Raw genomic sequence first — 60,948 nt, 5'->3', positions numbered from 1 at the left:
GCCATAATATATTCTGTAATGTGTTTTTAGAAATGGCTGATTTGAAAAAGTAGATACACCATATATTTTAGTAGCATTTTTTTAGAAATACAGTTGTTGAATTGTTGTATTACGTGATTAATTCTTGCTTGCAAAACTGCAGTGGCTTTTAGATGTTGCAAATAATTATGGATGTAGCATTATAGGCTAGAAAGCATGTGATAAGTCTGTTCTGTTTTAACAAAAGACTTTCAGCAAAAGAAATACAATAATGAAACAATATGGGTAGGCTTATCAAACATCAAAAGAAACCAGGGCCTCCACACAAAGCTGAATTGTCTCACTGTGGGAGTAGGCTGGGATGCAATAGGCAGATGTCAAGACACTCCCCTCTATCCTTCTTATCTTCCAGCAACCCAGTACATATCATTAAAAGACACGTTCCCAAACTTATCTCTATCCAAGGATGAGCAGATGTCCAGAAATAATGGCCAAGTGCTGAGAGAGGAAATGTTATGATTTTGGTACCTATAAATTACTTATAATAGGCATTGTGCTGAGCATGTGTCAGTAGAAGAGACCATGGAAAAGCAGACTGGAAACCTCATGAATCGCTACCTGAGATAGGGTGTGTATATGTTAGTTAATTATCTCACAGGTGATTGATGAGTATGGATTATCTGTGGAAATAAAACGGACTCTGAATCGTGTAATCTCCAAAGCGCTTATGGGGGAAATACCCCACTGCTTCCCAGAGCTGCTAATAAGGAATACCTGCCTTAACAGTGACAACGCTTTGCTGTGAAGTTTGTACACTTTGATTTCTTTGATTCAAACACTTCATGGGAATGAGGCTGAAGGGCCGTTTACTGACAGCGACATCTCACAAAGCCAGCCCCACTGCAGGCACCCACAAGGAGAATGCTGCGCAGTGCCTCACTTTCTCACCCAGTTTTGCTATGTGTGGAAAGCGGGGTAGCACTTCTGAAAAACGTCCAACGTGGAGCCTTTGTTGCTTTTTTTGTTTGTTTTGTTTTGTTTTCCCCAGAACCCTTCGGTGCATCCCCGAGGGCGGGTCTAAAGGAGGAACAGCTTGGCCGCCAACTCCCTCCTCCCCCTCCCCACCCCCTCAGCCCGCCGCCACAGCACAGCTCCGCAGCCAGCGATTCCCAGCGCGCCTCGCGCGGCAGCTCCGCTCCGTGAGATCCTATTGGCGAAAGGCCTCGAAAATCCCCGCCCTTCCGCAGGATGCTTTCCGGATTGGAGACCGCCTTCCGAATGCCGCTTTCTCATTGGTCGGTTGGAGGCGCCGTTGAAGTTTGAAATCCTGAGGCGGTTGTGGTGGAGTGGGTTGCGCTGCGGGTTTGGTCTTTGCCGGCAGGTAGGAGAGGGAGCCGCTCTGGGGATCATTCTGCTTGATTTGGGTGTATGGAGAGTTGCTGGGGAGGGATTTCGTGGTCTGGGGGAAGGGTAGGCTGAGTGGGTGCTCGGGGAGCTCTCTGAGGGCTTGGAGTTGGGGGGTGCTCGTGCTGACGGGTGTGTTGTGGGCCTGCTGGGGACTTGGGGCTGCAGGACAAAGCTGAAGGGGTGATGTGGGGCTCAGGAGGGCCCTAGGATATCTCCGTGTTTTGAGGGCAGTGTCGGGCTCGGGGGGGTTCTCTCAGTATGGGGATTTTGTACAGCTGAACTGGGGTAAGAATGGGGTGCAGGAGGTGTGGCCACTGTGTCCATTTGAGTCTCGATCACAGAATCAGAATCACAGAATGGCTCGGGTTGGAAGGAGCCTCAAGGATCATTAATCTCCAACACCCCCTCTCCCACCACAGGCGGGATCACCAACCTCCATGTTCAATACTAGACCAGACTGCCCAGGCCCCATCCAACCTGGCCTTGCATACCTCGAGGGATGGGGCCTGGTGGACATCTCGGTTATTTGAGGTGATGAGGGGCAGCAGAGGAAACCCCAGAGAGTTTTGTGGTGGGTGATGTGGGGTTGAAGGGTTCCTCATGGTCTAGAGTAGCTCAAGAGCATTGCGGGGCACCCTGGAGAATTGTGGGGATAGAGGAGAGGAGTCCCTTTTTGCCTATCCTCCCTCCTTAAAGCATTGTCAAGGACAGCTGCGTCCAGTTCGAGGCCATCTTTTGTTCCCTACCACGAACTGCAGGCAGGGGGGACAGCAGAGTCCCCAGGGCTGTGGCTCTGTTTCTGCTTCCACTCCAGCCTGTTTTTGGTTACAGGTGCTGCAACTTTTCCTTCCTGAAATGATTTGAAAGCAAGGTGTTCTCCAGAGTCACTGACTTCTGAGTTGCAATTAACACATGGAATCTAGCTTGACACACAGGGCATGCTTTTGTTCATACTAAATTGCTCTGTGTGGAGCTGGTGCTCTGTCTCAGATGCTGGAGAACTTAAGGCAATTCAATAGAGAAGAATGTCTATTTTTGTCCTACAAATTTGGTGGCTTTCTCTAGTGTCTGAGACCATATTGGTGTTTTGGCTGTTTTGCTCCAGTGACCAGTAGACAACAGTAGCTGTCAGGAAGTCCTCAATTTATTAGTGATGGTTACCTGGGGTTTACTTGATGTCACTGAGCTAATGTTCATTCACAAGTCCAGAATGGAAGACTGCCGCTTGTACCTATTTAAGTAGTCTTCAGAGACAATAAGCAGTTTCATTCTGTGGATGGCAAGCTGGACATGAGACAGCTATGTTCTTTTGCATCCTAGAAAGTCAACTGTATCTGGACTACAACAAAAGAAGCATGGTGAGCAGGGTGGGGGAGGTGATCCTGCTCCTCTATTCTATGCTGGTGAGACCTCACCTGGAGTATTGTGTCCAGATGTCCTCAGTACAGGAGAGACATAGACCTGTTGGAGTGTGTCCAGAAGAGGGCCACAAAAATGATGCAAGGGATGGAACAATTTCCCTGAGAGAGCTGGGTTTCTGGGGAGATCTGAGGGTCATCCTTCAGTATCTGAAGGGGGCCTATAGAAAGAAGGGGACAGACTGTATAGTAGGATCTGCTGTGGTAGGATGAGAGGAAATGGTTTCAAACTGAAAGAGGGGCGATTTAGATTGCATACAAGGATTTATTATTATTATTATTATTTACAATAAGGTAGTGAAGCACTGGAACAGATTGCTCAGAAGTGGTGGAATCCTCATCTCTGAAGACATTCAAGGTCAGGCTGGATGGGACTCTGAGCACCTGATTGTGCTGTATATGTCTCTGGTCATTGCAGGGGAGTTGGGCTAGATGATCTCTAAGGGTCCCTTCCAACTCAAACAGTTCTATGATTCTATGATCTTTGAGTGGCTGTAGTAGAGGGAGAACTTAGTGCCTTTTAAAAACAAAACTAAAACTTGTGTGCGTTGACTTGAGTGCATTGACAAAACTGCTGTCTCTAAATGAGTGTTCCCTGCTTATGGATTTTGTCTTTGATGATGGCTTTGTTTCTAAACAAATAGTTAAAACTGAACAATTACAATCTTTAACGATTCAGTTGATCTGTCATCTTAATTAGAGTTCCCAATGAAGGGATGCAAGGAAGTTCTTTACTTTGAGTTCTATGATTTAATGTACGTTTATTTTTCTAAAATTACTTGTAAAATCACTTGTGGTGAAAGCTAAAGTAATGAAGAGACAGCAAATGGAGCTATACTTTGCTTGCCTTTGCTACTGTATTGTTTGCATTCCATTGCTGATTAAAATTGTCAGTGCAGTCAAAGCAGTAGAGTTCAGTGGAAAGTAGGAAGCAGACTTTCTCATAAGGATTAATGTAAGAGTAGGAAAGAATGCAGAGACTTGCACATTGAAATTTGAATATACAAGGACACTGAGATTGAAAACATGACAACGTTTTCAGTGGGAGATGCTTCTTACCTCTTTATAATAATGAAAACAATCATTTAGAGTCTAATTTTATTGGCTACATGACAGAGGATGGATGAGGAAGCTAATAATCAGTTGCTTATTCACATCAACCATTTGAGATCATTTGGAATGGTTGTCCCCATTGCAGAAAGCCATCTTTCCTATCTGGGGATTCTGTTTCCCTTGCCTAGGTCCTGTATGTATCCCATTTAACACCCTCCATTCTCCTGAAAGAAATAGATTTGCTGCTGGCTTGTCAGATAAGTGCTTCTCAGGAGTTGTCCATGGTGGGCATTGGTTATGCCCAAATCTTGTCTAAGATGCCTTCTGTGTTCTGGACCTTTTTTGCTTTTAGTTTGTTTTTAGCAGTAGCATCATGGAGTATTGTTTCTTTGATGCTTTAAAAGATAGGCGATCCTGATGGGAATAAAAAGTAGACAGAGTTCATGTATGTAAAACTTACTAGCTTGCTTGTAATGTTCTTTGTCTATTTCTAACTTATTTTATAAGCTTTAGCTTCAAGTCCTTTATGCTTAGACTTATCCAATTTTATAGTACTTTGCAGTCTAATAAAGCTTCTGTGCATGTCTAATGTAAGAGCAGTTGTTAAGAATTACATACTTTTATTATTATTTTTTCCCCATCAGGTTTGCATACTAGTAATGTTTATACAACAAAGGATTCTTAAGTACCAGGTGCTTCAAAATAGCAGCATATGTTCAGACAGTGCAAGAAAAAGCTGAATTAATCTTATTCGGAACTCTGATCCTAAACACATCCAAACTAAACACACTTATTTTGCTTTTTGCTGATCAACAGTGTAGAAATGACAGTCATTTCTCTATTTTATTCATGTGGTCTCACCCTATTACACAAGATGTGACTGTCTCTAATATCGGCAATTAACTTGCTAGACCGCTAGCAAAAGCAGAGAGGCTTGTCAGGTGCTGTGTTTGGGTGCTTGAAGAGTCTTGAGATACACCTTTTCATGTGAGGATCTTGATTACTTCTAAGATTGCTTTTGAAGTGGTGCTGTTCGTGTTTGGTGGGTTGTAGGTTGTTTTTTTTTTTTGCCGTCCAGTGCCAGGCTTCCAACTTCTTCAGCTATCTGAAAGTACATCTGGCTGACCACACCCTCTCATTCTTGCCCTGATGTTGTGTTGATATTCTAGAATGAGTCTGCAGATCTTAAATGCAGAAAATGGAGAAAACGTCAGTGATGATCTAACAGCGGAAGACTGTGGCTTTTACTTTGCACAACCGGAAGCTACAGGGAGACCTTCTATTCTGCGCCTGTCCCAGAAAGAAAATTTGCCACCAAAAAGTGTGGCGAGAGCTATGAAGGTAAAATTTTGCTTTCATATTTAAGTATATTCTTCTATGATCTACAGTACTGAGTATATGTGGTATTCGGAGCTTGAAAATATTCTGGTATTCATGTCCTTCCTTTTTCCTTCCCTTGCCCTCTTGTCCCTTTCTTAAAGGTAACCTTTCAAACTCCTCTAAGAGATCCTCAGTCTCGAAAAATATTAAGTCCCACCATGACAGACAAACTTGAGTCTACTTTCACACTTGATGATTGCAGTGAAGCCTTGCAGGATGATGTCTCTGTGCCCATCAGCACTGTGTAAGTAATGTATTCACTGCTTGTAGTATTAGCAATGTGGGACATAATCAAGTTAATTTTCCCCCATTATAAACGTGTGTATTTACATTCTAAGGTTGTATAACAAGATGGAAGCTGCATGAAAGAACCTAAGTCAGTGCTGACTTTGATAAGCAAATTTCTTTCAAAGCTAATTAATTACTTTTAAGAAAGCACTGTCTTGGTTGTAATATTGAATACTGAACTGTGTTTCTAAGTCATTTATTAACTGATTTCCTGGAAGTGTCTGTTATATTATGGATAAATAATTTTGTAGAAAAGAGGCATGTTAGGCATGGAATACAGAACTGCTTCATTCAGTGAGGTTTTCATGGATTAAGAGAATCCTAGTGTTAATCAAACAAGAGATGAGATGTTAAGGCTTGTATGTTAAGTACTATTTTATCTCTTTAGACTTTCTTCTCAGAAGTATAATTTGAATGGTTTGCTGGAATTGACACCTTGAGTCAATGTGTGTTAAAATTAATGTGATAGCATAGTGAATATAACATCAATCCCAAGGATAATCTATTAGCCTGGGTCAAGGAAGCTCCTGGAATCAGTCCGCAGAAGAGCGCAAGTTCTGCAGTGTTACAGTTGAGGACTTTGCAACCTCTCCTTTACTAAAAATATTGCTGTAATGGCATAACGATCCTTTGGTATCTGCTGTTCAAATAGGTGGGCCTCAATGAATGTTTTTCTTATGAATTTTTTTTTCCACCCTTCCTTAAACTTATGCGAACATCTGGCATCTATAGTGGCCAGTGGCAAGAAGGCTTAGACCCTAGTTTTGTTGTCTCTAAGGAAGTATATCCAGTTCTTTCAACTACCCTGTACTCTTCCCATTGCCTTGTATTTGGGGCTTGGAGAAGGGAAAAGGATTGGAGAACTTACATGTTGCTTAAATGTTTACATTTGCTTCAGCTATTAATTTGTAGGTATAGTCTAGTTCAGAAAAGTACCTCTAAGCCAGCCACCATAATTTTTAAGTAATATTGTGTTTGTTTCAGACATAGTATTTAAATGAATAAATGAAAATCAAGTACACATGGCTCAAGCATGTTAAAAAGGCATCTAATTGGCTTTAGGTGCACAAATGTGTGTCAAGACACTGCATTTACTGTGCATATTGTTTCTATTTGTAAAATATACAGACTTGCTTGTAACAAGTAAACTGAAGGACTTAGTGTTGCTGAAGGATGGCACTTTGAACTAACAAAGTAATTAAAGTTTCTAGCTGATGTCTTGCTCTTGACTGGCATTTATTAGGTTAAGCACTGAGGGAGAATGGGAGGGGCCTTCAGTAGTTGAACAAGTCTGGGGCTGAGCTATTGCAGGGAAGAGGCTCTCAAACCGGGTGAGAAGAGCTTTGTGAACTCTATCTCCTGCTTTTGCTTTCGGGTTTATCGAAGTAATGTTTTGCTGAGTGGCTTTTAATCATGTTTTGCTCTACAGGAGATATGAATGGCACATAGAAATATCTACTTTGTCCAGGGACAAAACAATGGGAGGAAATCCTGTTTCAGGAAGTAATGGCTTAACTCTCTGTGGTCTGAGGCATAGCCTCAGAAGTTAAATAGAGTTTGGGGAAATAACACGGGCAGCAATAACTTGTAAAATACCCAGTGGTAGTGAATACTCAAACTTGTTCTTTAACCTGTTGAATCTGCTGGTGATTCTTGCACTTTCTTTTTTCTTCTCCTTACTGTAGTGAACTGTTGTATATGTTTCTTCAGCTTTGCTGTTGCATGCAGTTTAGAGTTCCTAAGTCCAGAATCTGTTTGGATGTATACATGGCTGATATGATGGTGTATACTTTAAGTGGGGAAAAATATCTTCTAGAATGACTAAACAATCTAATGATTAGAATGGGAGAATCTGAGTCATGATTCTGTTTGGTCCTAGTCTTGTGAGTCTGTCATGACTCATGGATAAATTTACTGAAAAATGAACCACTTGTTGTGCTGGTATTCAAGCTGCTTGTTGTTAATAACTCATAAGTAGTGTATATTTCACACTGCTTAGTGAAATGGAAATATCTGTATGTTGCTGTGAGGACTGGCATAAGGTAACATAGCCGTGTGCAGAACTGATAGCTTAAGAATACTGAGTGCCTTCAAGGATTGATCTTCCTGTAGTTCAACCTGTGCTGGCTCGTGATTTCAGACTATAAGGTAATAACTGATTTTATTTTGTTGTTAGGGTATTCTTTTGTTGTCAGCTCTCTTATTACATTAAAAAAAAATCTGAGAAAAGCTGCTTGTGTGTGTCTTTAAATATGATGTGAATGCTATCTTAAAAAAAAAAACAAACAAATTATATAATGTGATTTGACTTTTTTTTTAAAGCAGCATAAGTCAACAGAAGACTGAAGCTGAAGCAAGTGATACGGAGATAAATAAACAAATGCCAGAGAAAGTCAGCGCTGCTCCTTACCCAGATGATGAGATGCCAGTGAAGAGCCGAGGTTCCTACAGTCTTGATTTTGATAACTTAAATGACATCAATCCCTTTCAGAGTTCAATGCAGCTGCAGAATTCTCCTGCAAACCTGCAAAAGTCTCCTGTAAGGGTATCTAGCAGCCCTGAAAAAACTAATGAGAAAAGTAGCAATTCTCTTCCGCTGGATAATACAGCTTCTCCTTCAACAACTACAAGTACGGAGTATCCCAGTAAACAGGATAATACTTCTTCCTCTGGAAAAAAATCTGTTCTGCTAGAGTCCAATAAACCTGATCTGTTCCCAAAGCACACTATTGGTGACTCTCTGCAGGAGTCTCCTTCCACAGAAGTAAGCCAAATCAATAAGTCTGGCAATTTGGATCTTATTAGTTCTGATGTGACTTGTTCCTCTAAAACTGGGGAATCGAAACTTCAAACTGTTCCAGTACCAGAAAAAGCTTCAACGGAAGAGTTGAAGCCTTTAGAAGAGCCTGCCATCTCCAAAGGGGAACCTGCAGAAAAGCCTGGTGTCACCAAGGCTGGACCAGTAAAACTGGAATTTGACTTTGATAACACCAGTGTTAGAAAACCACCTCCTAAGAAACTAGGTAAAAGACTTGGAATTAAACCACCTTCCAAAAAAACTTTTAATACCAAACTGAAAACAGAGAATAGTGAAGTGGAAAATAAAAGTAATGTGGAAGACGAAGCTCCTGTTCCTAGGGCATCCTATAAGTTTGACTGGGACAAACTTGATGATCCAAACTTTAATCCTTTTGGAGGAGGTTCTAAAGTTTCCACCTCACCCAAGTGTTCTGAGCCCAGCTCTCAGAAAGTTCCCCAGCAGGAAGAGCAGGATAGTGCCTCACCAAGAAGAGAGCATCTTCCAGTGGAGCGGGATAACAGACCAAATAGCTGTGAAATTCTTGAGAGAAAAGAACCAAGAAGTCCGTAAGTAATTCTGTGTAACTGAATGTAAAGGTCCCTTGTGCAAAGGAAGATAAATTATATCTGTCTTATTACAATTGGGCTACTACACCTTCTTGACTTCCTCCCTCAAAGGATGGCTGGCTTGTATTGCACACTGTAACCTTTAATACAATATGTTGCAGCAAAGGCCTTACTGGAGAAACCATCTCTAGGTGGCTAGCTGTTGGCAAAATGTATTCTTAATCTGGAAGGGTGAGGGGGTCAATCTTACATGGGAAGACTAAACAACTTGGTCTCTCCATAATTTGCTCTCTCCATAATCTGGGACTGAAGTAAAATGAGTAGTGTTGGTTAACTACTGTTACCTCTCAAAAAAATCAGTAGGCAGTATTGCATATCATGCAGCTTGTGAAGGAACTAGGCAGTTTTGTTCTGTGTTTTGTGTCCTGGCTGAGCTCTGAGGTGCTGTTTCTTTGCAGCAGAATTCTATTTGCAATAAAAATGCTTGTCACAAAAGTTACACTTTGGCAGCAGGTGAAACGAGTTTTTGTACTTGAGAATGGGAGATGTTGTACTGCCTTTCCCAGGAAGCTTAACTATTAAAATGACAACATTACATAAACCAGTTGCTTACTTGAAGTGGACTGATGAGATGCTAAATTGTCAGAAATGCTTGCTCTTTTGCTTCCAGTGTACCATGATCAGCTACTGTTTGCCAAAGTGAAAAGTTATGGCTATGCTATCATCAGTAACTGAAGTATTGGAACTCTTAGTGAAGTTACATGGCTTAAATCAGTAATCATAGCATTATTTTAGTGGGAAGAGTAGCGGGATGCTTGTAATTCTATTCTTAATTAAACAAAAGCTTAACTTAAAAAAAAAAAAAAAAGTACAACAAAAAACAACAGCAAATTTCAGGCTTCTCAAATGGAAATGAGAAGAATGTTAAGTGAATAGGAAGAAGTGATACTGCTGTGATTTTCCTGCTTCCCATGTAAGGCTGCTACTTATGGAAGGAGGGCTTCCTGTCATTTGAGTTGTCACCAGGCAAGACAGAACTTATCACAGAATCACAGAATTGTAGGGGTTGGAAGGGACCTCTAGAGATCGAGACCAACCCCCCTGCCAAAGCAGGTTCCCTACACCAGGTCACACTTACCTCTTTACCTTTCTGGATGCTTTCTGTACTTGGCAATAGAAACTCTCAAATAAGCTTATTTTGTTCAACATCTGATTTAAAAGTAAATAAAAATTCAAAACAATCTGTGACTGGGAATTTGATTTTTTTTTTTAATTTTTTTTTCTCTTCCTCTCCCAAGGGAAATCCACAAACAAAATGTGGTGGAAGATGAGCCACAAAAGCAAGAAGACAAGCCAGAAGTTCAAGGACAAGCTGATCTTCTGGTAGAGCTATCCGTGGTAAGGCATAGAAAAGATTCTCACCAAGCTGTTCCATGAAACAAAGTTCTTTGCCACTTAATCTTGTCAAACCCACGTTTGGTATTTTATTGGAGAATTTTTTTCCATGAACTTTGCGCAATTCTACAGTAAATGTAAACTGTGCAGACTTCTCTTTTGAAGGTAACATCAGAAGACAGACAATTGGTACCTTGGTATGTGGTATCTTTTTTCATCAGCAGTTGCATATAAGGACAAACGCAAGGGTGTGGATTCTTAGAATGTGATTCCTGTAGTTTAGTGTCGGTACTGTTTACTTTCTGTCTGTGAATTACTGAGGCTTTTTATGCTGGCTGCTGAGATAATTTGTGGCAAACCAATCTGATCATTATTGTGATTTCCATGTTGCATTTAAATTATTATTTTAACAGTAAAGAGGATTGTTCTTTTCTTGTCAGGGGAAACAAATAAGCCCATCTAAAATGTCTCCAGCAAATGTCCCCTCTCAAGATAATTTAGTTTCTGCTGACAGTGGAAAAAGGTCAATGTGTGCAGATGAAATTAAACCTACTTCTCACAGAAATGAAATAACAGCAGATCAGCAGACAGCTAGTGCTGAACCCGAAGAGCTCTTCAGACCATCATCAGAAGGTAAGGGCAGTCCTACAGTATAAACTGGGAAAACATTTGTAGAATCATAAAATGGCCTGGGTTGAAAAGAACCATAGTGACCATGTAGTTTCAACTCCCTGCTATGTGCAGGGTCACCAACCACCAGACCAGGATGCCTGGAGCCATATCCAGCCTGGCCTTGTATACCTCCAGGGATGGGGAATCCACAACCTCTCTGGGCAATGTGTTACAGTGTATCACTGCCCTCTGAGTGGCCATTGTCACAATAACTTCTGTGTATGTATTTCTTTTCGGTTTTGACATTGATTGTCTTTTATTGTCTTCCATTTTACTCTTTCAGAAGGAGTAAATGCAGCAACTATCAGGCTGGGAAACGTGTCTCAGTTTACTCATAACTTTCTCTGGATTAAGCTAAATTCAGATGGCTATTAGTGGTCAGCTGCCAGCAAAAATGAGTCTTAGTCTGGTATAGAAACAACATTGTTGGAGCTTCAGTGGCACTTCTCTGTTTTTAAGGATGAAGCTTTTTTTCTTAAAAACAAACAAAAAGCCCAACTGTCCTTAAAAATACATTATGATATTTCTGGTATTAAGGGCTTTTTAGATTGAGAGCACTAGAGCTGTGCAACTACCTGTCACTGAGTTATGTAGGTTATTCAAAGGGCTTGCAGTACTGATTAATCATTGCAATGTGAATGGTCTTTCTGAATTTACATGTGTGTCTTGAATGGTTACCATATAGCTGTTAAACATCTGGAAATAGTATTCCTTGTAGGACTGTTGTGTGGAAGGATGAGCAAATGTCTGATGTACAGTCTGACGCTTGTATTAATACTTCAGTGAGATCAGTACATTGAGAAGCAGATACATCTTCATTGTCCAACTTAACCTATTAGTAATTTTAATGATGTGATTAAGAGTCTTACTGTTTTATGAGGCATTGTATAGAAGAGTAAAATGTCTGAGATGCTTGAGGCTTCAACTGTGGAACAGCAGAAGTCCTTGCAGGTATTTGGGGACAAATAGTGGCTATAAATTTAGTTTAGAAAACTGTCAAATATTTTATTTTTCCAGTTTGAGTTTGTTTTCCATCTGTTAAAATAAAACACCTCGTGAGACTAGAGTTGTATTTACTGTATGCATAAGCACATCTGCTTCGGTCTGTAGATGTTTCTGTGAAATACAGTGAAGATGCAGTGCTATCATATAATTTATTTTCCAGTTCTCGGAATGGGCATAGACTATCTGGAGCAATTTGGAACTTCATCTGTAAGTATGGTATTGAAATGTTTTGTTTTTCCTCCCTGGCTGAGGAAGAAGGAAATTGTCAGGCCTTAAATGTTCTCATGAAGTAGCTTGACTTTGAACTTGTTCACAGAAATACAGGTTCTATTTCACAGGAATGTGTCTATAAGGCATGGAGTGGTGGTGAGGAAATGCAGTTATAGGTAATTTTGCCTAAGGATGAGAGGTGCTGTGTTTCCTGTTTGCAGAGGTGCTTTTTTTTTTCTTCTTACAGTGGTGAAGGTCAGATGGATGGTATTCCCATTGCTGGTTGCTAAAGCAAGAAGAGAATGAAAGATCATTGTTTTGAAAAGTTTTAAGCTCCTCTGTTTATGGGCATTTTCGAGAAATCTGTCTCTAAATTGGGCATGTCATATTTCAATCAGTTCAGCTCTGTGGTTTTTCCCCTACTTTGAGCCAGAGTAGGTGTGGCTTTGAATATACAATGAATACACTGAGCTGAAAGTGTTTTTTAGTTCTGTTTGTCTTGAGACTACTTGTTCAGCTTACAGTGCCACATTTATCTTTTAACATCTTCTGCTAATTTTGAATAGTTAATATAAACTTGTCCTTTTGATTTTATCTATGAACAGAGGACTGAGATCACTTGATGTTACGTAAGGACTTAAGAACTCAGTGCCCACAAGCTTAAGTATTTTTCTCCAGCAAACAATGCTCTGGCCACACAGGAATAGACTCACCCTCCCTTTGGAGGACTATTTATGTGTGGGGAGGGTGGGATGGGGAAGGCTTATCTACAAAGCAGCAAATCTGCCACTTTATGCCTTTTCTCCTCAGTTCAAAGAGTCTGCTTTGAGGAAGCAGTCATTGTATTTGAAGTTTGATCCTCTGTTGAGAGACAGTCCCAGAAAGCAACCAATTTTTGGTACTACTGAAGCAAATACGAATATCATGACTGCTCCACTTCAGTGTGGGTAGGTATTGATTTAATCTAGCCTGTAGTGCATAGCTTTGCAAGGAAAGGCAGCGCTTGAATATAATCGTGTATGTTTGTTCATTTTTAGCCCTACTTCTGATTTAAACAAACTGCTTGAAGAAAATGAGAATCCTGCATCAAGTCTTCAGAATGAGGAAAAACCAAAAGGGCTAGATCTTCTAGGAACATTTACAACTTCTGTAAGGATGTCTGGAATGAAGTGAAGTTTCACATTGATAATTTGGGAAAGGGATCAGCCAGAATATGGAGTTAAGATTTATGCAGAATTTATAAGGATTGCAGAGTACTTAATGCTTATTTAAACTGTCATCTTAAAAAGGTTGGATACCCACTATATAAGGTTGAACTTTTGATGTACTTAATATTCTTGTATAAATTTTTTTTGTTTGAAGCTGGTGGTATTGCACGTGGTCTAGGAGAATTTGAGCTGTTCTTAAGAATGCTTTAATCAAGCAATCCTTTGTATGCAGCTGAAGCCACAAAAATAAGACAAGCTTGTGTTTTAATAGCACTGCTAAGATGAAAAGCACTTCTTTGATTAAATTTGGTGCCATACAGTGTAAAACTTAGAGCAATGAAACCCCTTATATGAAGTGATCTGTGCAGTTTCTAATTCTGAAATGTTGTTTACTGGTGGGGAATAGCATGCTGTCTGTCCTGTTTCTGATTGTTAGAACTAGTGGATAGCACTTAATTGCACCTTTATTATGTAGTTCTACAAAATACCAACAAGGTAGGAAAGCTATGGTAAATAAGCTATAGGAGTATTTTGGGATGAGGATTCTTAATAAAAATATATGGATTTAGTATTGAATAATCTACAAGCAGCTAATGACTGCATGAAAATCAGAATCACTGAGAGCTCAATTTTTGTTTCCTTACAGGATCCTGGTCTCATAATTCCAGACTCCCTGGCACATGATGTTTCTCCACTCGCTTTTACTGCTTCCACAAACACTGCAGTGGATGCTATTATAGATGTGCTGAAATACAGCCAAAAAGATATGGATGCAGTTGTTGAACTAGTTAAAAGAGAGGTAAGGTGATCCTTGACCTTGTATTGCCCTGGAAAATCCCTTTTGTTTAGATTACTTTTTGTAGATTTCTACACTTGGCAATTCTATCCATCATGCTTGACATCAACATCCCATCCAAAAAAGCTTGCTTGGAGCAATAGAGGAGGAGTTCTATACCTCATTAAGGACAGATTTAATTTTCAATGGTGTTCTGCTTTAGGACTCATCAGTACTAAAAAGCATCCATTATCAAATTGATATTAAGTCCCAAATCATTCTGTTATCAATTCTGTTATCAAAATCAATAACTTAGGAGAAATCTGTTCTTGCCAGTGGGAAGGAGGGGCTTATTTTCATACCATTATTTCTGTAAAACAAGAAAAACCTTTAATGGTAATTCAGTGTAGTGGTTGTAGTGATTGGTTGGTTTTGTTTGTGTAATGGGGAACCATGTCAATATGTCCAGCTAATAAAAGAAGTGAAAACATCTAATTTACTCTTCACTGGTATTAGTAGAAGATGAAGGGGAGGAGTTGGTGAGATTTTTAACTTCAGGTCACAGAATGGCTGAGGTTGGCAGGGATCTCTGAAAGCCACGTTGTCCAACTTAGTTACTGAAATAAGATCTCATAGAGCAGGTTGCCTTTGACTATATTCAGATGGCTTTTGAAGGTCTCCAAAGAGACTTTCCACAACTTTTCACAGCACTGGAATGGGTTGCCCAGCCACTTTCCTGGTACAGAACTCCTCATTGATGTTTGGAGGCACTTCCTGTGCTCCGGTTTGTGTCCAGTGTCCCCGGTCTTGGCAGTGGGAACCACTGACCAGAGCCTGGCTCTGTCTTGTTTGAACCCTTCTTTCATATATTTATAGATATTAGTGAGATCCCCTCGAGCCTGCTCTTAAATTGCTGAATAATGTAAGACCAATACTTAAGCATAAATTTCCTTAAAGCTAGTTATCACTTCAGAATTACCTTAGGAAAACAGCATTCTGAATTCCTGACCAACTTAGTGTGGCAGCTAGTCACACTAAGAACATTAAATATTCTTAACGATGGTAATGATGATGACCTGTAGCCCTTTGCTGCTTTACAGTTTTAATTTACCTTTAGAGTAAACAAAGCAAAATAAACAACAAAAAACCCAGCTTCTCTGTGGATAACTTTAAATTGCTTTCTGTTTCTTACTTAAGAGGCTGCTTTAACTAGCATGTTGTCCAGTATGTGAAATGATAAATTTGTGGCTCTGATAAGGATCAGATCTAAAACAGAGTTTAGATAAGAGCAGAGAGTAAAACTTGTAGTATTTTAAACTTGGTAGTCTCATCTCTCACTTCGAAGAACTATTTTAAGCATGTAAACTTAGTTGCAGCAAGAGAGGTGTGACTGTTAATCCAACTGTTGTGGCACTTCAGAATGGATAGAATTATATGGCACTGGTGAGGCCACACTTTGAGTACTGTGTTCAGTTTTGGGCCCCTCACTGCAAGGAAGACATTGAGGCCCTGGGGCATGTCTGGAGAAGGGCAACAAAACTGTGAAGGGTCTGGAGCACAAATCTTATGAGGAACAGCTGAGGGAGCTGGGATTGTTTAGTCTGGAGAAGAAGAGGCTCACGGGAGACCTTATTGCTCTCCGTAACTATCTGAAGGGAGGTTGTAGTGAGGTGGGGATCAGCCTCTTGTCTCATATAACTAGTGATAGTACCAGAGGGAATGGCCTCAAACTTTACCAGGGAGATTCAGGCTGGACGTTAGGCTGGACTACTTTTCTAAAAGAGTGGTGTCACACTATCGACATAGTTATTAATGAAAATCTCTAGACAAAACCAAACTCCTGGAGTTTGAACAAAATTGTGAGCTCTGCTTTAATTTAATCTGATGTGAAATAAGTGTGGTTATTTTTTAAGATGAACTGAATTATCTTAAATTTGAGAACGTGTTAAGGGGAGGATTCAGTGTATTCCAAACATCAAGTTGATTTTGACCAACACAGCATTTCAGTATTTGCTTTCTTTCCTGTTTGCGACTTATTCTATCTGCCTTGTAGATAAAAGGGAATATTTGTTACTTGAGAGGGTGTTACTAGGCAGGCTATTACTTACTTGCCAAGGAACAGTGACCTTCATGTAGTATGAGTAAGAATAGTCAAGTAGAGTAAGCTGAGCTGACTCTCATCTTGACTTCTGTGAGATTGATAACATTGAATGGCAAACTAGAATTTTAGAATTTTGATATCTAGTTTTTGGGTACATCATCATCTTGACACATTTGTAATAAGACATTTCATTTTCAATCTGTTAGTTGGGACTTGGAATTTGACACGGGAAATTTAGGTATAACTAGACTACTCTTTAGGCTCTTCTAAGTAACAACCCTTGTATCACTTCCTGTTCTAGAAATAAGTGTTTACTACTTTTCACCTTAAAGGTTCAAGAGAAAGAGTTGGAGACTCTGGAATGGAAACAGAAGTACAACAAGCTTCACGTGGAATACAAGGAAATGGGGTGAGCATTTGACTCTGCCTGCTTATTCATTCCAGCTGCTTTTTCTACCTTATGGTCTAACTTTTTTCTTTTTCTTTCTTTTTTAGGAAAGTAGTTGCAGAGTTTGAAGGTACAATAACCCAAATGATGGGTAAGTTTAATTATTTACACTTTAAATCATTTTGGCACCTGTGCTTTAGCCTGAAGTTTCTGACTGAAGTTAGTACTCTTTCACTTCTGATGTAATTAACTTTTCAAATGCTTTCAGGGTGAGTGTAAGGCTTCAGACAATGTACTTGGATGCATAGGACTGCACCCTAATCATCCAGGCATTGCTATATACTGATATTATTTGGTAGCTAATGCTGATGTTGTGAAGTCAGGCATGAACATATCTAACCTTTTCTCCCTCCCCAGTGAACTGTGAACTACTAGTTTATTAAAACTGGCTGATCCAGTTGTCTGTAGCTTGGTTGGTGGTTCGTTATCTTGCCTTAAATAAGTGATGAGATGTCAGTAGGAGTTCTTGCTGGACAGACCTGGCCTTTGCTTCAGTCAAATTTGTTGTTTCAAAGTTAAGAAGATATTAAATGGAACAGGTACATTGTTCTGGCTGGAAGCTGAATTAGCTAAATCTGGTCCTTGTTTGTTTTTTTTTTTTATTTTTTTGAGGCGAAGCATGTTAGGTTATATTAGCCTATAGAACACATAGTTTGGGTACGCTAGACAAAGCTTGTCTTAGAAGGGTTTGCTATATCAAGTATGTTTGTTATCTCATTCTTTTCCAGGTCTTCCAGCTATTGTGCATATTTAATGAAAACAAATGTTTTTAGATATTTTGCTACCGTGAGGTTTGAGGCTCCTGTTATGATGAGCTCATGTAGGGTTTGGACTGTGTTGGAGGAAAATCCACATGTTTGGTTAAGCAATTTATGATCGCAACTTTCAGTGTTGTAAAGTAGCAAATTAAGAGAGTATTACTGTTTTCCTAAAAGCAAGGATAGAACTTTCTTTTTTTTTTTTAAGGGTTACATTATGTTACATTATGAGACTTTTTGCCTAAAAGGACAAGTTCAAAGTGTGAGGATGATGCCTATAGTACTAGCTTTATACTAATTTAGTAACTCTTATGAGTTTAAACCTGTTACCTCTGCTTTCTCTAGAGGATTCTCAGAAACAGAAGGAGCTTTCAAAGAAAGAAATACAGAGGATGGTAGAAGAAAAGCAGCAAGTTATTTCAGATCTGAACTCTATGGAGACATCTTTCTCAGAACTCTTCAAGCGTTTTGAAAAACAGAAAGAAGTGCTGGAGGGTTATCGCAAAGTAAGATGCTGTGGAGCAAATAATATTCTTTTAAGATGAATAAGCCTTATGATCTTCTGCAAGTGGAAAGAAAGTTACTAATTTCTACTGCAGCCATTAATTAAATAGCTGAGGCGCTACCTGTAAAACAAGTTGTCTGCTTTAAAGATTAAAAAATGACCTGTTATATTTAGTGGCTGGCTTAAAGTATGATGATGATCTCTCTGTTAGAAGCCAAAATTTCTTCAAACAAAATGAGCCTTTTCTTTTTGTATGCATATAATTTTTCTATAAATCATGGAGAATAAATCCAGTGTAACTACTTGTTGCATAAGGGCAGCTTGTTTTCCCATAGATAGCATTGAATAGATGCTGAAGAAGGCTTTCTGTTATAAGTCAAACTCATACTTTACTGGATTGTTTAGCCTAAACTGGTAGACATATCCATGGACTGGAATAATGGAGCAATAAGGATCACAAGCTATGGCTTCTTGTATGAAATGCATAAGCTTATTCAACATAAACCTATGCATGACTTCCTTTATCTTGCATCCCTTCTATTGCTGTATTTGGAATTCAGAAGCCACTTCCTTAGCACAGAGCTAAAGAATCTCTTGGTGACAGCAAATTGCTAAGTTCAAGACCTGGAATTAGTAGGGAGACTTGCACTTGTTTCTGTGCTTTTATGGAACTTGGTAATTGTATTTAGTACTCTGAGCAAATGCTGTCATTTTGGTATAGTTAAATAGCTGATTTGTGAAATGGAGGTAGACTTTTTCACCTATTAGCACATAAAAGCTAACTAAACTTGTTTCTGTATCAGAATGAAGAAGCTTTGAAAAAATGTGCTGAAGAATATCTGGCTAGAATTAAGAAAGAGGAACAGAGATATCAGGCACTAAAGGCACATGCTGAAGAAAAGCTGCATCAGTAAGTACTATGTCAAGAAGCTAATTGCTGTAAAATGTGGCTTATTAATGCCAATTCTTGGCTTAAAATATTTTTTTATTAATGTTCAAGAACAATAAACTAGTGTGATTCTATGAACAGCTCTGCTGTGCTGTCTGAAAGGAATGTAAACGCCTGTATTTCTTCAATTCTAGAGCAAATGAGGAAATTGCCCAGGTACGAAACAAAGCTAAATCAGAAATTGCAGCCCTACAAGCCAGTCTCCGCAAAGAACAAATGAGAATCCAGTCTTTAGAGAGGAGCCTTGAACAAAAGGTTTGTCAAAGTGCTGCGAGTCTCTTAAGCTATTGCCTTAGACTACCTCAAGAGATCTTGTGCCAGTACTAGAAGTAGTCCCACTAAGTGTGCTGGCTTTGATGACTGCTCTCTAGGTAGACTTTGGGAAATAAGCATTAAAGCTTAAGGTAGGAATCAATTATGAAAAGACTCACTTTGTATATACAGATCTTTTTTTGGAACAGAAAGGCTTGTTCCTGTAGATGAGTCACAGAATTGATTGGTCTGGGTTGCTTCATCAGGAGGTTATTTGAACTACTGATGGAGCTGGTGTTCTAAAACTTAAACATCTCCAAGAGCAGAAGCTGTGAACGATCTTGAATAACTGTCTTAATTAGCACATCTGTAAGCATTTAATTTATAAGCCTTTAGTACTAGTACAAACTCTCTCGTATTGTCTGGACTTTTTCAATATTGTTTGGGTCTTAAATCCTTGTAGTGGATTGCAGTCTTCATACTGCATAGATGAAGTCTTAAAATGCTTTGTAAAGGCATATAGATTTCATTTGCTGGAATAAATAAATGGAAACGTTCTACAGAGATGTCTGTGTTGTGAGGATTGAAATCTAAATTGTTGCTATCATCTCAAATATCAGTATACCTAACAAAAGGAATGTGTCTGAAAAATCTCATGTACCTATAATCTTTATAGACAACTTCTAAGGAAATCTAGAAGCAGAGACAGTACAGTGAATTTAGCTTAATTCTTGAGAATTTTGACAAAGTAGATCGTCCTTTATGTTAAACCTGTATTGGTAGCTAGCATGTAAGTGAACTTTCTGTTGGGAAAGATCACTACTTGCCTGTAAAATAGCTTACCTGTAACTCTTCTTTTTCTGTCTTTAACAGACAAAAGAAAATGATGAACTAACGAAGATCTGTGATGACTTGATTTTGAAGATGGGAAAAAATGGATAGCTCAGTTATCTCTGTAAATATGTCTAGTTTCTCTGATTTCCTGTCCTGTGTTCACTCATGATTTTAATTATGTGGAGGAAAAAATAAAATGCTTGATTTACACTCCTCTTGTGTATCTCTTGCAGGAAATGTCAACTTACTGACAAGTTCACTTGCTACAAGATATTGATACAAGAGCAGCATTTTGACATTGTCACTCAAAAGAAAAACTTTAATAATACCCTCAGTCTCTTCTGAGTGAGGGCACACCATTTCTGTATTATGATCTGGCTCTGCTGATAAAGGTCAGCGTAGGCTGTGTCTGTATCTTGCACTTTGTTCTAATTTCAGTCAAAACATCCCAAAGGTACAGGACTGTAGTAGAACTTGACCTGTTAGCAGATGCTACAGAGAACTGAAAGTTTATGCAGAAATTCTGTTCTGTCAGTTGTGACTTATATCCCCTCATTCTAAGAGACATTGCTTTTCGGTGAGAAGCTTCACCAGACTTTTTCAATGTTTGCAGCAAACCAGGCTAATCTTAGTAGTGAATAATGAGCAGAATGTATAGAATGTGTAGAATGTGTATATATGCTTTGTACTTTGTGTACTCGCAACCTGAACTATGGGATGATTCATTTAGTGCTATAAAAATTTAAGCCTTCAGCTTTTATTTTATATTTGCTTGTGTGTACATGCCTGTACCTATAACTGAGCTGAAGTGAGCTCGTTTTCAGACAAGCTAAGCAGCCAAGGAACTGGGTAACAACACAGTTTTGCTTTCCACTCTATTGGAAAATATAGCAAGTCATCAGTCTGATGCTATTGACTTGCTAATCAGCCATCCAGAGCTCATACTTGCCTCATGGAACAGCCTGTAGAATTGCAGTAGGCTGGAGGTTACAGGTCATGATGAAGTCAGCTTTAATTAGGACATTAGCAGACGCTTCAGATAAGCTGTTATTACCTAACAGACCACAGGCTACAGCTTTGTTGTAGTATTACTGAGAGGTCATTATCTTACTTGCTTAACTAGGGGTTGCATACTTTTCTCTCAGAAGGGTTGTTGCTGCTGGGTTTGTTCTTAAATACACTTAGAGCCCTTTCATTATATGTTAAGGGTAGTCTGCCAGGGTAGGAGGAAGAACTGAACAGCAGTACTTAAGAGATCTGGGATCTACTCTTCAATTAGGTGCCTAGTGATGAGTATATCAGTATGTGTCCTGGAAGCAGTATGTGGCTGGAGTACCCCATAGAGTGGAGCAGTTCATAGTATGTTTTCTCTGTGGTTTCAATGTTAATCTGGGAACGTCAATGTGAAATCAATAGCAATATTGAATACTGATCCCCTGCAGAAACTGTCTCACTATATCATCTTTTTGCTTGTTGCTTAGGAAATATTAGATAGGAGTGGAGAAGAAATAAGTCTCTGACCATGAAAACAAAGCTTCAGCCAGATAACAGGGATAACTCCAGGCTGTGTCTTGTGTTATTCCTTTGTGATAGACTTAAACAGAACCAAGAATTGATGCTTGGTTGAATTTATGAACTGTCTTGCTAATCTGTTTTTAATTATGGAAGCAAATTTCTGTTGATGTTCTTACTGAATATTGAGGCTGTTTGTTGATGTTTGTCTGCAGTTAGGTAAGATAAAGCATGCAGCCTCCAAGGGTAGGTCTGCTCTTTCATTTCTTGTGTTGGATCATCACTGTGGTCAGGTGACCCAGGCAGATTATTTGGTTTAGGGGAAAGGGTGTTAGAAGGAACTGTTTTGCAGGTGGTTATTGCGGTGTACAGGTTCACTTTGTACATATTGCACCAAAAAAAAGGCCTAGAAAAGGGTAGATAGCTTCAGTAGAATCCCTGGCTGGATAAATGCAAAGCTGAGTTTGCTTTGTTGACTTCATATAGGAATAAACCTGCAGTGTTAAATCTTTCCACAAGATGTAGCTGCTGTTCTTTGAAATATTGGCTGTAATTGACAGGGTTGTGCATTAGCACAGTGCAAAGATGGAGAATCTCCATCTCTAGTGGTTAATGTGACTGTTCTGGTAGATTCCCATTGGGCAGGATGAAGAGCAGCAAAGCGATACATGCCAACAGACTATAAGTAGTGACAGTGCTGTCTGGAGCTTTAGTGCAACAGCTATGAAAGTAGTATGATACCACTGATTAACATAATTGAGCTCTTTAGAGAGAATTGGAAGACAGAGTTAGTGTTATTTAGCTCTCATGCTCTATGAATGTGGGGTGGGGGGACTGTATTTTCTGCATACCTTTAGGCAGGTGCTACTGAAGAAAGTACTGGAATCTTCCTTACCTTCCTTTATTCCTTCAGTGTAAAACAATCAAAAGTCTCCCTCTGGCTTTATTCCAACTATGTACAGACCTTCTGACTGCATATACAGAATGTCTCTGGTCCAGTATTTCCTTAAGAAAAGGGAGGAGAGCCTTTCAACTTGTTTCAGCTGTTGCTTGAATATAGTGGTGTTGCATATTCCACATTCCCTAGTCTGATTGAGGTGGATGCATATTAGTCCAGCAGCCAGCACACCAGATGTGGTTTTCATTTGGTCTGTTATGATGTTATCAAGAATCACACCCCGTGTGGTTGGTTGTATATTGATATTAAGTAATGAAAACTGCACTTCAAGGAGATATTGAATGATAGCACACCATATGCTTCTACTGTAACTTATGACCACTGTTGTGAAATCTGCCCGAGGCTCTTCCATTTGCTGGTTGTTGATATGTAGAAGGCGACTGTTTGTGACAACCACCAATTGAATGGAGATGGCTATAAATACCAGCACGCTGGAGAGGATGAGTGGGCTGTTTTTGAATGAATTACCAAAGCTTAGTATCAAGGTATTACTGTATAGGCTGGAAGTTCTTATGTTTGTCAAAAGTTGTGGCTGACTTTTTGCTCCGTTGACCTCAGCATTTTAAACAGGTTGGAAGGGTTGGCTTATTGTTCTCTGTGGATGCAACACATACCTCCAACTTAACGTTTACACAGTTATTTTTTTTAATCTATTTTATAATTCCTAGTTGAAGAGTGCTGCTTAAATATCACCTTCCCCATTTCAAAGCATCCTTCTTTTTAAATCATTCCTTTAATATTGAACAGTCCTCATAAAAAGTCAATGCACCATACAGTAATGCGAGCTGCTGTATGTAATGTACACGTCTTTTAGTGGGATAAGGTCAGCATATGCTTATTCTGAGATATGCATCGAGCTTTCTGGTTTATTACTTATTTCACCTGATGTGAGTTAGCCTCTGTCTGCAAGCAGATAATAGGGAAATAGGATACTGCCTGGTGTCCCTGTGCTCACTTGCTTTTCTTTATTTATACTAACAATTGCTAGGTGCTATAGAAACAGAGGGTGACAGTTCTTGTTCCAGACAGCCTCTTTCTGACACAATATACATGAGGTGTTTTGTTTCAGAGCTGATCAGGGTTGAATCAAATGTACTGATCAATGCTGTTTCTAACGCTTCAGTTTTTACCTCCAAAGACCTCCAAAGCAGATGTAACTCATTTTTTTTATTTCCCATTGTGAACAAACAAACACCATTGCCAAAGTAACAAACAAACAATCTTAAATGGCACAGGAAAAAAAAATAAGCCAAGAATGAAACACCTATTTTTCCTTAGACTGGAGGAAGGAATATACTACCTGAACCAGTAAAAGTTTAAAAGCAGAAAAAGAAAATGAATTCTGTTGTTTTTTTTTTTTCCCCATTAGAAATCAGATGTACAAAGCAGTTAGCTTCAGTATGCTCTCAGGCTCTCAGCCTTGTCAGAAGCTGCTAGATCATGACACACAAGTGATCTTAACATGCTTTCAAGTGATCTGTGTGATTTGGACTTGACAAAGGGCTCAGTCACAGCATCTATTTTCTTTTCCAGTGCGCCTAGTGCAGACATGAAATACTGCACAGGAGTGAAGGGGAAGGAAGTTCCTTGCAAATTTCATCCTACTGCTGGTTATACAAATGCCAGCAAAATGTACTGCCATTTACATCAGATATTTATTCTCCAGTGCTTACTGACAGGTTTTACTGATGATGTCCTGCTCATTGAATGCCTTCCTAGTCATTTGTGGGCTTGGAATATCGTTCTGTACGACCCCAGTTTTTCTGTCTGCTGGGAGAGTTTCCCAATGGAGAAATCCTGGTAGAGCTATGTAATTTTATCAGTCTCTATGGATTCCCTCCTGGATCTTCATATGCAAGACAGGAGAGCGAGCCTGAGTCCAGCCTGGTGCTGGTGTTACCTGCAGAGCACTGCTGGAGCTGAAGATCAAGTCTCAGAGTCCTAGAAGCAGCTGTGACAGTTTAATAGGGTTAATGTGTGTCATGAGTTACAGCAGAATACCGAGTATGCTTGCATGTATCCTGTGGCTCATTAGGCTTGAGGAAAGAGCTGTTTGTGACACAGATTTGCTGAATCTTCCTCCTTATATCTCTAACTCACTTAGTCCTGCAGTGTGCATCTGGGAGAAAGATCTTCAGACTCTTCTAATGCTCCTGTATTGCCCTAGTCCCAAATGTGGTGACTAGTGCTCCTGCACAAAGTCAGGGTAGACTACAGCTACTTGCAAAGGAAATCTGGTAGGATGGAATGGAGCTACTTAACGAACTATTTGAAGTTAGGAACTGGACTCTATGGCTCCCTTACAATTCAGGACGTTCTATGATTCTTAAGTTATACTTCAATCTACATTTTAAGCTTGCTGAGCAGTATTGCATCCTTAAGCCAGCTTTGCTTTTTGCTTATTCCTTTGTTTTGCTGTCTTAGACAACAGAAAGCAATTTTATTTTCCATTTAATTTGTTCCTCAAAGAAACAGTTTTTCTGAGTTGCTGTACTTTTTTGTTTTTCCAAAATCAAGAGCCTACATCCCTCTCTCCCAACTCAAGTAAATGTTGTGCTTTTCAAATTCAGTTAACTGCCTTCCCTTTATAGGTGTTCTCCAAGCTGCTTTCCTGTTATCCTATCACATATAGCTAGAAGTGTACAAAACTACCAGAGAACTACCCTATGTCTTCAGGAACTAAACTATTTATATTAAATCGTGACTGGGTTGTGCATCCTGGGGTGTGGGAGGATGTCAGCTGGACAAAAGCAGTGAGGGAATTCAAATGTTTATCGTGAATTTTTGGTCAGGGCTTTGTCCCCAGTTTAAATGAACAGATGCCATTAAGAGAAAAATAGCATTGATGGGTAGACCTAGGAAAGAGAGAGGATGTTATTGGGGAATTTAGTTATGCGAAGTTCCATCACGCAGAAAGTTCCACCACTTGTCTTTCCTTGACATCTAGGCCAACAAACAACTGCTTTTTTTTTTTTTTTCATTAGCACATCCAGCAGGGCTATATTTGGGAAGTGAGTGATAAGTGTTGCCCTGGCTTACTCTGAGGAGCTGGTGTCCAACAGCTGATAGTTTCTTTTATAATTATTGTGCCATGATCTGTCATTTCCTTTGAAAGCATCGTCCGTAGTATAAGAGAGAATTATGTTTGGGTTGGAAGAGATAGATATTGGTCTAAAAATAGATGCTCAGCCTGGCTCCTAAGTGCTTTGAGCAAATTTAAGGAGATGGAGGTGTGAGGGCTGTTCTGTTTTCCCAATCACAGCATTATCTGCTGCTAGTATGCTTATTGCTGCTTATTGCATGGCCTCAGAGCTTAGAGGCAGAATATCATTGAATATAATTCATAACATGAATCAATGATATTCTTTATTGAGTCTTGCAGTAAAGAAGGGGTTTAGTTTGTTGCAGGATATAATCCATCCCTGGAGGTGCTCGAAGCCAGGTTAGATGGGCACCAGCCTGATTGGGCAACCAGCCTACAGCAGGGGGTTGGAGTTCAGTGATTTGTAAGGCTCTCTCCAACCTCAGCTGTCCTATGATTCTATAATGGTATAATCAGCAAGGACCTGAATGTGAGTGCTGGGATCTCAGTCCTGAGTAGTAGCATGCTCTTGGAGAGACCACTTTGGTCCTCTGTGCCTCTGTTTCCACAGTGGTAGGCGGAGATTAACGTCTGCTGCTTTTAGACAATGCTCTTGGAGATTTTCTGTTCCAAACTCTGAGCGTGTTGGGCAGCCTGGAGCTAGTACTTCAAATTTCAGCTGCCCAGATCTTGTGATAGCAAAACTGTTGTTCAGATGAATGAACTAATTAACAATGAAGCATCACATCTGGTAGAAAAATCTCTGCTGTAGTTTCTATGGAGATTTTTGTAAACAAATAAGCTCCTTTCCAAAACATTGTTTTGACTAGCAATTTTTTTCCAAACAATGGAACATATATCTGGGTCTCAAATCTGAGGTCTCCAGCTGAGATCTTGTCTGCTTGGAATCCAGGACACCAGGGCTAGCTGTGGATTTAACTATTTAACAAGGTGACATCTGTTCAAAAGAATAAAATAAAAAGGATGGCAGATCTCATTGTGCTGTTTGTGTTATCTGTGGCTGTTGTTCATTGAAAAGTAAGAGCCATCTGATTGTACATCAGTGGTGCTCCTCTACCTGACAGCCTGGCACAGCCTACTAGTGCTTAGTAGCACTAGTGAAGTGATGCCTGAGAAACTTTTAATGAGAAAAATGTACTACTTCTGAATGAAAATGCAATCAGTCCCGTATTTTCTTTAAAATGAAGGCTTTTAAAGAGTTTATCAGTGGGGGTCACTACTAGAACAAAGCAGAAGTGCCTTGTGAGTATCCCGGAGGCTGGGCCACAGCAAAGCCTGCAGCAGCTGGTGCTTTATCACATGCTGTTTATTTAGCTGGCACTGACAAAGCCATTGCTCAAAGCCCTGACATTTCAATGCTTGGAGTGGCTCAACATAAGTACGAAGTGTTATTAACCTCCTTCTGGTGCCCAAGGTCCTCCGAGTGACAATTATGCGAGGTGGAGCCTGGAGTCGGTTTGTCTGCTTGGGATCTGTAATTCATTCCTCTGAGCACTGCTCTCATCTTCTATCATAAATCCCATCTGAGACACCCTGGGAAAGAACTGTGCTATTGGCGTTAGGTACTGACAGACAGTAGAGACCAAAAGAGGATGCCGGTGGGAACACCTTTTTTCTATACAGACTGAGAATGTTAACATCAAGACTGCAGGGTCTCAAGAGTTAGAAAATACCAGCATGTATGTGAAAGTAAATATTGCAATTGGAAATATTGGCATATTTGTCTTCTATTTACAGATATATATATATACACACACAGGTACATGGGTGTGTACATGTATGTTCATCTCTGTGAGTGTCATTCCTTGCTGTCTGATCAAAGCTTCCTGCAATAGCAGCAGCAGGATTGATGATCATAGCATCATGGAGTTATTTACATTGGAAGGGACATTTAGAGATCATCCAATCCAACTCCTCCGCAATGAACAGGGACACCTACAGCTCGATCAGAAGCTTAATGCCCCTGTCCAGCCTGACCTTGAATGTTTCTGGGTATGGCAGGGTATCCATCACCTCTCTGGGCAGCCTGTGCCAGTGCTTCACTATCCTTGACATATATATATTTTTTTCCTTATATCCAGTCTTAATTTCCCATCTTTTAGTTAGAAACCCTGATGTGTCTATTTGCCCGTTGGGAGGTATACAGCTAAAGGCTATTTTAATCTTCATCTACTCATTTTCAATCCGCTTACTGAAATGCTGTGGTGTTATGTGGAGCTAAATGTCCCTGGTGTCCTTGCTGGAGATCTATGAGGACAAGGCCAACTGCAGAGAACTGTCCATTCTTTATTGTACAAGATGCTTGACTCACTTGAAAGACAGATCCATATGTGAAGTTTTGTGCAAAAACTTGAATTGCTTTGCAATTAGAATCAGCCCGACCACCTTCTGAGCCACGTATCCAACCTGCTAGTAGTATTTTGGTGTTGTTTTTTTGTTTTGTTTTTGCCTCTTCTTTATGTTTTAATAAAACAAAACAACAAAAAGAGGAGTTTTGTTACTTATATACATACACAATATTACATGCTCTATATGCAGCCCATGTGACTCAGGGATTTTTTTTTTTTTCTGTAAGTAGTTGCTCCAAGACTGTTACGTGACTGAATTAAGAGGGAGCCTGTCTCCATGCCATAAAATCCGTAGGTGAGGGTCTTGTGTAGTCCCTTCTATATTAAGATGTGGTTCAGGATCTTACCATGCTTAAACAAGAGTTCTCACCAGCTGAAAAGTGCTTTGCACAGCTGCCATATGGTTTTCAGCTGATTTGTGTGGATGGACAGGGAGAAAAACAGCTTCACGCCTGTCCAGGTATGAAACTTGTGCAGTTAATTACTTGCTTTGCTCACAGTGATATTCAGTTTCTCAGCTTTGTAAGGAATATAATTTATGGGAGCTTTTATACTCCTGGCAACCAACAAAGCAATTAATTCAGACTGCGTCTTGCAGTTACTTTTTTCTGTGTTTTATGGCTGTGGAATCCAGAGAATGTTAATTAAAAGGATAAAAGGGATTACATTTGGAATTCTTGCAATTAAAAGAAAAAAAGTGAAAATGATTACTTCTTCCTCTCTTCCCTTGGGACACTCAAAACAAGTTACAAGATTACATACCCATACCATCTGCAGCAAGTGGCAGAGTTAGGTTTCCATGTTGGCTGTAGAACTACATGCTCTCAGTTTGATTCATTCCCACTGAGAGAACCATAGAACAGGGTCACCAAGAAAAACAACCATCATCTGGATAATAATGATAAGTAGACCCAAGATGCGTGTCATCATGGCTGTTGTACGTGGGAAGCAATAAGGCCATGTTTCTCATGGGGGTTGATTGTGTCATTCTCGTGGATTGCAGTGGGAAGGAGGCACGTGGCCATGAGGAAGAGCTGAGTGCCATTCCTCCTCTCCACACTGTGCTCTGCACATGAGATGGCATGTGATTAACATATGCCCCTAAGCTGTATTTTGCTGCCACTGCTTACTGCTGCAGTACATTGCAAATAGAAGTTATCATTCCAGAGGTAACTTTACAAAGACCCCATAAATGAATATTCATCTGAAGCAAATGGGTGTCACTCCACTGCCTTCCATTTACACCTCTGTCTTCGCAGCTCTGCACAGGGATCGATAGGCCACTTTCAGCTTTCTAATTAGAGCTGATCACTCCATCACAAAGAGAACCAGGGAAGCAGCACAAGAAATGCTCTTGAATTAGAGAAGCGGATCAGTTGCAGCAGGAGCAGAGTGAATTGCAGAGAGGAATCAATAGGTTTAAAAGACTGAGACTCCCAGAGACTGATGGGCAGGAGTCATGTTAAAGGGCTGCAGAATGCAGGACTTTTTGCTCAAAATGGTCATTCTGGCACATTGGGCAATGGACAGGGCTCTGAGCAACACGGTTAAGCTGTAGGTATCCCTGTTCATTGCAGTGGAGTTGGACTAGGTGACTTGTAAGGATCCCTTCCAACTCCAATGATTCTATGATTCTATGAGCACTTCGAGGCAAACTCCAGATTCCTTCTCTCCATCTTATTGCAATACACATCCATCCTGACAAAAGAATGAAGAGCCAGCATCTCACACAGCAGTCAGTGGAGCTAAGAAACTGACCTCGCTGAGCCAACTGTTTAAATATGTCATTTTGGAGAACTGCACATTTTAATCCCACTTGAATTTTGCTAAGACTTAAAATTTTCAAGCTTCTTAGCTAAGTTTTAAGAGTCTCTCAGACAAAAACTTGCCAAATGAGAGTGACCAGCAAAACAGGGACTTTATTTTCTTTCTAATCTCTTCTTTGCAGCCATTGGTGTGGAAACAAGAAGCTTTTCTTAGCTCTTTTTCTTGCAGACTTGTAGAGAGGTTGTTTTTTTCTTGTTTTTTTTTTTTTTTTTTTTAATGCTTACTGTGTCTCAGATTTGTACACACCAGAAAGTGACTGACTTTGCATAATAAATTGGAGGTGACCTGAAAAAAAACCAAAACCAACAGATAAACTGCAGTTTCTTGGGAGTTCAAAAAACATATGCTCAAAAACCTGTTTGTCTGTATATCAACAGTTTGTTCCATTTGCCAAGGAACCACATGTACACTTCTTTGTCAGACGTACACTGTGTAAGCTGGTGGCAGGAGGAGGCACTTCAGCTCCAAAATGCTGCCAAGTATCATTGTCCATCTGAGAGATTTTCCTCCCCCTTTCCTCTTTCTCTTTCTCTTTCTCTTTCTCTTTCTCTTTCTCTTTCTCTTTCTCTTTCTCTTTCTCTTTCTCTTTCTCTTTCTCTTTCTCTTTCTCTTTCTCTTTCTCTTTCTCTTTCTCTTTCTCTTTGTTTCTCTTCCTCTTCCTCTTCCTCTTCCTCTTCCTCTTCCTCTTCCTCTTCCTCCTTCTCCTTCTCCTTCTCCTTCTCCTTCTCCTTCTCCTTCTCCTTCTCCTTCTCCTTCTCCTTCTCCTTCTCCTTCTCCTTCTCCTTCTCCTTCTCTTCTCCCTTCCCTCTTTGTTCTCTCTTCTTTCTCATCCTATCTGCACCTCTCCCTCTTTTTTCTCCTCCTCACTACCCAGGAAACATCCCCACCACATTTTTGCACCGAGCCCTACAGGAGCTGTGCTTTGGTCTGCCCGTTCCTGGAAGTGGCAGAAGCAGAAAGTGTAATTAAGGCCTTTTAATGCCAGGAGCTTATTTTGAATATAAGTGTGTATTCAAGATCATTCAAAAATAAAATTAGAAAAAGATTCCAGTCACCATCCAGGGGAATATACTGGAACACATGGGCCAATCTTAGAATGGGCCAGGTTGGAAGGGACCTTAAAGAGTCATTGAGTTCCATCTTCTCTGGATTCAAATGGCAAAACTGATACAGGATGCTCTTTGCACAGGGATAAATTTCATATTGCCATTCGGTGGGGATATTTGCATTTCTGACTTGTTAACCATTGAGGAGCCCACTGCTTAACAAGGTGATGAGTCCCTCAGTGTCACGAATGAGCAGCGATAGCTGCAAAATGGCACAAGAAGGCAGCAGTCATGGTGTAGAAATAACAAACATCAGAAGACCAGCTTGTGCTTGTAAAGGTAGGCATGGTTAACCGTGGTATTAAGTTCTAGTGGATATAAAATGCTTAATTACTATTAAGCCCATAATGAATATAATCTAGTTGAAATACTGAATTGTTTTGAGTTGTGATTGGAAGCACTAAAGGACTACTGTGAAAGCCAAAGAGATGGAGTTGCTATTGTGGCTCAGAAAGTTTAATATGAAATGAAATACAGATAGCCACTTTCCCCAGGATTTTTTGCCTCTGGTTGCGACAGTCTGGCTCAGGAATGTCTATTAATATTAAATAATACACTTGGGTGACTTTTGTAGGTGGGAACCAGAGCAGATTTCAAAAGACTCCAAGGGAGGCCTTTCATAAAGGAAACAAACAATTTCACATTGTTTTATTTATTTTGTTATTATTTTTACCTTATTTGCATCCAAGAAACTTTAAATAGGCTTTCTTTCTTTGTTCACGCTGGAGCAATATAACCTGGGAATTTGGCAGCAGCCCAGCTCCTGGCAGACACTGCCAATAAAAGCTCGCTGAGCGAGTACAAAAAATAAAATCACACAGTATCGTTTTTAATTTTGATTAAGTTGTACTAAATAGCTCCAAAGGAGGTAACAGCCAGCTCCAAGGGGTTAGGACCAGTGCAGGATGTGAAGTATGTTTATCTTGCAAGTGTTTGCCTTGTGCTAAGTAGTTCCCACTGCTGGGGAAACACTTTGTGAAAAGCTCACTATTGGGAGAGTTTGGGGAATAAACACTGCAACAACAGGGACAAACAAAAACCTTTGTACACATGTAACAAGCCACTGTCCAATAATAAAGCTGAATATGCTCTAAAAATGCTCCCTGCTATCCAGCAATGGAGCTGCCTTAGTTTTGCCAACAAGCAGCTGAGCAACACCAGGAACTATGGTCTTTCAGCCCTCACACTGGCTCCTGACTGATGCTGTGATGGCTCTTAGGGTGTTACCTGTGGGCATGCATTCAGCAACCAGCAGAAGAGCTGTCAGCCTTTGGATGCTTCATATTTACATTGTCTTTAGGACACAGAGTCTTCCTTCTGTGCCTGGGATGTTGGGGTCAGGCTGTTCCCGCTCTGTGCCCAGCAGAACCATGGTCCAAGATTGCATCTTCCTTGCCTTGTCCTTCTCCTTGGAACAGAATCATACAATCATTAAGGTTGGAAAAGATCTCTAAGATCATCTGGTTCAAGAATCAGTTCATTCCCACTATGCTCACTAAGCACGTCCACATGTGCCACATCTCCACAGTTCTTCAATACCTTCAGGGACGGTGACTCTACCACTTCCCTGGGCAGCCTGTTCCAATGCATTAACACTCTTGCTGTGAATACATTTTTCCTAGTATCCAACCTGAATCTCCTTTGGTGCGACTTGAGTCCATTACTCTTGTCCTATCCTTGCCTAACTTCTGGCAAGAAAGGGCTAGCTGGGGATACAATGTAGGTCTCTTTCCCCTGTTTTGTTGTGCAGAACCTTGTTGCTTTTTTTCTTTCCCGCATCATTGCAGTGCCTTGTGATGGAATGTTTCCCAGCTCATCTCATTGTGATTCTAGATTCCCAGCATTTGAAGCTGTGTAATTCCTGGACAGGCTGGAGAGCTGGGCAGTAAGAAACCGGATGAGGTTCAACAAAAGCAAGTGTAGGGTCTTACACCTAGGGAGGAAGAATTGTATGCACCAATACAGGCTGGGGGATGAGCTGCTGGAGAGGAGCTCTGCAGAGAGGGACCTGGGCGTCCTGGTGGACAACAGATTGGCCATGAGCCAGCAGTGTGCCCTCGTGGCCAAAAAGGCCAATGGCATTCTGGGGTGCATTAAAAAGAGCGTGGCCAGCAGGTCGAAGGAGGTGATCCTCCCCCTCTACTCTGCCCTGGTAAGGCCTCATCTGGAGTACTGTGTCCAGTTCTGGGCTGCCCAGTACAAAAAAGACAAGGATCTCTTGGAAAGAGTCCAGCGGAGGGCCACAAAGATGGTGAAGGGCCTGGAGCATCTCCCCTATGAAGAAAGGCTGAGTTTAGCCTTGAGAAAAGACGACTGAGAGGGGACCTGATCCAGGTTTATAAATATCTGAGGTGTGGCGGCCATAGCGGTGAGGCCAGTCTCTTTTCAGTGGTACGTGGAGACAGGACGAGGGGAAACGGACATAAGCTGCAGCATAGGAAGTTTCGCACGAATGTGCGCAAGAACTTCTTCACGGTGAGGGTGACGGAGCACTGGAACAGGCTGCCCAGGGAGGTTGTGGAGTCTCCTTCTCTGGAGATATTCAAGTCTCGCCTGTGCGACCTGGTGTAGGGAACCTGCTTTGGCAGGGGGGTTGTTCTCGATGATCTCTAGAGGTCCCTTCCAACTCCTACAATTCTGTGATTCTGTGATTCTGTAATTGTCCAGCTCGGGTGGTGCAGATTGCATCCATTCCTTGGGTGTATCTGCTAGCTTTGTTGTTTGGAGGCTTAGCTCCACTACCCTCAGTAATTCCTCCTGAAAAGCTTGGGTCTCACAAAGAGCTCTCTCTCAAGCCAGGAAGCGTTTGTTACTCCCAATTTATGTGCAGATGCCAAGTTCTCAGCTATGAAGCAGAAGTCTCTCCTCCATCCTCCTCCATTCCTTGATTTGAAATGAAAAAAAAAGGAAAAAACCCAAACAATAGTATTCTATAGTATTCTATAGAACATTCTTCTGGTTGCTGGAGTTCCAGTGCTCATCAAATGACTCCTCAGCTTTCACATTCCTTTGGACATCATTCTTAGTAGTCATACCACACTCAATTCTTATGCTTTTCTCCATGGCGAGACAGAAAAACCAGTTTTGTCTACATTTTCCCCGCTTTATTCCATCATCATCTCTGTTCTACACTCCGTGCTTGCTTCCACATTGGTCTGAAGTTTTTTTTCTTCTGGAAATCCATCCCTCCCAGGAGTCTTGGCACCGTTTTGCTTGGTTTCCACATGGTTTGCCTGCTAACATGCAGCTCCTGAGCAGCTCTGGCTTGACCTCTGTCATCACGTTTCACAGACCACATGCTGATGTAACATACGTGCTTTACACTGGAGATTTTTCTCTTTTTTTTTTTTTAACTCTAAGTGAAGAGTAAAAGCTGTGGTGAAGACATGGATTATAACTGGAGTTATGTTTTGCCTTTCTGCATATGGTATGGGCACAGTTGCAGCACTCCAAGTGGGGCTGCAGATCTGACCTTGCATCAGGAGCTTCCCCAGAGGTGGGGAACATTTTGATGGCAGCAAGGGATCTGATCAACCTCTGCTCTAGGACAAGAGGTAGTGGCCTCAAGGTGAAAGAGGTTCAGGTTGGATATTAGGAACAATTTTTCTGGTCAGGTGCTAGAACAGGCTGCCCAGGGAGCTGGTGGAATCACCTCCCCTGGAGATGTTTAAGAATCATAGAGATGTGGCATTGAGGGGCGTGGTTAGTAGGCATGGTGGGGGTAGGCTGATTGTTGAACTAGATGATCTTAGAGGTCTTTTCCAACCTTAATGACTCAGCTCATTTGCTTATCACCTATACAAACTTGTGTCACTGCAAATAGGGAATGACTGTGCCTACCCTTCTTTTTCTGGGTTGAGTCAGGTTTGATTTATCCTTATTTTCATATCTTACATTACCTAAACTGACCCAATCTTGCTTTGTTTGTGATTTTTTTTGTTGTTGTTCTTTTATTTGTTTTTCTTTGTTGCCTTAGCTATGAAGGAGAAAGCTCATTTCATTTATCTCTGCCTATTCCTGTTTACTTGACACTTAATCAATTGGCCAGCTCTGATCTGGCTCTGTAGCTGAGCAGATTGGTTTCCAGGTTTATTGGCTCAGGGCTCTGCACTAATGCCTATCCTTGAGAGCTCTGCACCTCTGCAGACAGTCTGTAATGTTAAGCCAAGAAAATTACTGCTGAATAATTATAGGCAAATCACCTCCAGGGACTTCCTTGGGCATCCTATTCCAATGCATTACCATTCATTCTGAGCAGAGCCAAAAACTACAAGAAAATAATAAGAATAGTAAATAATAATAATAATGAAGTTAAGATAGTGCCCTCCAACAGACATGAGGAAGGAGAGAAGGTTGCTTTGACAAGACAGGGCACAGATGTCTGACCATCTTGGTGTTGCTGGTTATCCTAGCTGGAGATCTGCTAGCTGAAAGGTATGACATCCAACATAAAAAATTCATCAAGATATTGTAAATGCAAAATTCTTCTCATTTTAGAGCACTGAGGATAGCAGAGATGTTTGCTTTCATTGATTTGCTTTATGAAAACCAACAGGTTTTCCCCAGCTGCTTCTGAGCTATTCTCTAACACATCTTCAAACAGAAAAAAAACAACCAACCATTTCTAAGGGAACAGGCAGTGTTGGGCAACAAGCCCGTCAGCTCTCAATATGTTTCCATTGACTTTCACATATTTTTGTCTTGTTTCTGTTGGCTTGTGCTATAATTGAGACACTTGGCTTGGGTAAGTTTTAAATAGAACTAAAATCCCATGATACTTTGCTGTGTAGACTTGAGCCTGGCTAAACTTTGTAGGATCTTTACCTCTACTGACTCTTTCTGTCTCCTGCATAGTAGCATTGGTTGAAAGTTATTTTATAATACATGAGACCTTGTTTGTATTTGTTGTGTTTCCTCTTGCAGAATGGCCAGGAGAAGGGATCTACCAGAACAGCTTTGCAAGTAGTTTTTTTTTTTTTGTGCTGGTTTGTCTGTTTTCAGTAGAGGTAGATGGGACGTTTTTCTTGCTGGGTGTTTATTTTGATGAATGTTATAAGCAGCGCCTAGTCAGGTTGTGGCTATGAGGAATTGCAAACTACCATCCCATGGATACTTAAAACTATGGCCTATGAGAAAAAAAACGCCCTTCTTGCATGCACTTCTTTCCCATCACAATTTGGGGTTTTTCTCATTGTGTTTTTGAGGCTGTTCTGACCCACTACGGTATCTCAAAAGCACTCAACGTGAGGTAAGAGTCTCACCTGCCCACTTGGCTGCAGAGTTGTAGCTTGAGGAGCAGAGCCCAAATGCTGTTTCAAGGTCCTTGTGAAAGTAATGAGTACTAGAAACAGAGAGCAGCCACGAACCCAACACCAATCTGCAAGACAGAAAATCTGGCACATTGACCCACCTTGCCACCCTTTTCCTTCTCATGTCCTCATGCATCTGCAGCATCACTGAGGAATACTGTCCTGAGGTCCTTGGAGACACTCTAACCCCACCCGGATTCTTCAACCAGCTATGAGATTTCTACCAGCAAGACAAAGCCAGACTCTGCATATACCCGTATACAATAAAACCATACAGCAAGTTTTCCCATGTATGCATCTCTAAAGCATCTGAAAATATGTATTTCTGTCCATCCTGACTCACTATAGGGCAGAAGGCTCGAAGTCGTGGGTTGGCTTGTTCAAGTGCACAAGACTGAATACCCCTGTGTTATTACAGTTCCCCCTTAAAGGAGAAGATTAGCACTCCATTTAACAGCTCTTTATGTGACAACACACTATAAATTAAATTCAGCATAGAGAAAAGTGTATACCTCCAGGCCTAGTCTCTGAGCCTTCTTACTTGGTGTGAAGCAATATCCCAAATCAAGATGTAATAAGGACTCAAGGCTTGCTATAATTAAATCATCTTCAAGTTTGAGCTTTGACTCAGCAGAAGCCCCTGGATCTTTCCACTTTCTCCTGAATAAAGCTCCAGAAAGATGTGAAAATAGGTTATAGTGGGGAAATATGCCAAAGTGCTTCTTTTCCAGGCAAACATTTCAATCTGGATGAAGATATGAAGTGTCTGCAATAAATACCATGAAAGCCATGAAGAAAAGACCTCGTGCAGATGGGGAAAGGAGGGATCTCATGAAACACTGAGCAGATGCTAAGCCTGTAACTCTGTACTGACTGATGAGATTTGGGTAGTTAGATTAGTCTCCAGTTGGCTATGCACTCAGTTCAGAGATCAGTGATCATAGCCAATAAAGGAGGAGAGAAGCCATTGGCAGGAGGGCAGACTGACAAGAGAAGGCAGACTGACAACTGGAATTAGATTACATTTAAGAACCACAGCCTGGGGATAATTCACACAAAGCAGTGGGTTGATTTGTGGGATTCATTATTGCAAGACACCACAAGGACTGGCAGCTCAGCCTGAATCAGCAGATGAGCAGAGCCTGTATAGGATGCGGGGAAGATTCAGAACCCAGTTTCTCATCTCTCTTCTTGCACTTGAAAGAGTGTTCTGAAGGACAAGAGCCTTCACGGTTTATTTATTCATCCTGAGACAAACTCCCACAACGGAGGTTATCTCAAGGCTGCCTGCTGCAGGCTTTCCTATCACTTTGTGGGAAGCATCTGCTGGAATAGCTGGACCCTCAGTGGTAACTTATCCGAGTTGGGAAAGCCACAGCAGCTCATTAAAACAAGATGAACAAGGAAGGGGGACGCAGCCCATCTTTGTGGTTCACAGCTGCTGTCCTCAGTGGCAGTAAAGGCAAGACTAGGCTCTGAGTCATGTATCACAGCATGGGTGTGAAGGAACTTTTCAGTTCTTCTGCACCTCCTTCATTAAGGTGTCCTTTGCAATCTGCATCGCCTGTGATGGTGTCTGCAATGCTGCTGGAAAACCAGGGATGAGAAAACTGGCAAGGTCCCCAGCTCCTGTGCATGGGGAGGAGCACACCTTTCATCTGCACCTAAGCCATCAGCCAAGGGAGGGTCTGAGAAGGAGAGCTTAAGCATTTGTTGCATTGTAATTCTAACAAAAGCAGTCCGTGACCTGGACCCAAGTGTGAGCCCAGATGTGTGTGGTCACAAGGGATGCATCTCTGAGGCCCTTGTAGTTACGAGCAAGGCAGAGATTGAAGACAAGTCTTCCACAAACTGCAGAGACTCTACCCAGCTTATGTGCTGGAAAGGCAGCTGCAGATCCTTTGGTGTAGAGGCAGAGTGGAAATCTGACCCAGTGGTAACAAAGCAGCACATGTGTATGGGTTCAGTTTCAGGCACTTTATAGTTCTTAGCTTGACCCTTGTGGTCACTGCACACAAACATTGAAATGCCCATTATTTATCACTGCAGCTTTGCTCAGCCAAGGAGGAAAGGGAACAGAATTTTATTTCTAGCTCTTGTTGGAAGGGCACACTGCAGTCACTCAGAAGGGCTCAGTGTTGGCAAAGGAGATAGTGTTGATTATGCTGTGATACAGAGGTCAGGATCTGTTCCATTATCTGCCTTTTTATTTTGATTGAAATTTCAAAACCATTGAAAAGCAGGTTAATCTTTGATATAACGCTCACTCTCATAAATTGTTTCAAGTGTGTTTTAAACTGGGCTGTAAAAGAAATGTATAAATTTTAGTCCACCCTAGATTCAGCTGCAATTAACGTCTCTATTGCTATGCTGATTTATTCCTGTACAGTGCCCTATTACTCAGAGACACACAGAGTGAATGAGACCAATGTGGTGGTACTGGCACTTCATCATCTCACAGGGTATTTCTGCTCCCTCCTCCCAGGAGCTCTGCTTTGGCTTTGCAGTTTTGGCTCCAGGACCTGGTTTCTGCTGCTGCTGGGGATCTCAGAGCACACAGCATATGACAGCTTCCTCCAGGATGGTCAGTGTCAGCTTAATTTAATCCAAGCTGTCTACAAGGAACAATGCTCCTTGTATATATCACAGGTCCAGGTTGCCTTTTTATGCTTTGGCATTATATGGGAAGCCACAGAGGGCCATGGGCTGGGATGGGAGCTATCCCGGTCCCATCAAAGTTACTGGCATGGATGTACAGACGAAGTACAATCTCTGTTCTAAACAGCTTCATCTAATGAGCACCAGTGGGATCTAATTCAACTGTCACCACCATAGAATATCCCTTCTGTGGAGGAGTGGAAGAAAGAGAAGACAAAATCCAGTGAACCCAAACCCTGGGTTCACTGGTCCATGGCTCCTGAACAGCAAAGTAAAACACAGATTTGTTGTAAAAACAGACAGGATAGATTGGGACATTTTGTTCTGGTGCCTTTTTTTTTTTTTTTTTTTTTTTAAACGAGTGTGTATGTCCATCCAGATCATCCTCCTACCGTTCTGAGTGTATTGTGATGCAGATGTCCACAGCTGCTGTCCTCAGCAATGGCATGGAGCACCAGGGCCAGGCAGGGTTGTCCTTTCCTATACAAACTGCAGTACTTAGGCCAACCCATACTTCAGGATGTAACCTACCCCTGCTAATTTCTAGGACACTGGGTCCTCAGATGGCTGAAGGCCTCAAAAGACAGTCTGGTGAGCTTCAAGTGATGGGGCATCAGGAAGGGCTTCTCCCTAGATCTGTATGTCTGTATGCATGGGGTATATCTCAGAGCTTTAGCTTTCAAATTGCTATCTGTTGCAGAGAAGCCATGCCATGGGCTGCTCCTACTTTCTTCCAGCAGCTTGTTAGTGATTTTGTACGGTTTTCTGCTGTAGGTTAAAAGTTTGATCCATTAGTGGCCTTTGAAAGCAGTGTGCAGCACCAACTCGTCATGGAGCCTTGTTCCGCACTGGATGGATGTTTATTGAACACTGAACCCAGTGACCCTCTTTGTTTGCCCCTGAGGAAGTAGCAATGACCCTTCTGTTGGCTGGACAATCAGAAGCAGTGGCTGCATTGCTCCTGGCTTTGTTGCCAGCTGTTTTTGTACCTCTGCCCAAGCTGTTTCCCAGCTTGTGCATGATGGAGGCACTCTACAAGCCTGGTAGCCCTACTACCCGATGAGATTTCTGCTCCAAATACACGCAGTGCTACTTGGGAACAAGATATCAGCAGATAACACGTTTAGCCAGAAAATTGCATCCTTTTGCCTCTAAGGGTACAAAACTTTGTAATAAAGGCTCCCTGCTTTTATTGCAAAACACCAACTGTATATGGCTGCACATTACCTTTTCCAGCCCCAGGGGTGCTGTTCAGTTTTCTGCCATCTCTCTTTCACCCTAACACGTGTAAATTACTTGTGCCACTGTTTTATTTCTCAGCTGCTGATGGAAAAGGGGGGGTGCATTGCTGCAGGCTGCAGTGTGCGAGCTGGCTGTAGGTGGTGCTGCTGGCCCACGAAACCAATCTGGGCTCTATTTGCTAGTCGTAGAAACTGCAATAAAAGCATCTTTTAATCGAGGAAGTCAGAGACTGAGAAAACCAGGGCAGCTCGGAGATCTCTGAGCACCTTGATGGGTAAATCATGAGCTCTGGTGCAAAAAAGTGTTGAAAATGAGGTGGAGAGAGGCCGTGTGGAGTGATGGACGAGCACCAGGGTGTTGGGGCATTGAGAGCATTGAGACGTTCTCAATCTGCAGACCTGTGGCTACCTGTGGTGAAACAAGATTGGGCTGCACTCAGGTAAGTCCTTCTTGGGCAAAGAGTAGGTGCTCTGGCAGGAGACATAAGGTGCCAGAGATAAGGAATAGCTGAACATTTCTTCCTAATCCCCAATCACTGATTTAAGCCCCGAGGATTTTGACTACTTCCAAACCTCTTGGTTCTTGTTTAATACTGGCTATTATGACCATCTAATATTGCTAGCCACAAATACAAGCAATTTTCTTGTGGATTACTGTGAGATTTGTTATCTATGAGAAGAAAATCACTGGCAATTGAATTGTCATGGCGTAATGAATTACCACTCCCTAATGAGCCATGGCCACTGGCCGTTCAGGAGCCCTTAGCCCTTCAGTTGTCCAGCAGAGCTCAGCAGCACAATTTACTGAGATTTAATCTGCATTTACAGAAAGGTAGCACCTTCCCCAGTGCCAAACTGTTTCAGCATCATCCAACCTGCCAGAGAATGAGCCATGAGCTGCTCATAACCGGACTTAGAATCACAGAATCATAAAATCACTAAGGTTGCAAAGGACCTCTGAGATCATCATTCCAACCATCCACCCATCACAAACACTGCCCACTAACCATGTCCCTAAATACCACATTTCCACGTTTCTTGAACACCTCCGGGGATGGTGACTTCACCACCTCCATGGGCACCCTGTTCCAGTGCCTGACTACTCTTTCAGAGAATAATTTTTTCCTAATATCCAAACATCAGTTACAAGGCATCAGTGAGTTTCACAGATTCAATTAGACAGATTTCACAGATCAATTATTTTAAGTGTTTCCTAGTTATGGTAAAGCTTGCAGCTGGCCAGGTGCCTCCAGCTTTCCTGTAACCTCTTAACCCAAGAAAGATCCAAGATGACCACTCAAAGTCTTGGACTTGGCTGCTGTGATGTGTCAATGGGTTTTCTGACCCTAAATGTCTTCCCAGTGCTGCCCACCCTCATTCCTTTCTGACTAGAGATGACTGTGGAGCAGCTCTTGGAACCCCTCATTTCTCCTGTGCATGGATCCAATATTTATTCCACTATAATAACAGTTCGGGATGGTTTGGATTGGACATTTTTTGTCACATGGCATGAGAAATGCTAGGTAACGCTGAACCTTCAGAGCTGCATCCTTATTTAAAGGCTGGCAGCAGACCAAAAGTCTTGAATAAACACCTTCATCGGTCCCTTCAAGAAATTAAAAAAAATCTGCACTCCTTGACTCCATTTCAGGCTTGCAAAGACTATTTCTTCTTTGTCTTCCCTCTCTTGGAGGAAGTTTATATCAGAATACTGCTGAAATTCAACATCCCTCATCTGCCTCAGCCCCTAAAACATAGGAACAAAAGCGGTATTAAAGACACTGAACATGCAAATAATGGAATGTTTTCATATGCAGAAGAACGGTTGCTTTTAGTAACTCATCCTAGAACACGACGGCATTAGAGGTTTTGGAATGAGGGCCTCCCAAAAGCATCAATAAAGGGAAAAGGTCCAAAAAGTAAGCTAAACAGGGCTGCTGCCTGAATATAGCCTTTCATTCAGTCGTCCCCACACAGTTTCAGGCTCATTTTGGAGGTTTTTTTCTTTTTTTTTTTTTTTTTTTTTTGATAAATGATGGAATTTGTATTTCTTGGCCCCCATTCAAGAGTTTATATTTTCCTTCCATAATTTCTTTAAACATTTAATTTCCTACATTAGCTGACGGTCTCTTGCATCTGCCGGAAAATTAGTTCTGGTGCTTCTGTGCCTGTACTGAGAATTTATTTTTTTATTTTACTTTTTGAAGTGACAGCAAGAGTGAACCCATCCACAGCTTGATGCTGTCCTGGTACACAGTCTCAGCTCTGCAGATGATGTAGCAAGATATGACAGATAGAAAGCAATTTGAGCCAAAGGGCTCTGCTGTTGAATTGCCAGAAGAGCTTCTATTGGGCTGTAATACCATGGCCGTCTCCAATGTAGCTGAGCTTAGATGTGACAAATATGTGGAAAGCATGGCTTTTTTTTTTTTTTTTTTTTTTTGTAAATTCTGCCACTGACCTGTGGAAGTGATTGCTCTGAGGTATTGGTGCAGTTCTGAATGGTTGTGCATGTGCAACACAGGGCAGTATTTCCCACAGGGCTCCCCATTCCTCCTCCAGCTTTCATGGCTTTGCTTCCCAGTGCTGCCTCTTCAAACCTTGTTTCAGGCCAGTGCTCCCTATGGTTATAGAGATAGCACGTCTGAAAAACAGCAAAAATGAATTGCAAAAATGAATATGAGAAAGTATTTTACCTAATGTAAACTCCAGGGAAACATGGCTTAAGCATGGAAGCACAAAGAAGACATTGAGCATCACTGGTAGAGAGGCTATGGAAAGGCCAGCAGCAGAAATAAGTGTGTTTGGATGTTTCTTCTTGGAGTCTGTGAGGGGATGATGCATCTATAAATCCTGATTCCCATAGTCTTGAGGAATGACATACATTTGAGAAGCATCTTTTAACTTTCTGTTGTCTTCATGAGATGGAAGATTTTTTTGGAGCCAAAAGCAAAGAACCCAGTGCCACAAACATGTATCTGTGCTCATGCAGGAGAGGGCAGTACTTCGTTCTACTGCTCCAATGTCAGCAAATAACTCCTGACATGGGGCGGCTCCATCAGCTCGTACTGGGCAGTGATGCAAAATGACAGGATTTGTCCCAAGTTAGATAAGTTGCACGTAATTCAAAGGTTACTGTAAGGCAGAGAAATAATCATTTCCTTGACACTTGGCTGGAAAGAGAGGCACATGCATCAGTTTTTTGCAGAGCAGAGGACTGAGAGTTCTTGGCACTATGGCAATAAAAAAGAGAGGAAGTCCTGGCCTGACGTAGAATAGGACATCTGAATGGGCAGATCTCCTAACAGTGGGACCCACAACCCACTCTGTCAGCAAATCAGGTGTTTTGTGGCCAGACTGCAGCATTTATAGTGTTTAGGTCCAGTAAGGAGAGTCTACTGTTACAAATAGTTCTGGTTCTTGTAACAATCTGAGCCTGCTACTATGGTATTCAAGGAAATCTAATCTGGTTTGAATTAGCATACCATTACAAGAGATAGAGACTCTCTCCCAATTGCTATCAGCTGAGATTTGCTACAGCAGATGTGTTTCCCAGACTCTTCCCTAAGTAAAAGCTTTCACTGATTTGACCAGAGAATGTGTCACGTCTTGATGGAAAAACTTAACAAATTCTTTTTGTTTATTAAGACCACAATATAACAGTGTATTTGTAATCATGGAGAATGTGTATCAGAATCTTCATACATGCTGGAAATACTGGGAAGAGCAATACTTGTTAATACATGGAAAGTGCCTGCAAGAGATGCATGGAGGGCTGTGGACTGCAGGAAGAAGCTGTATTTGCAGGTTGCACCTTTTGCAGAGTGAAGGCCTGTCTTTGGAACAAAACAATTGCCTTTAGGAAGAACTCTGCCCAGTGTATCATTTCCAGCTATCAGCAAGATGCATCCTTGCAGCCTGTGACATGTTGACATTAGTTACAATGGAAATTAAACCTTCTGTTACCCCAGAAATTAAGTTCATGGTAAATAAGAGGCTGTGATCCTACCTCATTAGATTGGGATTTCTTGACCTGCCTGGAAACCCATAGGAAAGCAATAATTTCCAGCCACGCTCCCAGTCTGACAAGCTCTGCAAAAGGCTTGGACTACCCTTGGGGCTCAGCTAGAAGTCAGAAGATCACCTTTGTAGGGTGCCTCTGGCTGCCTGTATGACTTCTACCTATAGGGAGGCCTTAGAGGAAGCAGTGGACATGTCAGCCTTCATGCTCTGCCCCAGACAGAGTCCATTCCTGCAGGAAAACCTCGTACATGGCTCTAAGATGCAGATCATGGGCTTCTCTCCTTCTTCTGCCAAAAGCTCCACTCTTTTCTGTGTTTTTCTTTTTTTTTTTTTTTTTTTTTTTTTTGTGTGTGTGTGTGTGTGTATTGTTTTGTTTTGTTTTGTTTTGTTTTGCTTTTTACTCTGAGCAATGGATTCATGGTCCTTTCGTATTGATGGCTGAATTTCATCTCCTTCCCTTCTGCACAAAATGCTAGTTGTCTCCTCCATACTCCTCTTGTTCATCAAGCTGGGATATTAGAAGAACTGTGTGTGGTCCTGGCCAGCTCCTGATCCATGCTTGCTTCAGGAGACACTGAGGTTTCAAAGGTAAAAAGTATGTGTATGTGTGAAGTGGGGCTTATTTTTCTTGATACCAAAAATGTCTGGAAGAATGAAGCTTGGCTGGGAAATTCTTGCAACAATCCACAGATCACCTGAATTCCCAGAAAGGCAGTGGATGAAGTGCACTAAACAATATGTGAGGAAGTACCAGACAAAGAAAACATATAATGGCAGTCCTTAGACCAGATATGTTTGAAAAATTAAGATGCACACTCAGTTCTGTCATCCTTTCCTGCCAGGTGAAGTGAAATCCAACCATGATTTGATATGCCAGGGGGAAAAGGCAGGAGTTTTAGATTGGATATAAGGAAAATGTTGTTTTTTTTTTTTTTACAATAAGGGTGGTGAGGCACTGGAATGGGTTGCTGAGAGAGGTGGTGGACCCCTGGAGACACTTGAGGTCAGGTTGGACGAGGCTCTGAGAACCTGATGGAGGTGTAGGTGTCCTCCCTGTTCATTGAAGGGGAGTTGGATTAGATGGCCTTTACAGGTCCCTTCCAACAATTCTATGATTCTAGACTGAGACTGAAAAAAAAAATATCGCAATGGTTCTGTACCTCTTGGATTTTCTGTTACACCTCTATGTTGAGATTTTCCCCATTTTCTGAAAAGGTGAATTGTTCCATGTTGGCCAACTTACTTTTTTTCTACTCCCTCATCCAGATCTCTAGTAACCCCCGTGAGGCAGGACTGCCTAGAAGCTTTGTCTCATGAAGATGGTAATGGAGGGAAAAGATGGACTGATTGAGTCTCCAGCGTGGATACAGACCTACAGCATGTCGGTGAGGAAAGATATTCCCTGCACTGGCCATCACAGCCTCCTTGTCCAGACCATCTGTGTCATCAATTCTAGCAATTCTGCTATGCAAGTTGAGGTAGAGATGTTTCTGGAGCGCTGACAAACCAAGGGTCTATTACAGCTGGCTGAGAATTGCCTATGTTTTATGATAAAAATGGAATACAACAATATCAAAATGACATATGTTGAGTCAGCAGTGCCCAGCATTTATGTGTGCCCAGCTCTCACAGGATGGAGATGGTGGCTCATTTTCTTATAAACCCAAGTCCTTAGATGGATTATGTATCCCATAATGAACTACTGCCTTTTTGTACTTCTGTGTTTTTCTGTGAGATCTGGTGATGTATTGTTGGATGGGAAGTCTCAGATATGCTGAAGTTGACCTATAACAGAAGCTGGGACCTTTGGGTACACGCATGGAGAGCTCTCAGCCAGGTGCAATTTCAAGTCTGAAATACGTCAAAGTGACGAATAAAATATTCCTTCCCAGAACACTTCATTCTGTGAAAAGTGCTTTGATATTTCAACATTTTGTCCCAAGTCATAACGGAAACAAATACTGAAATATTGGAAATTCCTGTGGGATGAAATTCTATGAAGTTCGTTTTTGCACTTAGTGAAAGTAAATACAAAAATGCCTTGTGGGTGATTTTTTTGTTTTTACTCCCTTAATTAAAGTTTCCTGATTTTTCCACAGTGTCAGGGTCAGTTTGAAGTGTTTACTCCCTTCAAGAGCCATTGCACGCAAATAGGCCTCGAGATGTCTCCATGGTGGGGAGGGAGATGTACATGGAAATCCAGGTTTCTAGGGTAGTCTAAGGGTGGGAATGAACCCTTCTCCTTGCTCGGTTATGGGCACCTCTCCGCAGAGCACTGATTGTTGCTCTGGTTTGCCCACTGCTTTGCATCAATGGGTTACTGTCAGGAAGAAACAAAGATATGTATTTTTTATTCATTTTCTGCCTGGCATATATAAAATGTTCTGCTTTGTTGGAAGCCTTTTCGGTTTATTTTTAATAGCAGAGTGGAACGTCAGGAAGAATTCAGATTTCAAGCCTTGCACAGTGGCAGAATTCACATTTCAATTAGGTTTGAAGAAAAATTTCCTTTAGCCAGCAAGGTGCTCACCAGTGCTAGCATTCCTCTGGAGGTCTCTTTCTTCTCTTCCTGTCATCTCTACGTAAGTGACCATGGCTGGTGAGTTTATTGCTACCTTGTTTGGCAAGAGTTTAATGCCAGGCTGAAGATTTACTGGCAACTGGCATTTTTGGAAGACTTAGTCTATCTGCAAACTCAGATTCCTAGGATGAGGTCTGAATTTTATTTTTTCCTCTGTTTCAGTTTTCACAACTATTACTTTTTCTCCCCAAATTTACCTTTTCATAGAATCATAGAATCATTAACTTTGGAAAAGACCTCTAAGATTACTTAGTCTAACTGTCCACATACCACCAATATTGCCCACTAAACCACATCCCTCAGTGCCACATTGTCTCTTTTCTTAAACACCTCCAGGGATGGTGACTCCCTCAGCAGCTTCTTCCAGTGCATTAGGACTCTTTCTGAGAAGAAATTTCTCCCAGTAACCAACCTGACCCCTTCCCTGGTGCAACTTAAGGCCATTCCCTCTTGCCCTATTGCTGTTACCTGGGAAAAGAGGCTGACCCCCACTTCGTCACAGCCCCCTTTCAGGCAGGCGGGTGAGCAATAAGGTCTCCCCTGAGCCTCCTCTTCTCCAGACTGAACAATCCCAATTCCCTCAGCCATTCTCCATAAGACTTGTGCTCCAGACCCCTCAGAGCTTTCTGGACATGTTCCAGGGCCAAAGACACTTACTACCTCTAGCACACACTAGGTTATTACCTCCTTCACTCAATACAGCAAATAGCACAGTATACAAAAGGCCACAGTGTTGGCTGTGTCATAACTGGTAGTGCTGGAACCCAACTGTCCCTGGCCAGTCTTTTTCCATGCAGATAATTTGCTTTGATCTGCAGATTAGGTTTTAACTGAACATAATAGTTTCCAGCACCACATCTCCATCACTTGATGGAGACTCAGACTTCTGGATCTTTGCTGCATTCGAAGCTTGCATTTGACCTCTGAAGGGGGTAAATCTGGGGAGCCTGTGCAATCAGGGTGGATTGCTGCTGCATGTATTCTCTGTTTTTACCACTCTTGTCAGCATCAATGAGCTTTTCCCCGCCAGAGCAATTCAGATGGTCAGCACTCAACACAAGCAGACTGTTATCTTGAACAGAGACTATTCCCTGGTAACTCCAGCACATTAGGAACCTGTTTATTATGTTTATCCTTGGAAAGGAAAATATTACATGTAAGAACAAAACCCTACGTTCAAAATAGCTGTAGGGTATAAACACAATATTTACAGTGTGGTGAGCATGGGGAGACACAGAGGGGGATGAACTTAAGGCTCTTTATACTTTCAGTGGGGCCATGGCCCCACACCAGCATGGGTCCAGAGAAATGGTGTTCCCAAGTGTCTTTGAATCTACTTGCAGACAGAAAATTACTGTGGTTCCTGTGTATCTTATTTGGGATTAGTGGGCCAATACTGTGGTAATTTGAGCAAGTGGTTTTGGTACAGCCCTCTAAATGAATTGGGGCGACTCCAGAAGGCACAGCTGCTTTTTAGCCCTTCTCAGCAGACTGATATGGGACTGCTGCTCCTCAGGTGGCCATCACTGCTGTCAAGCTGGCCATTGCAAACATAAGTTATTTAGGACAACAGCTGGGAAAGTGATGTGTCTGAACCACAGAGGTTCAGGAGTCTTTCTTGCAGGTGCAATGTTTGCTGCAAGCCAGAGCCTCTGCTGGCAGTGGTGTGGATGGCTCATGGTGATGTCTGCAGTCAAACTTTGACAGCAACTGATACAGTGCATCAGCACATTCATTAACCAAAACAGCAAATTTGGTATAAATGCCCTTCTACCCATTGCCACTTCAGCTTCCTACAATAATCCTTCCTGACTACATCAGTGATGAGTTATATGTCTGTTTTGAGCCATTTGCTTCTCTGGAGAAGTCAGCTATTGGGAATGTCAGGCAGGAAGAAACACTCAATTATTTGGAATTATTGCCACTGCATGGCAAAATAGCTTGAGGTGCACACTTACCAAGATGCTGAATACTTTTCCACCCCTGATGCCCATTAAAATGGAATGTGGGAAGTTAATTTTACAACATGTACTACTAGCCCTTAGCAGCAATTCTCTGTCAATGCAAGGGAACAAAAATACTGCAGTTCTCAGTTACTTGTTTTCCACAAAATAATTACACTTCTCTAAAATCCCCATGCATGGGGAGGTTTCAGCCCCAGCTCAGGTGCAGTAAGACCAGGAGGGCAAATATGATAACTGTGTGCTCCCAAGCTAACGTGTATCCCCTGATAGCACTCTCTCACACATCTAAATTCATTGTTGCTGTGGCCCAATCAGCAGAAGTGGCTGAGCCAAGTCCAAGCCAAGTCATTTTGGTTTTTCTCATGTTTCTTCATTCACTGTCCAAGATCCAATTGCTCTTCTGTCCAAAAGCAATGTCTAACACAGTAAGATCCTAATCTTATCATAGAACCAGAATCACAAAATCTGGAAAAAGATGGAAAAGAACTTCAAGATTACCAAGTCAACTACCAGTCTGACCTACTGAGTCCCATCCCTAATTTAAGTTATTTAGTGCCACGTCCACATGTCTCTTAAATGCCTCCAGGGCTGGGGTTCCACCACTTCCTTGAGTGGCTCATTCCAATGCCTAATCCCCTTTCAGTGAATAAATTTCCCCTAGTGTCTATATCTAAGCTTCCCCTGGTGCAGCTTGAGGCTGTTTCCTTGTGTCCTATCACTTGAAACCTGAGAAGAGACCAACACCCATCTCTCTACAGCCTCCTTCCAGGTAGTCGTAGAGAGAAATGAGGCCTCCCTTCAGACTCCTCCAAACTAAGCTACTCCACTGCCTTCAGTCACTCTTCATAACTCTTGCTTTCTAGTCCCTTCACATCTTGGCTGAATTCTGGAGAGATCGTGCTAATAGTGATAATGTCAATGCTATGTAGATGTTCAGAAACTGGAAATCTAGCAGAGCAGATTATTAAATTAAAAGAAATCACATAGATATACTCTTGTAAATGTTTGTTTTCATTAATTTCTCGAGACTGCTATAAATCAGATTTAAGTGCACTTGCCAGACAAAAAAAAAAAAAAATAAAATTATTTAAGCATTAGAACAGGATACGTGATGCATGGGTGTGAGGAACTGAGAGGTAGCTTTTAAGATAGATGGAAATTGTGAGATACTGGTATGCTGAGCATGAAAATCTCAACAGTAAATTCAGAGGCCAGAGTGGGGGACAGATATGACAGATATGGACAGATATGGCAAATAAAGTCTTGGGAGCACACTTCAAGAGGTGAATGTGTGGGAAGCTACCAGACAAGGTGGGAGAAAACAAGCAACAGCATATATGACTGTCTGCAGGATTTTCCTAAGGGGAGCACATGGCTGGAAGGCTGACGGCAAAGTCCCCACTGCTTGTGCAAACCTGTCAACATGGGCAGATTGGGGTTCTGCTCTGGAAATCATTGATTGCTTTTTTACTCATCCCACTCACAGCTGTGTGTGCATGCCAGGGTATCATGATCAGATGCTTGGAATTACCCTGGAAGTGTGTTTTCCTCTGCTGTGTACAGACATGCCCACCACAACAGTGTTCAGGCTATATAAACTAATTGAAATAAGAAAGAATGGAGAAAGCAAAAGAGTAAAAAAAAAAAAAATTGGGGGGGGGAGGGGGAAGGGAGGCAAAAAGACAAACAAACAAAAGTCTTAAAACATATCTCATCCTCTCCTTGGACACTGAGGAATTTGCTCCCTGCTCCATTTGTTTCCCCTCTGGGCTCAGGTATATAATTCATCAGAGACCTACCCTGCCATGTACATGTCACACCACTCCAGTGCGACAGAATGAAACAGTTCCAGGAGAGACGATCCCACCTGGACAGCCATTTCTGCAGGGTGGCACAGCTCTCCCAGGGTTAGATTTGGCATTGGAAAGCCTTCCATTGCCTCTTGAAAACCAGATTGGCAATAACAGAACACCTTTAGCTGGAGACACTTCCTGAGTTCCCAGTTTTCAACATGACAAATCTCCATGTGAATCTCTACCTAGAGCACACCTGCCCCATGGAGTCAGCCTGCATCTCTGCTTCTTCCTCAGCTTCTTCTGCAGATGGGATTTATGCCATTGGCATCTCATGGAAACTGGAGAAAAGTTGTTATTTTTGCATGGTGCAAGGCACTGTACAAATGTAGAACGCGGGAAAACCAGAAGAGGTCAGCTGGTGCTGAGTGAATCAGCAACCACTCACATTTTTCTTGTATTTATTTTTATCAGAGAGAAAGGGCTTTTGTTCCTGAGGCTGTCTATAGTACTGCTGATATTTGCTCCACTACCTTCCTGTGATTGTAAAACTTCCCTTCTCTATGGGGGCAAAGCATTCAGCAAATCCTCTTTTTCAAAACAGAGATCAGATATATCAGCAGGCACAAAATGAATTGTGAATTGAGTTTAGATCTCCTCCTCTGCAGGGGACTTTTGGTCTGCTAAACTTTCACACTTGATAGCCAAAATCTGCTTGTGATTAAAGGAGAAAATGAAAAGCAGACGGCCGAGGTGAAAGGTACAGACTGCTCCTTTTTACTGCCTGGTTATGAAAAGGGTTGGTATGTTGGACTGCACTGCTGTGCAAGGGCAGTGCCTGAAATGTATACCCAGTGCAACCAAGTTATGTGTAGTCTTCACTGTGACTTCACTTCAGAACTGCCCTCAAACTCAGGTCTCTATCAGCTAAAATTCAGAACACATTAAAGCAGTTGTACAGACAGTACATTCTATCTTCAGTGGATGTTTGCAAATATTCAGCACTGGTTGCCCTATAAGAAACATTTTGCAGGGCCTGGGACATCTCAGCAAGAAGGAAATTGGTGAGGCACTGGCAGGGGCTGCCCAGAGATGTGGTAGATAGCCTGTCCCTGGATACAATCAAGGTCAGACTGTATGGGGCTCGTAGCACCTGATGGAGCTGTAGGTATTCCTGTTCATTGCATGGGGTTTGGACTAGATGGCCCTTGAAAGTCCCTTCCAACACAAGCAATTATCTGATTCTATGAAATGCCATCTTCAAGAGTAGCTAAAAGCAGCACAAGGACAAGAAACCTGTAGGAAAGGAATCAGGGGAGGAGAGTGTCATTTGGTGTTGAAGGAGCTACATCTGCAAACCCCAACATGTCTCATACGGGCAGCAGGAGCTTTTTGGTCTGTTTGTTGGAAGGAAGGGACTAAGTCAAGAAGAAAATGACACTGTAGAGAAGCTCAGAATTTTTTTTCTGATTTCAGAGAATGAAAGGATGATGTTTCCAGACAGTGTTGATTAAAAGTCATATTCAAGCCTTCTAGCTACAGGATGCAACCTTAGTTTCTTTATAGGGAGCTACGGCAAGAAAGCAGATTAATAAGTGTCCTGAATTGTTCATCACGCTCTTAACTTCAGCCACTATGATGGATAAGCACCTACTGAGGCACTGTGGCCTGAAACTTGGTCTTTTCATACTGCTTTCATATACAGAGTCATCAAAAGAAGAGTGAAACAGAAAGAATCAAACTTGAGAGTGAGGCATACTACAGTCCTGTCCCCACTTCAAGAGAAGGCACCTAAGACCATGGGTGCAGCACATTGTGGAGAAGAGCTCTGGTATGTGGTGAACTGACTGAAGCACCGACATTGGTAATCAGAGGTAAAGAGGTGGTGGGGCACAAGGTTCCAGCCTTACCTTACTCCTTTCCAAACCTTCCTCTTGGTTCTCTTCTCTCATCTTTGCCATGCACTGAGATCAGGTTGGGACTTGTGCTCTACGTGGGCCCAGCAGCTGCTTCTCAGCACAGCAGACTTTAAACCGGGAGCTAAGGAATCCCTACCATCCGTCCCTGTTTCAAGTCTTATCACATCCCTGAAGCAGCATTTTCAGTTCGGGGGTTGAGGCATAGGCCAAAATACAAGGGTGGGTGGGAAGTTTGGATTGTATGAGTGCAGTGAACCTTTGCTTTGACTTTTGTGCTCGGCATCTACTGCCAAAAGGCATGAATAATGTTTTTGACTGAGTTATAAACACAGCAAGACCTTGAAGAAACAAGTTGTTTCCCGCTGGCTGGTGAATGTTTTTGGAGTAACTTGCAGCTGGGCCTAGCAGCCCCGGACCAGGAGCTTTCAGCTGGTTGGAATCAAACTCAAGACTGATGTATACCCATAGTCCTATCCTTGCTTCAAGAGTGGGATCTCATGGTGACACAGGATATCTCTCCAGCTCTTTTTTTTCAGTTGTGGGGAAGTTAAGCATGTTGAACTGCTGTTTTCACAGGCTGCCTGACATGCACAGCCCAAGAGATTCTACCATGAGGATCAGATAGACACATTTTTTGAGTCAGTAGATGAAGCAGTGAGAAATTATTAAGAGGATTAGCTGCTGGTCCAAATGTATGTCTGCTAGAGCAGCCAAAATACTGCTAGATTCAGGAAGAAAAAATGTATTAGTTCATGCACTTTGTTTTGTGTTCTCTATAGTAATTTCACAAGTGAGGGTCTCAGAGTTCATGGGAGCGTTAAGTCAGTGCAAAATCAAAATGGTGGGTTCCTTTAGCAGACCTTAGGAGAAAAATGGGAGGGGAAAAATGGGAGGGGAGGGGAGGGGAGGGGAGGGGCGGGAAGAGAAGAGAGAGAGAAGAGAAGAGAAGAGAAGAGAAGAGAAGAGAAGAGAAGAGAAGAGAAGAGAAGAGAAGAGAAGAGAAGAGAAGAGAAGAGAAGAGAAGAGAAGAGAAGAGAAGAGAAGAGAAGAGAAGGATATATATATATATGCTCAGGGTCTTGCCCCCTAGACCAGAAGTATTCCTCTGAACTCTTTGACTAATCAGTCTATCCTTATTTCTTCTTTTTTTACATGAGATAAACTCAAGAGTGCAATTTATTCAAGTTTCTGCATTGGCTACTGCCAGAACAAAGAAATGTAAGAGCTGTCAAATTACTTGGCTGCTTGCTACAGGCCTGAGACCCCAGATCTGCATTTCCTTCAGGTCAAGTGGAGGTGTTTCATGCTTACTTTTCTGATTACAACAGAATAATAATTCACATCTAATGCTGTTGATACTCCACAATTCAGGACTACGAAGACCTAAATGTTTCTTAATTACATATTGCCTGTGTATGAAGCTGAGACAGGAAGCAGAGAATATAAATGACAGGAGAAAATCAATTTGAACATTAGGAGGAGCACAAAGACAAGAAAGCGTTGGTAATATTAGCTGTGGGATCTACTATGGGGATCTGTGGGAAGGACTTTAAATTTCACCTTGGGGTGGCAGGATGTGCTACAGTTATCCTGGGATTGTTTTCAGCCATTTTCTATCACTTTGTGCCAAGCTTTCCCTGAGTTTCAGCTGGTCCCAGTGATTCTATTATTCTGTCTTGATATAGTGTAGAATGAGGCAGTTTCTTTTCTGAGGAAGGTGAAAATATCTCATCTATAGTATTAAATTCCTTTGAGATAACCATAATTATATAAAAACAGCAATGATTTATTATTCTCTGTGCTTAACACATAGATGTCCCACAGTATGATTTGTTCATTCAAGCCATGCCCATGCATCACTCTGGATTTGGATTCACAATGTTCAAGAGGTCTTTGCAGAGTTCTGCACTTTTTTGTCAGCAGCCCTTTGATACCCTCTGGATTTATTTTCTGGTGATGAATCAAGCTCATTCTGGAGTTCTTTTAAGTGAGCTAAATATAAGTGGAGAGAAAAGCGAACAGACCTAGAAGCACAGAGAATGCAAGTAAAAACCTCTTGCTGTATTGTTGGAAGTCCTGTGTGTTTTCATACCAAAGTTCTGCTTATCGAAACTCATGTCTATTAACCTGCTCATGGCAGAAGCAGAGTGCACATATTCTACGTGCATCAGAATTAAGGATCAGATGCCATGAAGAAGGACTCTAATTCTTAGTCTTAACAGAATTGCAGAATCACAGAACTGTAGGAGTTGGAAGGGGCCTCTGGAGATCGAGTCCAAACCCATTGCTAAAGCAAGTTCCCTGGAGTAGATTACACAGGAAAGCATCCAGACGGGTCTTGAATATCTCCAAAGAAAGAGACTCCATAATCTCCTTTTCTTCTACTTGCTTGGCCTGTAGTTTTCCAGCTCCACCTTCTTGCCCTTTTTGAAGACTGAATTGACACTGGCTTTCCTCCAGTCCTCGTGCACCTCTCCCATTGTCCATGATCTTTCAATGGTGATGGAGAGTAATTTGGCAATCATTTAACCTGGTTGGTGCAAAGTTGTTTTCCAGCTTGTGTGGTGTTTTTCTCTCTGAATAATGTGATGTCTGTGTCTATCAGAGTTATTTGTATTATTGCTGTTAATTGTAGGTACTCATTTTTAACTGTGTGCTGGGATGCAGCAATATCTTTGTGATATGAGATCATGACAGCTACGGGAAGATGGAAGAGAAAAGGTTCCAGATATCAGGAGAAGACAGTGGGATTAATCCTCGTCCTTCTGAAGATCACTTGTTACTTATTTCAAATGATTTGGTATTCACACAGCCTTCCTTCAGGTCCAGAGGACCTTTCTGTATCTACAAATGCTCATTTGCCAGTACCCCATCATATAAGAATCACTGGGTATCCAGAGAGAGATTTTGCAAGACAATAATTGTTTGAAAATTCCCAAGTAATGACATTTGTAATTCCCTCTTTATCCTGCAGAATAAACTGTTTAATTAAAGGAGGAATTGACTTAAAATGATAAAGATGAAATAACTCTTCTGCAGCTATGCAGGCTATAATTTGTTGCCTGGTTTGGCCCGGTTCAATGAACCATTCTGCACTCAGTGATTCTGAGTATTTAGTACAGCTTTGCAGCATTTCCTAGCTATGGCCACGCAGAAATTGCAAATAATATTTAGAAATGCCTGAGGCTTTATTTTCTGCCCATACTACTCACAGAGAGAGGATGCGAGGGGGAGAAGGCAAACTTGGATGTTTTGATTTCACTCTTAGAATAATGCTGTTTAAAATTTTGCTTAACCTTATCAGGCTGGCAGGAGCATCTGCTGTACGTTTGTGCATTCACCTTCACAATTAGAGGAAACAATTGTAGTCGTGGAAACTCTGACAAGATCACTCCAAAAATGTTCACTGGCTGAGCAGGCCATCAAAATCCACCCCACAATTCCCTTCTACCTGACTTCTTGCATCCACCTCCAAATGTGGGCAGGATTTAAAGGTGATCCTTACTCTCTACCAGTAGTGGGAGAAAATTATAACTTTCTCTGACTTTGGTGGGAGACATCTGGGTTCATCTGGGTTCATCTGCGGGAGAACCACCTGGGTGCCCCCCTTGCCTGTATCTTGAGGACCCCTATTTTATAGTCCAAAATCTAGACCCCTGTGTGCCTGAAAAGTGATGTTGAAAGAAGAGACAATTTTGTAGGACAAAGAGGTTTTATTAGATTGCTTTATCTAGATTTAAAATTACTGACAAGTTGTGGAATGCATGAGTCCCTCTTTGGGGCCATATGTCCAGCAAGATGATGTTTATTTCCAGCTTTAGTAGCCACTACCTCTCAGAGGTCTGCCTATCCCTGGCTGGGACAGTCAATGCATGTTGGCAGATTAATGTGTCTTGATAACCAGGGAGGTGCATGTGTGCATCCTGGGCAGACAATGGGAATTCAAGTGAGCAGAGACCTCGGCAAAATCATGATGCAGGAAAAGAAGAACAGCTGTACTCATTGCTTTGAGGGAATCTGGCAGGATGGACTGTCCCCTTCGTATTTTGGCACTCCTATTTCTGGAGGGATCTGGGATCCCTGAAGAACTGAGGGAAAGGGAAGGATTTGGAGAGGAAAGAAAAAAACCCATGCTATTCAGACTTTCTAAAATCCTTATCAAAGGGTTGGTTTGTGTTTTGAACATGTCTCAGTGTAGGTTGTCATTAGTGACTAACTAGCTGTATTTGAATAGATACAAGTGACAACCCTTTTCCCAGACTTTTTTTTAAACTCTGGTATGTAGGAAAAAAAAAGTTCATTGCATTCTAAACTTAATCTGCAGATGGTGTGCACTCCTTGGCTCTGGTTGGAGCTCAAAGTAACATACCACAAAATACCCATTGTTGCTAGCACATTCTGCCCTGCGCTACTAAGAAGCCCTGTTTACTCTTAGCAGATTTGGATCCCAGCTATTTTCCTTAATGTTTTCATATGAATTTTTTTGGATGACATGCCAAACCCTCTGAGGTTTGCCAGTTTCTGATTATAGGCTGGTTCTTGGGAGCGGGAAAAGGCCATGGTACCAATTCTCATCCTGCCCCAAATGTGGACTGCAACCCAGGACCACTGAGGTCAGCAGATCTGTAGCAGCGGATATCAGAGGGAGTCTGAAACCACAATAACTGCTCTGGAGCCCATGGAAAGTGGTAGAGTTCATTGCTGTTGTACTTCCCGTAAGCAAGGAATTTGGATCTAGATCCACAAAGGAATTTGGGTTCCTGATTTTTAGTGGTTTCCTAGCTATGCTGCAGATTAGAAGCTGAGTCCTTAAATAATATGTGGCCGTGGATGCAGTGACTCAGGGTATTCAGATCTACCTAACATTATCTATGTTATTGCTGTATTACCAAAGTCTTGATTGGAAGCTGAGCTCCTTGAAATAAAGAGACATATAGTCTGGGATTTATCTAGCCAAGTGATGATACTTACAGCGTGAGCTGGAGGCTAAGGAAATAGAACAGTCAATAGAGTCAATAGGAAGTGGGACATCATGAAATTGTTGCCTGCAACTGATCTCCTAAGGAAAGCCTCTATTTCTTCTCTGGCTGCAAAGAGAGCTGGTGTGATCAGTCTCTAAATTTAGATGTGCCATCCAGAACGGGAAGAAAGGTCTCCTTCATTGAGGTAATAATGTGGAGTCAGGACAGCTTGGACAGGGAAGTGAAATGCAGGTGCAATGAATTTTAATTATCTTGGATGCTTATAGGTACCAGCTACATTGACAGTGAAGTTTGCCATCTAGTCCTGTACTGCTTCTCCCAGCAGTGAATTGCTACATATTCACATCCGGGACAATCTGGTCTTCTTTAAACTGTTTTAGAAACCTAATTCTCCAGTGGCAGTGAATTGGCAGACTTCACCTGAGCTCAGTAATGTTTCAGGCATGTTTGCTGAATTTTGCTTTATGGAGCATAGGAGATTTTTCACTTGTTTCTGAGTTGTTCAGGAATAATAAAAAAAAAAAGAGCCCTCAGCCCTTGCAAATTTGGTTCAGATGTTGTCAGAGCAGATGGTGAGAGAACATTTTATCTTCAGCCCCTTCATGTGCACTCATGCAATTTTGCTCAAGAGGCCTTGATCCCCACCCAGCTCTGTGGCCATTCCTGCAGTACACATGCTAGATAATAGCACATTTTCTTTTCTCACATCAAGTATTGGGTGTGTTTCCATCCCCTAGATAAACTTCATAGTGTTTCTATTTCCCTTTCCCCCATGGTACTGATTATCCCAGAAATAGATAGAAGCTGGAAAGCTCTTTTCTGGATCTGAGCTATTCCTGTGTTGCATCTGGCATTGTGACTGGATCCATTTTGAGGTTGTGATAGTTTAACATTTGCCCTTGTGCCAAGACTCTTCTGTTTTTAATGTTTTTTTTTTCCCCCTCCATGAATTGTATAGATTTTTTTTTGTCTAGTGTTCCTTGTTTGAATCTTCTTTTCTTTATCCTTTCACTTTTCCATCTTGTTGACCCTCTTTTTCTTTAACTTCTGTTGGGTCACTCACCCTGGTCTCACTGCACTGAGATGAGGCTCCTGGAGGTTTAACACAGCAACAATAGGGCATGATATTCTGCAGAGACAGAAAGAAGAGAAAAGCTGTCTTTAAGTTTGCCGTGACTGAAGAGAAGCTTACATCTTGGACAAGATACTCATCTGTTTATTATATGTGACCTCAGCAGTTATTCTGGAAGGATGTGAAACATTTGCAGGATCAGGAGATCTACTGAGGTGATATGGAAAGCTTTGGCGTCATTCTGGGAAGAGCAAGGAATGTTTCAGTGTTGGTTCTTTTACCCAGACAAGTTTGAAATGTCTCTCCCAGACTGTGTCCGAAGTTGTAGATGGTAGCTGACTTTGGTCTGTGTGAATTCTGAGCAGAAAGATTCTGTGTCTGGCATGTGGAGTGAGTGAGGACAAAAATAAATGGATATTCTTATTAAAGGAAGATGAGACAAGGAAAACATGCAAAATGATGTGCCATGGCACATGAGAAAGGAAACTGGTCTTCACAGAATCACAGGATGGCCAAGGTTGGAAGGGGCCTCTGGATACCATCTTGTCCATACCTCTTATTCAAGGAGGTCTTTCTCCTTTCTGATTGCCTCTCTAAATGAATGTCAATGAGCAAAGACTTTCTGTCTGAGGCAAGGGCACTGACCCTTCTGGACAACTAACAACACAACCATGTGACTTGCAATCCTTGGAAGTGCTCAGACTGGCCTAAATTTTCATCTTGAGATGTCTGTTGGGCAAAGGCACTGGTAGTGGTTAAGAAGCAATGGACTGCTTCCTCAGGAAGGTGGATCATGAATAGTATTTAGAGCCTCTTGCCATTTATGAGCAGATCCTTGATTTTGTGTGAATGATTTGAGATGTCTGACTTTTCCCAGTTGATCCTTAGGTCCTTGGAATGCTGTGCTTCTCCTTCTGCTTATTCCCATGGGAAGATAACTTCAGTGTCCAAGGAGACTGCTATTTTGGAAGTTCCATAGGCATGAAGCTGAGGTATCTCCTGCCAAGAGAGGTAGCATCCATGATTTGTAAAGCTCTTTCAGGTTTTTGAGATGCAGTTATTATTTCAACCCTATTGTGAAATCCTGGGGTCATGATGGGAAATAATTGGCTGTATGGAAATAAGAATGAGCTATTTCTTAGATGACAGGGCCATCCAGCATCATAGTCAAAACACTTTGAATACTAGATAAACAAGTGCTATGGGAAGGACATAAACTGTTATGTTTCAGGGCAAAACCATTGTGGTTTAGGAAGTAAACCTTTCAGACCATTTAGTCTGTATCTGATGGCTGCAACTGGAGCTGGACGCGGTTGGAATCAGTATCTCATGGCAGAGACACCTCTGTTTGTTTGTTACTTCCAAGTTTTGTAATGAACTCATTGGAAGAAACAAACTTTTGTTTTGCTCTTACAAATTTGTCCACCTCCCCACTTCTTGTATTCCCATACTTTATATTCTTCTTGGCACTAATTGCTTGCTTTCAGTCAATGTGCTTCTGCTTTCCAAGCCTGTAAGCCATGATCTGGGGGCACAGTCACATTTACATCCCTTTGCAGATGTCCCGTTTCTAGCAGTGTCAGTCCTTAGGGTTTATTTTTTGCTTTCTTTATGCTCAGGGACAGACACTGCTCAGTGGGTCTTTGTGATTCTAATCTTTTTTCATACAGTTTGAGGAGCAATGAACTTGAAAAACAAGATCCCTTTCTCCGGGGAGAGAAGGCACCTGAATTTCGGCCTGTCCTTACCACCCACTAAGGATGTGTGTGACAGTTTAGAGAGGGCTGAGAGCAGTGTATTTGTTGTTGCTGTAATGCCCTTTGTTGTTTCCATATAGTTCCCATTTCTGCAAACACCATCTGTTTGTTGGGATTATTTATTTATTTATTTATTTATTTATTTGCCTCATCATTGCAGGCTTCAGGAAATGCCATCTTGCCAGGTGGCATCTCTGTTTGCTACTGCTCCAGCAACTCTAGAAGCAGGTGCAGTTCATGGCACAATGTAGCTTTGTGCCAACCGATTACAAGCCACGTCCCATTCAGGGACTTGGATGAGGTTATTGCTTTAACTCAGCTCCATTTGAGACATGGGCACTGCATCTGAAATGCCAGTAGCAGCTGACTTCTCATTTTATGCTAACCTTAGAGCTGTTGGTAATTGCATGCATGTTATTGTATTCAGGAAGTTTATGCAGTAGCCAAGGAGCAACATGCAACACTGGGAGGATGAATTATTCATATTGATGAGCATCTCAGACACTTAGGGGCATATGAAAAAGCCTGCCTGTGTGCTCCTTGTGATAATGGATAGGCTGGTGGAAGAAGAATTGATAATGCTGCAGCTCTGCTCTCCAACTTTGTCTGGAATAATGTGTGGATGTTTCATTGGCCAAAATAAAACACAGAACAGTGGTTTTGTGTAGTACAGTTCTGTGGCTCATTATAAAAATTGGATGACCAGCTAGGGCTAGTTGTCTTCTTGCTATTCCTCATAAATAGTGTAAGGGGGGAAGTGGTCAATACATGTTTTCCCTTGGCAATTTCATG

General features: G+C 41.6%; 1 protein-coding gene across 6 annotated transcripts; it reads left to right on the top strand.

Moving 5' to 3' along the window:
- Window positions 1-1,201: 1,201 nt before the first annotated feature.
- Window positions 1,202-20,213, top strand: TACC3 (transforming acidic coiled-coil containing protein 3). 6 transcript variants are annotated; one of them, XM_085223633.1, is made up of 16 exons: window positions 1,202-1,360; window positions 5,027-5,198; window positions 5,339-5,481; window positions 7,851-8,891; window positions 10,190-10,289; window positions 10,727-10,919; window positions 12,124-12,170; window positions 12,984-13,120; window positions 13,211-13,322; window positions 14,028-14,180; window positions 16,590-16,666; window positions 16,753-16,796; window positions 17,809-17,969; window positions 18,772-18,878; window positions 19,052-19,172; window positions 20,043-20,213. In XM_085223633.1, the coding sequence occupies exons 2-16, from the start codon at window positions 5,028-5,030 to the stop codon at window positions 20,109-20,111; spliced, it is 2,676 nt and encodes an 891-aa protein (XP_085079759.1). In that variant the 5' UTR covers window positions 1,202-1,360; window position 5,027; the 3' UTR covers window positions 20,112-20,213. The 6 variants fall into 6 exon arrangements, with proteins under 6 accessions (XP_085079759.1, XP_085079757.1, XP_085079760.1 ...); XM_085223631.1 differs by having other exon boundaries at window positions 7,848-8,891; XM_085223634.1 differs by lacking the exon at window positions 1,202-1,360 and adding an exon at window positions 3,104-3,162.
- The last annotated feature ends 40,735 nt before the right edge of the window (window positions 20,214-60,948 follow it).

Source organism: Meleagris gallopavo, chromosome 4 (assembly GCF_905368555.1).
Source record: "Meleagris gallopavo chromosome 4, MGAL_WU_HG_1.1, whole genome shotgun sequence".
Classification (NCBI taxonomy): domain Eukaryota; kingdom Metazoa; phylum Chordata; class Aves; order Galliformes; family Phasianidae; genus Meleagris; species Meleagris gallopavo.
The sequence above is the reverse complement of the archived record's forward strand: the minus strand, read 5'-3'. Positions and strand labels throughout refer to the sequence as shown.

Coding starts and splice junctions, on each gene's coding strand:
- TACC3 (XM_085223631.1), top strand. CDS start 5,028: ATGAGTCTGCAGATCTTAAATGCAGAAAATGGAGAAAACGTCAGTGAT. Junction 10,290..10,726: donor TTCTGGTAGAGCTATCCGTG/GTAAGGCATAGA, acceptor TTTTCTTGTCAG/GGGAAACAAATAAGCCCATC. Junction 12,171..12,983: donor AGCAATTTGGAACTTCATCT/GTAAGTATGGTA, acceptor TTTTCTCCTCAG/TTCAAAGAGTCTGCTTTGAG.